At 35.3% G+C, this 70407-nt stretch overlaps 2 protein-coding genes and 1 pseudogene across 2 annotated transcripts; 2 read left to right on the top strand and 1 right to left on the bottom strand.

Moving 5' to 3' along the window:
* Nucleotides 1-11056: 11056 nt before the first annotated feature.
* Nucleotides 11057-24197, top strand: LOC131166510 (uncharacterized; annotated as a pseudogene).
* A 2850-nt stretch (nucleotides 24198-27047) lies between these two features.
* On the top strand, nucleotides 27048-30323 carry LOC131166509 (uncharacterized). Its single transcript, XM_058125107.1, has 4 exons — nucleotides 27048-27864; nucleotides 28012-28095; nucleotides 28398-28448; nucleotides 30048-30323. Exons 1-4 carry the CDS (start codon nucleotides 27859-27861, stop codon nucleotides 30321-30323), a joined length of 417 nt encoding a protein of 138 aa, XP_057981090.1. The 5' UTR covers nucleotides 27048-27858.
* A 19646-nt stretch (nucleotides 30324-49969) lies between these two features.
* Nucleotides 49970-51100, bottom strand: LOC131166508 (uncharacterized). The gene is made up of 2 exons (XM_058125106.1): nucleotides 50349-51100; nucleotides 49970-50252 (listed from the first exon to the last, which is right to left on the bottom strand). The coding sequence occupies exons 1-2, from the start codon at nucleotides 51098-51100 to the stop codon at nucleotides 49970-49972; spliced, it is 1035 nt and encodes a 344-aa protein (XP_057981089.1).
* Between the last annotated feature and the right edge of the window lie 19307 nt (nucleotides 51101-70407).

Genomic DNA, 70407 nt, shown 5'->3' with positions numbered 1-70407 from the left:
CTTGTGAAAAAAGAACTGCTCCCGGAAAGTTAAACATGACCCAATTCACGAAGCAACAAAGGAGAAAAAAATATAGAATTGTAAAAATAAAAGAGGTCAAGTGGTTGGATTGATTCTTGAAGTTGTATACTTACCGCTTAAAAGAGAAGAAGATGCAACGATTGAAAACCGACGAAGAACCAATTTTGGAGAGAGAGAGAGAGAGAGAGAGAGATTGGGCAGCCGGCAGCTGAAAGTTGGAGGGGGAGAGGGAGAGGGTAGGGCGGCATGGGTAACTAATCATTTCAGCCAACGCATGTCTGCCATGCAAAGTAGTTCTTTCTTCAAATATATAATGTCATAAATGCTAATTTTTAATTGAAAATAAAGCCAATCAAGGCTGCTGATAAGGCAAAATCATGAATTATTCATGTGAACCTATTGAAATATAATTTTGTGCTCAAAGTCAAATTTCTTCATTTGTAATAATTAAAGTTAACCTCTTAATTTCACACATGTACATCTAATACTTTACTAATTTTTCCAATTAAAATCCTAATTTTGACTTAAATATTTAATTTTCTATTTAGCATCTCATTGGAGAAGAGTATGCAATTATATATTCAAAGTCAAACCCACACAAATGTCTCAAAAATCTCTCATATATATATATATATATAAAACTCATAATCTAATTAAAAAATGTGACCCATGTAATTACATAATCAAAATTTTAAAACTCAATCACTTTTTCAAAACATAACATACTAACCAGACCTAATAAGATTTTGCCATTACTCGTATTAGATATTTTATTACAAATAAAATTCTTCCTTTTAGTGTCATTTATTTTTTTCAAAGTTTCTTAAAAGAACTTCTACCTCATGTCTCTCTCTCTTCATTGTCGAGGATACAAAGGAATAAATACTAAATAGATGGTCAATAAACTATGGTCCATGACCTATAATTCCTACTAATGAACTGTTCTCTCTCTCTCTCTCTCTCTCTCTCTCTCTCTCTCTCTCTCTCTCTCTCTCATGTAGGTCATACAAATCAAGAGTTCCTATATGCTAAAACCTTTTAAACTTGAAGAAGTATTATAAAAATGTTTTTATTGTGGATTGTACGAACTATTTTCATACATAAAACATTTAATATAATTTTATTATGCATTTGTAATTGTATAGTTTTCTGCTGTGTTTTTTTTTTTTTTTTGTATTTTCAGCTATTGTAATTGTATAAAAATAAAAAAAATATGTGTTTTCTTATTATATTTAATCCCTGGACAAATGGGGTGTCTACATGAATAAATTTAAATAAATTTTAATACAAATTTTATATTAACATCTATCCAAATTTAATACAAATTTCAAATCAAAATCTCTCCCAACACAATATTAGATTTAGATTGTCATAACGGAGTCGGCGCAATCAAAACTAGCATTTGAGTGAAGGAGATGACTAATTTGGAGTAGCATTAGTAGATCGTGCGCAGACACACACGTGTCAGCTCATGGACTTATATTGGCCCACTAGGCATGTTTATAATTTTCCTAGGGTCCACTTGCTTGCTGCTACCTCTTAAGGCCCACCTTGAGCCCAAGACCCACTCTAATATTATCATTAAAGTTTTAAAACTTTTAAAACAATGAGCATGTGTTCATATACTTTACCTTCAGAACTTTGAGCTAATTGTCATGTTTAAGTTAAGGTCATTGTACCTTTAGGATCTATATTTTTTGGAGTCTCACTATTGATGCATTCTAGTTGTTGAATAAATTAAATTATGTGTATATCATATGTTTGTGTACCTACAAACTAAACTCACTTAACTTTGTATTAAAATTTTTACATGTTATATTGTCTTGTGCCTAGTATTCATATAATTTTGAATGTGTTTAGAAGCATGAATTTGGGTTCTTAAATTTGAATTTCAATTTAATTTTATATTATATTAATCCAAATTCAAATATTACCAAATATAAGGTTAATAACCAAACGTCTTGGATTTGGATTTCAATACAGTTTATTTTACATTAATCCAAATTCAAATATTACCAAACATAGGGTTATTATTATTATTATTATTATTATAGCAAAAGATTAATGAGCAATCAACCCAACCCTAGTCATAAAAATGAAATGCATGTTTATGTGGAGTAGGAAGTTTAAGCCTTTAAAAAAAAAAAAATTGAGTAATTATAATTTTCCCATAAAAGAATATGTGTGTGTGTGTTTATGAAAGTTTGCATGGGTTGGAGTGGTAAAACGGATTAACAGGCCAGGTTCGGACGGGTCATAAACGGATAAGGGTTAAATAGGTTCGGATTCGGTTAATCTGTCTTATTAACGGATAACTAATGTGTAAATCCAAATTCGCCTAATTAATAAATGGATCACTCATTTAAAAATATAATTTATTTGCTTTAAAACTTTTTTAACATTTCATATAAATTAAATTGACATGATATATTTTTTTTTAAAAAAACTCTTTCATTTTATGTACTAATATCTAACTAAAAAAACATAAAATGTAGAACAGTAGAACTGTAGAATCAAAATCCATTCCAAGCCAATTTCAGATTGCAATTCAAATGTATTTTTTTTATGAGGTTTTCCATTGGATGAACTGATATTGACCCCAAAAATGCAATGTAAAAATTGGATAGGTTTGATCTATGGTCATAGGGACCTCCTAGAAGGATCTACTAAATTTATCGAGAAATTTTAAAGGATCAAAACTAGCCAGTTATTAATGGAATTCGTTGTTGACACTGTAAAATATTTGTTTGGCCGAGGACTTCCAAACACATCGTAAGCTAAAATTGTGCGTTCGAATTACCAACCTGCGATGAATAAGAGGGGATAATATCGCTATGAATGACCCAATATCAAATTCTGGTGATAATATCAGCAAAAGAACGTTCTCCTGTGCTTCATGAGTTCCACATATTCTTGTAGTATCAAAGGGGATCAATTTTGTAAAAGATGATTTTATCAAATTGACTGAAATCGAATTTTTATGAGATTATCAATATTGTACCGAGGGTGTTTGTAGAGTACATTGAATTACTAGTTACTTTTAATAAGAAACGTTTCCTTCAAAAATCTATAAATGTTATTTGCAATTTTCAACTGAAAAAAATGCTACGTTTTCATAATTTAACTTATAATTTCTTGAGGGATAGGGAATATGTATTTATTATTCTTTAGGTATATTATTATTTGGATAAGGAACCTGCTCAAAAAAACACATACACTCTGATATTTTTCACATTTATTAAATGGCGAAATTGCCATTTTATTTTTTCATTCACACATTTTAAGTGAGAGTTATGGAATAAATTTGTAATTTAATATATTAAATAAAATAAAATAAAAAAAAGTTAAGACTCTACTGATTAAATGGATAGAATTTGAATCTCCGGAGTTGTATCTTTTCATTTAAAATAATACTTTACTATTTAAGTGAAGAAAGATAGAAGGTCGGAGACTTATTATCTTGATGAAGTAGTCGAATGTCCAAAAGGATCTCGAATTCTATCGTTTTAATATTATACATATAACTCGTAACCTAGACATATATAATTTTTCACAGATTAGATTTTTCATTACAAATAAAATTCTTCCTTTTAGTTTCATTTATTTTTTCAAAGTTTTTTAGAAGAACTTCTATCTCATCTCTCTCTCTCTCTCTCTCTCAAGCTGTCTTCATTGCTAGGCTACAAAGGAAAAGAAAATGAAAAACACAAGTTTCCTAACTTTAAAATCACTTTGCCTCTCTCTCTCTCTCTCTCTCTCTCTCTCTCTCTCTCTTGTTGAAGATTAAACTTGAAGACCGGCAGCCCACCTCCATTGAAGACCGACAGCCCACCGTTGTGGACATTGGAGATTTGCAGGCAACCTACTCCACCTACCAGCCCACCTCTATTGAAGATTTGCACCCACCATTGTTGATTATTTGATTTCTATAATTACTATAAATAGCTGAGTTGTGTGTGAGTAAAGGTGAGCAATGTGGTGTGTTGAGAGTTGAAAGCCAGTGAGTGAGCGAGAGATTTTGTTGTTTGAATTCCTCTGTATTATTTTCAGATTGAAATATACTGGTTTGGTATTTATCCTCACTGAGTTTCAGTCACAGCCAGTGACTGAGTGTTCCTCTCCACCCATCAGTGGTATCAGAGCGTCTAGGTACGCCGGAATTCACCAAACAGAGGTGAACAGAGAAGAAATTCAAGTTTCTTCTCAGTTTTGAAGTTGCTCCAAATATCAAATTGAGCCTACCATTGTGCAATTCAGCTCGAGACGATTCCAACGGTGAAAACCACGTCTCAAACGGACACCGGGCGATCCCCCACGCGCTCCCACGCGCCTCCCACGTAAGCACCGTTCTGCCCACGCGCCGGCAAGACTCCGACGACCGCGACACGCGCCTGCACGCGTCTTCCTCGCCCGATTGGCGAGATCCTACCCGCAAAGCGACCCGCGACCCGGATCCACGACTTGCGACCCGGTCAGCGACCCGCGTGCCAAACCAGCAACCCGGATCCGTACCCGAGATTTGACCCGCATCTGACCCGCTCCCAGCAACGCCACGCGGCACGTCCAGAGACCGCCCCGTGGCGTACCGGAAAAATTAACGCCGTTAAGCGGCCGTTAAATTAAACCGGTTAGTTTAAAAATTCACCAGAATTTTCCTATAGCCGGTTCGGTGATTTTTAGACCGGTTCTTTGCAAACCAAAACCGGGTCCTAAGGTTTTTCAATCTTCTGAATTTATTGGTGACATTAGATTTACCAAAATCAGCCCCCATTTCTCTGTTTTTTATATATTGAATTCGATGGCTAACGGTACTATTCAATCGGTCATTCCAAAATTGACCCGAGAGAATTATGACAACTGGTCGATTCAAATGAGAGCCCTTTTAGGTTCTCAGGATGTCATGGATATCGTTGAAGATGGGTACAGAGAAAGCCCATCAAAAGAAGTCGAAGCAGCTATGCCCGAAGCTCAAAGAACGACCTTGCGAGCCGATCGAAAGAAAGATTGCAAGGCAAAATCCATAATCTACCAAGGCCTTGATGAGGCCACGTTCGAAATCATTGCCTCCGCGAAGACATCTAAAGAAGTCTGGGACTCTCTCCATCGAACACACAAAGGTGCAGATAAAGTAAAAAAGATTCGTCTTCAGACATTGCGAGGTGAGTTCGAATCTCTTAAAATGAAGTCTACTGAATCCATTTCAGACTACTATACACGAGTAATGGTAGTATCAATCAATTAAGAAGAAATGGAGAAATTCTCAATGACGAGAGAATTTGTGAAAAAATTTTGCGATCTTTAGATCCAAAATATTGATTATATAGCTGTGACCCTAGAGGAGACAAAAGACTTGGAAACATGTCTGTAGAAGAACTTGTGGGCTCACTCCAAGCCCATGAGCAAAAAGTCAATAGAAGAAGTGATGATAAAGCACTGGAGCAAGCTCTCCAAACGAAGTTGTCCCTCACTACAGATAGATACGACAAAGGGGGGACGTCACAACAAGGAAGAGGACGAGACCGAGGATCTCGTGGAAGAAATTCTGGAAATTTTAACTCCAGAGAAGGTGGCAGAGGCAGAAGAGGTCCCACTAGAGGAGGACGAAATCAACAGAGCTATGTCCCACAAGGCAGAGGACAAGGAAGAAGGGGAGGATACAAAATCGTTTGAATGAAGATAAAAGAAACATTCAATGCTATAATTGTCATAAGTATGGGCACTATAGTAATGAGTGTTGGGGACGACAACAAGAAAAGGTTAGCGAGGAGGCCAACCTTGCCGAAACAGATCATGCAAATGGAGAGTCATTGATGCTGATGGCACACAATGCAACTCCTCAGGACCAGAGTGTTTTGGTACCTTGATTCTGGAGCCAGCAATCATATGACTGGCAGAAAGAACCTATTTTTTGAACTTGATGAGAAAGTTCAAGGGGAGATCTCTTTCGGAGATGATTCAAAAATCTCAGTCCAAGGGAGAGGAGATGTTTTGATCAAACAAAAGTCCGGAGATCATGCTTACATCTCCAACGTCTACTATGTGCCAGCCATGAAGACTAATATACTTAGTCTTGGACAGCTCGTGGAGAGAGGCTATCGAATTAGCCTCAGTGATAAGCAGATGGTGATAATAGATGCTCGAGGAAAGCTTGTTACTCGAGTTCAAATGACAAAGAATCGAATGTTTCCGCTCGCCATCCAACATGATACGCCAAGGTGTTTGAGCGCCATCATCAAAGACAAAGACTGGCTATGGCATCTAAGGTATGGGCATCTAAACTTTGAAAGTTTGAAACAATTGGGAAGCAAGAAGATGGTGAAGGGCTTACCAAATATCCATCATCCACATGTTGATATGTGAAAGCTGTATTTTGAGCAAACAACACAGAAACAGCTTTGGAAAGCAAACCGACTGGAGATCAACCATGCCGCTCCAGCTAATACACACAGATGTGTGTGGTCCATTAAGACCATTTTCGAATGGACAGAATCGATACTTCCTCACCTTCATCGACGACTACAGTAGGAAGACCTGGGTCTACTTCTTGAAAAGGAAGTCAGAGGTATTCGATAAGTTCAAAGAGTTCAAAACTCTTGTGGAGAAACAGAGTGGCTTTCGCATTAAGTCACTCCGGTCAGACCAAGGAGGAGAGTACAAAGACGAAGCTTTCCTGGAATTCCTTAGACAACAAGGGATTCAGAAACAGTTCACACCATCATACACTCCCCAGTTGAATGGTGTAGCTGAAAGGAAGAACCCGCACAATCCTTAACATGGCTAGAAGCATGTTAAAGGATAAAAATGTGCCCAAGAGTTTTTGGGCAGAAGCAGTGTTATGTGCAGTCTATCTGCTAAATAGGTGTCCAACGAAGAGTCTTGATACAAAGACACCATATGAAGCCTGGAGGTACTCACAAGCCCAGTGTGAGTCATCTTAAGGTGTTTGGCTCCATAGCCTACGCCAAGATCCCAGAAGCAAGAAGGACAAAGCTGGATGATAAAGGAGAGAAGTGTATCCTTGTAGGATACGGTGACAGCACCATGGGATATCGACTTTACAATCCCATCAATAAGAAAGTCTTTCACAGTCGGGATGTCATCTTTGAAGAAAATGAATCCTGGAAATGGGACCAGGTTGAATGTTCCAAAGATGCGGAATTGACACTTGAAGGAGAAGAACCTACACAGACAAGAGAAGTGGCTATCGAGCCACAAATTCCTGAGCTGCAGACACCTCCACATGGTTCACCACAGAGGAATGAAGCTCCATCACCAATTGAGCGTGAAATCTCAGACATGAGACCTAGAGGAGCTCGAAATCTAGCCGATCTGTATGAAAATACAGAACCAATGGAAGAATATGTAGCTCTAAACTGCCTGTTGCTAACTAGCGACCCAGTTAGCTTTGAGGAAGCTAACGAAGAAGACAAATGGAGAAAAGCGATGGATGAGGAGATTCAATCCATCGAGAAGAACAAAACTTGGGAGTTGACAAATCTCCCGAAGGGCCGCAAAACCATTGGTGTGAAATGGGTCTACAAGACCAAAAAGAATGCTCAAGGAGAAGTTCAGAGATACAAAGCAAGACTTGTCGCCAAAGGCTACAAGCAAAAGAAGGGATTGATTATGGAGAAATCTTTGCCCCAGTTGCCAGACTTGAAACCATCAGATTACTTATTTCACTTTCAGCACAAAATGGTTGGAAAATTTACCAGCTGGACGTGAAATCAGCATTTCTGAACGGTTTTCTGGAAGAAGAGATTTATATCGATCAACCACCCTGGATATGTAAAGAAGGGCAAAGAAGATAGAGTGTACAAGTTAAAGAAGCACTCTATGGCTTGAAGCAGGCACCCTCGTGCGTGGAACATGAGGATTGATGACTACTTCCAGAAGAATGGATTTGAGAAGTGTCCCTACGAGCATGCGCTATATATAAAGAAGGAGACAGATGGAAGCATGCTCATAGCCTGCCTATATGTTGATGATCTGATCTTCACCGGCAACAATCCAGAGATGTTTGCCGATTTCAAAAGGAGCATGGTCAAAGAATTCGAAATGACAGATATTGGCCAGATGGCTCATTTTCTTGGCATAGAAATCATGCAAAGCGAGAAAGGAATTTTTATCTCCCAGAGCCACTATGCAAAAGAAATATTGAAGAAGTTTGGGATGGACAAATGCAACCCAGTGACAACTCCAGTTGAAACAGGATTGGAGTTGAGAAAGAATGAGCAAGGAGATGTTGACCCCACATATTTTAAGAGTCTGGTTGGAAGCTTGAGGTATTTGACGTGCACCAGACCAGATATACTCTACGGAGTTGGACTTGTCAGCAGGTACATGGAGACTCCTGACCATTCCCACCTGAATGTAGCGAAAAGAATACTCCGATATGTCAAAGGTACCATCACCGATGGTATGTTTTATTCATCAAGAGGTAATTGCAGACTTATTGGCTATTCAGATAGCGATTGGGGAAGAGATCTTGATGAAAGAAAAAGCACAACTGGATTCACATTTTTCATGGGAGATACAGCGTTTACATGGTCTTCAAAGAAGCAACCCATCGTAACGTTGTCATCATGTGAAGCTGAGTATGTTGCTGCCAGCTCGGCTGTTTGTCATGGTATATGGATTAGGAATGTACTGAAGTATCTGGGATTTCTTGAAGGTAACCCCACAGAAGTTTACATCGACAACCGATCAGCGATTGCACTTGCGAAAAATCCAGTTTACCATGAAAGAAGTAAACATATTGATACTCGGTATCATTTTATCAGGGAGCATGTCAAAAATAAAGAAGTGGAATTGATATCTTGCAGAACGTATGATCAGATTGCTGACATTTTCACAAAACCACTCAGACATGATATTTTTGCAAGACTGAAGACAATGCTCGGAATGACAAAATTAGGAGAGTCAAGTTTAAGGGGGGATGTTGAAGATTAAACTTGAAGACCGGCAGCCCACCTCCATTGAAGACCGGCAGCCCACCGTTGTGGACATTGGAGATTTGCAGGCAACCTACTCCACCTACCAGCCCACCTCTATTGAAGATTTGCACCCACCATTGTTGATTATTTGATTTCTATAATTACTATAAATAGCTGAGTTGTGTGTGAGTAAAGGTGAGCAATGTGGTGTGTTGAGAGTTGAAAGCCAGTGAGTGAGCGAGAGATTTTGTTGTTTGAATTCCTCTGTATTATTTTCAGATTGAAATATACTGGTTTGGTATTTATCCTCACTGAGTTTCAGTCACAGCCAGTGACTGAGTGTTCCTCTCCACCCATCATCTCTCTCTCTCTCTCTCTCTCTCTCTCTCACTCAAGCTGTCTTCATTGCTAGGCTACAAAGGAAAAGAAAATGAAAAACACAAGTTTCCTAACTTTAAAATCACTTTGCCGAAATTTTTACTTTTTTCATTTTTCCACTCTTCATCACGTCCTCCTTTTTAGCTTTTTGCTTTTTAATGTCTATTTATGTTAATATCTTTCCATTTGTATCATTCCTCCTCTTCATATTCTATTAATTAATACTCACAAAGACTCTACAAATTTAATATATATATATTTTAAATCAAAATATAAATATATAATATTAAATAAAAAATTAAATATCTTAAAATTTTAAAACAAAATCGAATATAAAAATTACACTAAATATATATATACCAAATTTAACATATTTTCACCTATAAATTAGGACATCTAATAGTTCCATTTACATAAAATTAAAAATTCCCATATGCTAAAACCTTTAAAACTTCAATGTTGTCACATCCCAGATCACCCGAGATAGTAAAAAATGACCAAAAAAAAAAAAGTAAAAAGAAACCCCTAAAATTCTAGTAAAAAACCCTGCTAGCCAAAATGAACATTAATACTTGATATTTTAAAATTTTCATTACCTCTTTTGAGATTTTACACTCCTCCTTGGGCATGACAATAAATTGACAAAGGGATTATAAATACCAAAAATAAAATCAAATATGAAGTGAGGTTTTTGAGATTTTTAATTAAAACTTCAAAAGACAATCATATCTTTTTCTCAAATTTCAAGAGAAAAAAATTATTAGGTTGCCTTGCAAGTATGAATTTTGAATCTTAAACTTAGATGAGTTTGAACAAATTTTTTAACATACTTTTATTTTACATTTTACTCAAACTATGTATGTAAATATTCTTATAACGACCAATGACATTGTAAACCGGCATTGAAGAAGCACTATAAAAATGTATAACACTATATACCCTCTCCCCATAGATCTGGTGTCTAGTGCCTTCAGAGGACCCTGTGTTATGTTCGAACTTGGCATTTTGCCTTTTTGTAGTATTTATTATCTTGGTTGGTTCTTATGGTTGATTCTTCTCCTTTTGTATTTATGAGATGGTGTAGTTTTGTACTGAAATAAAGTTGAGCAGAGAGACCTTATCTCTTCGCTATTGAACAGTTGATGCTGCAAGAATTTTGTCGCCCACGAAGCATGAAGTTGTTCTGCTATTACAGAATCATCAGAGTATTATATAGTTTGACATTACTATATTTTTTCACTCCAAAAATCAACCTTCTGGGCCATATTTGAATCAGGGAACTTACCCATCTTCTTAATTTGACCTATTTCCCATCACTTATCCAGCCCAAAGCATTTGAGCAACCTCTTAAGCCTTTGCTATTTTTATGAAACCTTTAGGTAATCATTAGTGGATCAACGACCCTACAATTTGTGAGGGTTGAGGCTCTCATGTATAACATATTTTTATTTTATTTTTTTTATATATTATAAAATTTATTTTTTAAATTATTAATTCATAATCATATACTATTATTATATTGCTGCTATACACATAACATTTGAACATTAATCAAGACACGGAAAAAAAAATCTCAAATTTTCACTATGCTTATTCTAAAAAAGGATAGACCTTCTAATTATCCTTTATAAATTCTCATATTTTTTATGCTTCATAATCAATTTATTTGTAATGCCCCTCCATGACAGTTTAGGTGGTAAACTCAAGGTTCTCTTGGTTAAATGGCCCGTATTTGAGTTTTTGGAGAAACGACTTTCTATTTGACATAATACCTTAGTATTTAAGTGGAAAAAAGTAGAGGAACAGACCCTTTGTCCAAAGAGTCTCGAACACTATTGTTTGAAAAAAAAGAAGATCAATTTATTTGTGATATACTATTGAAGATCTCTCTATCTCATTTTTAATATATTTTCGAAGTCTTTCTATCTCTATCTCAAGTTAAGACTTATAATAAATAATTTACATTGTTTTTGAGTATTTTATTTGAATTTAGACAAAAGTCACAAAACTCAATACCATAGTGAATTACATTTTCTCCAAATCCATACATGTCCAAACTAATACCTCTCTTAAATGCAAGGTCAATAATTTAAAATATTTTATGATATTTTTTGGAAAAATTGTAGGAATTTAGTCTTCCTTCTTCCTGCACACACGCCACCATAACTTCCTATAGTTCCATGGGACTTGATGATTATACTAATACTCGGATCCTCTCCTTTTTATGATTTTCTTCTAATCTCGATAAAGTTAGTCAAAATTAATTGGCTATACTAATACTTGATTGCCTACCTTTAGTTAGAAGTAGGATGAATTAGTTCAAAAAAAAAAAATTTAATTAGCTCCCCCAAATATTATATATTTGAACTTAAATGCCATATTTAGCAAATGTATTTTTCAAAGATACTATTATTTTAATTCCATCTCACATTATACATATCGTACTTTTTTTATAAATTGAATGAGGCCTATACCTCACATTCTTTCTAATGTAAATCCACTCCGAATTCCTTATGTTATTTCCATAAAACTTACATTTTATAATTTCTTCATAAGTAGTTAATGAACAGCTTGCGAGAATTCTAAATATATATATATATATATATATATATAATAGATTTAAAGAAAAACTTATAAGAAATGATCACTTCATTATATTAATATCTGGTCCGATTAATGTCTATGAGCGTTGATCCTATACGGTGCTTAGAATCAGCTGAGAACACCGACAGAGACGGAAAATGACGAGCAGCAGGTTCCTCTTCAGTCTTCACCAACGGGATTGTTCTAACCACCTCCGACGCCCCTGCCGTCTCGTCCTTCCTCCAATCCCATCCAGGTCCGTTCCCCATCCCCACAGATATTTTTTTTTCTTCCATGAAATGTTTTAGTTTTTTGTAATCGCTGAGAAACCATCAGTAGATTGGAAATTTTCGTTTCTTTTCTTTTCTTTTCTTCTATTTTCCCCAGCAAAGTAGCAGTTTAATTTGATTGCTTACAGTCCAAAATTTAATTAACCCAGGGGCTTACACAACAATTCGCACTCACAACGATGCTTCCTGCCTCTTGTTTTGGGAAAGACATTTGCGTAGACTTGCCGATTCGGCGAGGATTCTCTGCAATTCCAGTCCCGAACTTTTTTTCAAGTTTGGAAAATCTGAGATTTCCTTGCCAATTCAATCATCAATTTGGGAGTCCGTGATTCAGTCCCTTGTTAACGATTCATTGAGTAAAGTGTTACCGGTTGCATCGAGTGAGAGGAGAAGTGTGGTGAAGAATTGGCAATTACGGCTCTTGTTAGTGGTAATTTAGAGAAATTGAAGGAAAATGAAGAGGTTAATGGCGATAGAATATCTCAGGCTCTTGATGTGTGTGTGCATGTCGGGGCTTATGTTCCTCCGGTGTTTGGTAAACGAGAACATGGTGCGCATTTGGCTGTGGTGGGTCGTGGGAGGGATGTTGCGGCCGCGAAGTATTCTGATTGGGTAAGGTTAGTGTTTGCTTTTAGATTGTTTATCAATTAAGCATCACGAGTTACTTTATGTTTAGTCTCTACAAAAATGAAAGAAAATAATTAATTAGTTCATTGTTTTAATATGAAAATTTCTTTTAAATACAAGAAATTTGGTTTATTTACTACATGTTTGAACTAAGCAGAGGTTGTAGGTTTTGAGGTAGAAAAATCATTACTTGTAATATTTAATTTTCTAATTTCCTTGTTTTATCTTAGAAATCAAAATAGATGAGGTTATTTTTTTCCAGCTTTCTTTTTATGGTGATTCTGTAATGTGTAACTGGGGAAGTTTGTTGTCTGGGTAGGATTAGGAAGCCTCTAGAGAAGTTGAAGCCTCCGTTGGCTACTGAACTGTTGTTGTCGAATGATGGTGATCAGATACTTGAAGGCTGCGTAACGAATTTCTTTGCTGTGTGCCGCATAGTGAGTGCTAGAGATTTTGTGATGCTTGATCAACTAAGTTGGAGATCATGGGTCTTGTTTTGTTTAGACCTTAGAATTAATTGTATGACATAGGATGCTTTTAGGATGTTTTTTAAATTGATTTTCAGGATAAAAATGAAGCTGAAGAGAGATTCTTGAATGATAACACAAATTCATATTCTTTTGAAGTCCAAACTGCTCCTCTTAGAGATGGTGTCCTTCCAGGAGTTATACGCCAACTTGTGATTGAGTAAGTTCGTCTCATGGTGCTTTAGAGACTTTACACACACACACACATTCAATATGTGATGCCTTGTAGGCTCTCTGAGATTCATAGATTATGAAAAAGACTAGTGGCTCGCTTAGGAATACAAATTTTAATGAACCTAAGCTTGCCAGAGCATTTTGACAAACATGGTATCAAATTAAACGTGGACATCCCTAGTTGGGATCATAGACCTGTGGTAAACTGTGGAGTTTGGACAGCAATGGAATTGCCCATAAGCACATTGATCACTGGTTTTCTATTGTGGATGCGTTTCAATACCCATCCTGTAAGTGCTAGAATTGGAAATGTTTTGTTCCTTTAACGTGTGTCTTTAGAAAGTGTTGCTATGCTTCTATGTGAATCCAAATGAAAGGTTAATATGTTTATAGAAATCTGTTGTATTATTATAAGATCTGCTGTTTGCCTAGCGATTCTGGACATCTTCTTGAATGCAAACCTCTGCCCACGGTCTTTACTGGCACAATTTGCTTAACTTTGTTTTTCAGTAAATGAAGGGCAGTGCATTGTTTACCAAAATGGGAGAATTATGTAACAGGATTTGTTTGGTGCAGAGTATGCTTGACCAAAGGGATCCCACTTCGTGAAGTTGCCCCCTCATGGTCAAAGCATGAAGCCTGGGAAGAGGCATTTGTAACAAGTAAATCTCTTAGTCCTAATTTTTTTTTCATAGGCAGGCAATCACTGTTTGGGCCTCGCCATTTATTTTGTAGTGAGGACAGCCATAAGTCCCACAGCACCTCTCCAAGTGCTGCAAATGCTTGATTATTATGTTTAAATAATTAAGAGATTGATTATTTAAAGTATATTCCTTTTTTTTTTTAAAAAAAATTCTGTTATCTATTAATTGAAGAAATAATTAGAAAATAAAACAGCAAGTACAAAAATGATTAATAGCCCCTAGAAGTGACTGGTATGATTCAATTCAACCTCTTGTTTGTTTGGGTTTGATTGTGTTGTAGCTCTATAATTTGGATAAAGTTTACCGTTGGATGAACTGCATTGCTGATATTGACCCCAAAAAGGAAACAATAGGCACAATTAGTTCATGAACAGCCAATGCAATGTAAAAATTGGATAGGTTTGAGCTATGGTCATAGGGGTCTCCTAGAAGGATCTACTAAATTTATCAAGTAATTTTAAAGAATCAAAACCAGCCAGTTATTAATGGAATTCCTTGTTGACACTGTAAAATACTTGTTTCGCTGAGGATTTCCAAACACATCGTAAGCTAAAATTGTGCTTACGAATAACCAACCTGAAATGAATAAGAGGGTATAGTAATGCTATGAATGACCCAATATCAAATGCTGGTGATAATATCAGCAAAAGAACGTTCTCTTGTGCTTCAAGTGTAGTAACCCGGGGAAAAAAAAAATCTTGGAGGAGATATTTTTAGATTACTTAAGAGTTAAGTTATATTTATTATATAACTCTTTCTCTCTCTCTCTCTAAGATCTCGGGCGGCTCGTTGCCCGAATTAACGATCCAACGTTACTACGTTGATCAGCAGGTAAATCTCTACAAGTCCTATGGAGTAGAATCTCGATTTGAGGATTTCCGGGGTTTTTACCCCGAAGTTGAGGTAAGGGTCAAAACGAGCCTAGTGACTTGTAGATCTGTACTAAATAGGGTGATATTGACATATGGTCTTTCAATTTTAGGATTTGGGAATTCGTGTGACTGTTTCGAGTTGTTTGGAGTTGTGTTTTGGTATTCGAGAACAGGTAAGGAGATTTTTTTATATCAGTTATTTTTAAAATCTGATCCGGTAAAATTGTAGGTTATGTTTATACGGATATTTTGGCTACTTGTTTGGAAAATTTCACCTGGTGAGATTGCCGGTTTTTTGGGTGTACAGTTTTCGGGAAAATTAGGGTTTCGGCTATCGTCTTCGTTTCTTTTGGAAAATTGTTTATTTGAATAAAACTAAAGTATAGAGATGACCGTACCTTTATTTTATGTTAAACTATATTTCCAGATCAATTATCATACGATTGTTTAATTATCCAAATAGGTGTGGCAGGAGAGGATATTTTGTGATGATTGAGTTGTGATGTGTTTGAAATGAAATATAGGAACTGGAGTTCCAAACTTTTTTCAGGAATGGTGGTTACTGACATGCCGGTTTCATTACCGTAATGACATGCCGTTTGATTCCGTGGGGTCGAGACATTATGGATTAATACCGTGGGGTCGTAAGACATACCGGGTTAATACCGATGGTCGTAAATTGCCAGATTATGCCGAATAGTGTGAAAACACTAGATTTGTGCCGGTTCAATACCGTGGGGTCAATAATGACATGCCAGTTTGTCGGATAATATTGAGGTTTGTGGAATGCCGATTCAATACCGTGGATCAATAATGACATGTCAGTTTGCCGGATTATACTGATGATTGTGAAATATATTGGAACTATTTGTAAAAATATTGGAAATGCGAAATGCTTTATTTCTTATTTGAATAACACTCATGTGCCCACACACTGATATAACATAATTCTTCTTTACTGAGAAGTGTCTCACCCTAATCATACAAATCTGTTTCAAGTCCTTCAAGTAGCCAGACCTAGCATTCTAGAGGGTTCTGGAGCTTAGTATTCTGTTAGTTTTTGTAAGTACTATTGTGAGTACTGAACTGTAGCCGGGATATCATTTTGGATTATGTTGGATACCTTGGGTTGATGTTTTGTATTATGACATACTTAGCACTCTGGTATGAATGAATGTAATAGGTTGAAATATGTTCCGCTGCGTTATTCATGTTGACATACTTAGCATTCTAGAGGGTTCGGGACGTGACATCAAGATATGCTGAGCTCCACATATTCTTGTACTGTCAAAGGGGATCAATGTTGTAAAATATGATTTCTTCAAATTGACTGAAATTGAATCTTTGTGAGATTATCAATATTGTACCGAGGGTGTTTCTAGAGTATATTGAATCACTAGTTATCTTTTTTCTGACTCAACAACACAATTTCAATTAGTATATCAATGAAATGCTTGATAATTTCTTTCTTCTTTTCTTGTTACTTGTCGATGTAGAGCCAGATGCCATTCAAGAAAAATTCCTCAAATTCATGTAGCATAAGGTTTCTCCCCATTAGTAGAGTTGGACTAGAAATTGAAGATTAGGTGAATTGTGAATCTGTCGAGTTGGTTTCTAATAATTCATGAAAGAAATTTTGTTATATTCCCACAAAGCAATTGGTTGTGATGTCTAGAGATCTCTTTTTTGTGACTGTAGAAGGTTTTTTTTGTTGTAATCCTTTTTCATTTTAAGGAATTGATTAGTCATCCAGTTAAAGAGTAGTAAATAGCAATGAAAGAAAGAGAACAAAGAATAAAATAATTGCATATTTGATTATATCCAAAGTTTCTTTCTTGACCTGAAACTTAATTTTAGTCAAGGACTAAAATTTTTATTGTAATGGCTAAACTAGCCTTTCAAAATGCATTTCAGTCTTTGTATTGGTGATATAGAGTTAACATAAATTGACAACTTTGTAATCATGTTGGCAAGGTGAAATGGTAGTTCAGCATAACTGTCTTCTTTACTTTTGATATTTTTTTCCCCAAGCATTTCTTTGTTTCTTTTTGTTGAGAATAGGCTCTTGTACCACCAAGTGCTCAAGTGTTTTTTTTTTCTTTTTGGCTCATTGACATTGGACATGATGAATGTAGAAATGCAGCTTACATAAATAACACACAAGTTGGAAATTGTTATTTGATTTCCCCGGCATTAGTATAGAAGACACGTAAAGTTTCTGTTGTTAGTTTAGTAGTAAGCCAAGGTATCTATTCAATTGAATTAGGAACTATTTCGATATATGAAGTTTGATGCATTAAGGTCTCTTTTTCAATGGTTGATGATTAAGGGCCTATTTTTCATTGAACTTGAAATTCTAGACCAAAAGTGTTACTTGGTTATTGTACCCTCTTATGATAGATGGTTAAAAATATCTTGATCTGCATTGGAAGTACCATTCAAGTAAGCTATGTTGCAGGTAGCTTAAGACTCGTGCAGCACGTGGAGACGATTCAAGTTCCAAGTTCATGGGAATCACTTGAGTCAAAAACGTGGAGGCAAGTGTCATGGGAGGAGAAGCAATTCGAGGTGCATGAGCTTTAATATTAAAAAATTCATATATGAACTAATGCAAACTCTCTCTCTCTCTCTCTCTCTCTCTCTCACACACACACACACACACTCACATGTGCATGCACATTGACGCACTCATATGCATGTGTTTTTTGTGTTTTAATGATTTTTATTTTTAATTGTAAATCAGGAGGGTCCAGGGATAATTGCAAGGGTAATCCAGGTATTTGTCCATTTGAAGGTTTTATCATTTGTCAAAATGCAGTTTGCATCAACACCTACTTTTATTTATATATTCATTTATGCGTTTATTTGTTTAGTTTTGAAAAACTGTGTAGGGAGGTCTTTGTTTTGTTGACTCTTAGAATCCCATGAATCATGTGTCATCGGCTGGCTACATGTTTCAACTCATATAAGTAATCCCTGCCTTACCTTCACAACTTCCCACAAGTCCTCTCCCCTCCACCAGAACATGTCAATTGCTGTTTTAAACCCCTTGATATCTTTATTAGCCTTTTCAGAGACCAAATAAGAGATTGTTGGTGAGATTCTGAAATTGATCCCAAAAGTTTTTTTGCATTAGTATGTTTGAAGAGTCAAGAGTCAGAAATTTGAAATGCGTGTTGGAAAGAGATGGGGGTACTATTTAAATTGTGTTAGCTTTAGAAATATCTTGAAATGAGTGGGGTATTGTTTTCATAGCATTTACAGTTAAACACATAGTGGGTTCATTGTGTGGAAGTGGTGTTGTGTCATATGAAAGTTTACCGGGCAAACACTTTTGTAGAGCACTTATGAAAATTCAGGTCTGATATATGGCCTATTCCTACTAATTCATAGGAGTTTTGTGTCTAAAGATGTCATCCAAGTAATGTGTTTATTGTGTTTCATAAATAGAATTTGCTTAAAGAATGTAATAGTCACCAACTTCTTGTAATTGATACAACATTTTTTTTAAGGGCAATTGAAGTTGAAAGATATTGTCAACCATTGCATGACATCTCGTGGTTAACCAACTTCAGTTTCTCTCTCTCTCTCTCTCTCTCTCTCTCTCTCTCTAGTTATTTAAATTTGAACCATGTGGGGGTCGGTTTGGGCATTTGAAACGCAAGTCTAATAGAGCACCTGTGAGGAGAAGGAAGTTAATTATTGTTTCTAACATGAAAAGGGGTAGGGATAGGCCTAAAATAACTTAGAATGAGGTAGTGAGGAAGGATTTAATAGCCCTTAATCTAATAGAGAAAAATGTTCTGGATCGGGTGAATTGGGGGGAAAGGATTCATGTAGCTGACCCCACCTAGTGGGATTAGCTTGTTGTTGTTGGGGGTTGGTTTGGTATTTTTTCAGATGTATCTAATTCAAATAAAAGTTCACTCCCTCAGTTATTATGTTCAATATGATTTACAAAATATTTTGGGAGTTACAAACATTTAATCCAAATGCTAATATTATACGTAAATTCTTCAAACTGCTTTTAATTCATTTAAAATTTTTTAATTCAATTTTATTGCATTATTATTATAATTTTTTTATTTTGATGACAAAAGTAGATGATTTCATTAGATAAGGAAGAATGCACAAAAAGTAGAATAAGCTACTAAACAAAATGAATAAAACAAAGGAAACAGAGAAAAAAACCATAGGAATAAACAACAATCAAACTAAACAGAGCAAGCCAACCCCATTGGAAGTAAGAGAATCTTACGCTTTTAAAGCAACCAGCACCAGCACACATAAGTGATGCTAGATAATGAGAATTGTCCCAAATAAGAGATATTCAACTTCTTGTACGTAGATGCACAGTATGTTCCTGCCATAAATCCCATGTCATTGCCGGGAAAAAAAAAAAATGCTATTTTCATAAAGCAACTACATCTTTGCTTTTTCCAATACCAGAAGAGGAAATGTCCAAGAAATCCTCCACCTTAGCTGGACATACCCAAGTTTCTCCGGATAAAACAAATATCTTATTCACATATTCCAAGCCATACTACAGTGTAAAAAGTGATGAAAAGCTGTTTTTCAAAACATAATAAGCACACATCAGGAGAAAGTGCCTTTGAAGATCTCCTACTCTATAAAAGATTGTTGCTGTTAACTCTGTTAAGAACATCCAGCAGGAGTTTCCTGGGACTTCCATCCTTCGGAGAATCTTGAGGACCAAGAAATCAAGAATGACCACCTGCTCCAAAGGAAGGACAACAATTTTCCAAAATCATCAACAAACAAGGAAACTCCTCCACCTCCCTATCATTAAAAGATCTATGACAATGGAAGTCCCAGGAAGGCATGTCACCATCAGAATCTAAAAAAGAAGGATAAACAGTATTATCTCTTTGAGTCAAATGGTAAAGATGAGGAAGGAAACGGACAAATAAGTACTCCCCACCTAGATATCTTCCCAAAAATGAATTTGTTAACCATTACCAGGAATAAACTTGGTATGAGAAAGAGGGGGTAAATATGAGAGATGTCTCCATGGACTCTCTGAAGAACATCTATATCCCAAATTTGCACCTGAGCCATTCATATTCAATCCAGATTTATTTTTAATGACATTATATCAAAGAGAGGAATCCTCTAAAGGAAACTGTCAAAACCATTTAGCCATAGGCCATTGTTCTTAGACAGCAACTTTCCAAGACCCAAACACCCCTCCAGTTTAGGCCTACACAACCTCCCAACTCACAATCCCTCTTCTTCCCAACCCCAGACCAAAGGAAGACCTATAATTTTCTTCAGCTTACTACAATACCCACCTGAACCCTAAAAATAAACAAATAATATAAATGGATATGAGCAATACAAGCTTGAATAAGAGTAGTGCACCCTCCTAAGAGGATCATAAAGCACCTTTCTGCCCATCCAAATGCTTAGATACCCTCTCCACCATGGGATCCCAAATGGCCACTGGCCAAGGATTGCCTAAGGGTCCTAAATAAGACTAGGGCTGACCTAAAATACCACAACCTGCTAACAAGGTCAACTCCTTAGATCTATTGAAACTCAAATTAATAGCAGGAAAACCACTCTTACCCAAGTTTATTTTAAGCCCAAAAACCTCCCCAAGGATTTGAAGAAGAATTAGAATATTCAAAAGAGAAGGACTATGGTCACCTAAGAAGAACATAGCATCATCGACAAACTGAGGATGGGACACAATTTTCTCTCTACCGACCTCCAAGTCTTTCACCACCCTATCTACTATTCTACTCAAGACATCTACCACCAACACAAACAAAAAAAATGGGAAAGTGGATGCCCTTGTCTTACACCCATTGACGCACTAAACCAAGATTTTGGTTCATGATTTACTATAATTGAGAAGAAAATATTTGATAGATATCCACTCATCCAAGAATGCCATCTTTATCCGAACCCTTTCCTAACAAAAATCTTGTACAAAAAATTCCCAACCCTATCCAGCACTTAATAATCTTTTCCAAAAAATTCCCTATTATCCAGCGCTTAATAATCTTATATGTACTAGTCACTAAGCTAATAGGTCTAAAGTCAGCAATCTTGATAGATCTACTCTTCTTAGGCACCATAGTGATATGAAAATGTAGTTAATGCTCTTGTTCAGGATCCCCTACAAGTAAATTTCATTAAACACATTTAGCAAATCCCACTTAATCACATCCCAACAATCTTGGTAAAAGCCATATTAAACCCATCCAGACCCAGAACCTTATCCCTCTCCATCCAAAACACAATTACCTCCACGTCCTCTTACTCAAAAAGGTGTCTCCAACCAAGACATCTGCCCTAGAAATGGGCTTTCAATTTATCCCCTCAATCATAGACCCGCAAGCATCCTCCCCACTGTAAAGGTTTTGAGAAAAAATCAGTTACGGCAACCACAATCTCCATCTTACCTGTTTCAATTTAGTCTTTTGTCTCCTAAGTCCTAACTTAAAAATCAAATCGTCCAGCTCATTCTTCAAAGAAACCTGATTAACCTCCTCACTCTCTGAAAGACTAAACATCTTCTGATAATCCAACTCAGCAAAAATGCTAGCCTTCATAAACCTAACGTCTCCCAAAGCCTCCCTAACCCATGTCAAGGTCTATTTAAGATGCTTAAGCTTCCTCATAACCATGTATCCTTACCAACCCTTTTCCAAATCCTCACTTCAAGAATCTCTAGCCAAATATTGAAAAGAATGATGATCCAGCTACATATTTTCAAAACAAAAAGGAGAAGGGCCCCAATTAAACTTGCTAGATTCCAACCAGAGAGGGAAATGATCAAGCACTAGTCTACACAAAACAGTTTGAGAAAAACTGAAAAACTCACCCTCCCACTCACTACAAAACAAGCCTTTTTACCTGGATATCAGTGTTTTTAAATGGTGAACACCAACCTGAGTCAATTTCAGAGATCTTCTTGTTTCTACTTGCCTGCTGGCATGCCAGGACACATCTTCCATATCAACTTGGTATTCAGAATCAATTCAGAGCGACAAATTGGTAGCCGTAGTATCCTTTCCTTCAAATCCATTTTAACAATAATCCTTTTTTCTGAATCACACATACTACCCATTTCATCTTCTGAGTTCTGAATCAAGATGAGAACTTCCATTTGTCCCAGAACCATCGGGAGAATGTGATACACCCATTAGAGCAGACATCAGAGAGGTAGAAGTTTGTTAAACAGGAATACTATCAGGCAAATCTTTCTGAAGATCCTTTGCTAACGTGTTACCATTGGCTACTTTAAATGGAGAATGAGTTTCCATCTGCTGTGTGCTTTTAACAGTTTGAGCTTCCATCTGAACCCCGCCTGCCCTCTGCTTTTCAGTGTAAATACCAGCCCCCTCTTCTTCCAAATGGGCCTCACCTCTTTTAGTACCAACACCCTATGGCCTGACCAGGATCATCCCAATAAACTTATCCAAGCCAATCCTTCAGCTACTCCCTCAGTGGGTTTATTGAGCCTTTTCTTCTCAACTCATCTAACCCTTTTCTTTACAGGCCTGAATTGAAGCGTGCCATTCTTTGTTAGAAAGTGAGATAACTTGACGTAGTTGAGTGTTTTTCAAAAGGAGGGAATTGATGTAGGATGGGAAGCGGGTAATTGGATGGATCACTTTGACCCAGTTTGGGGACGAATTTCAAAGAATAATGTCAAGGGATTGTTAGGTCCTAAACCTAGTATTAGTAGTTATTATGTTTTTCTATTTATATTTAGTAGGCTTATGTTTTGGGGGTTTTGTTTGTAGTAGATATGTCTTCTAGGGGTTTATTTGTAGTTTCTTGCATCTTTAAGGGTTTATTTGTGATTTTCTTGTAAGTAAGCTGCAAAAGGCATGTAAGAATCATTTGTTTTTTTTTTTTGTGTTTGAGGTTTTTCCCCACCTTGTATCTCCTTCTTCCTCTCTTCCTCCTTACTCTTCTCTGTTTCTCTTCCAATTTCTCTTGTAGTAAACCTGCACATTTGTTCTGCACCAATAGCATATCTTCAGCTGAGCAGAATGATGGAACAAAATTATTTCTATCTCTTCAAGAAACATTTTCAGTTCAGGGGCAACATACATATAAATGATAAAAATAAGATTATATACTCTTCTCATTGCTTTTTTGTTGAACTAATCCATTAAGATATGTCATTCCCTAGGGGTATAGATTAGAAAAGCATTACGGAATTCCAAGTTCATATAATTGTGATGGTGTGACAGCAATACAAGGATGGCTGCGAACAAAAACGGTTGTGGTGGTAACTGTTCCTTTGTTAGTTTTATTGTGGGGGAAAAGTAGAGATTGGAACAACTTCTGAAAAAGATGCTGAGGTGCTGAGCAGGGAAAAAGAGATTCTTGTTCATATCATATTATGTCAAAATTCAAAATTTGCATTAGGGTATTTTTAGAATGCTGCCATTGTATATATCTCTTTTTCTTTTTTGGTTAATTCAAACAAAAAGATGCATCCTCAGGGTGGCAATTGTTGTTCATTATGTTAAGCAGGAAGAGATAATGGAGAAGGTAGGCAGTGAAGGTCTCCGTGTAAGCAGCCTCGTATAAGAGGGGAGGAACTCTGGCAGTGTCTTTGACCCTCTCATGGAATACTTAAAAAACAGCCACTGGTAGTCTAATGATTAGGATTTCCATATTCAGTATTCCCCATTTGCGCTGGTGCCTGCGGAATTTTGTGTACATATTGGATGCTGAGCCTGCACTGGAAAAGTGGCTTACCATATGCGCGTTGAATAGTTTCATTGGACCACATGATATTTGAATCCATTCTGAATTCAATGGATCGTGTACTTCTACGCTTTATGGTTTTAGTGCAAGCTTTTGAAAATGGAATTCTAATTATGTCCCCCTTCTTTTGTGCAAGGGTCTCTCTCTCTCTCTCTCTCTCTCTCTCTCTCTCTCTCTCTCTCTCTCTCTCTGTATATATTTGAGTGAAGTTGGGTTGATAGCTGATATAATGAAGCATTCAAACTCAACTTGAAAATGTAATATTAGGCTGAAAAGACCTCTGACTTGGACTATATTATAGTATTATACTAAGAGGGAGTTTCAACAATCTGAGCTTGGCCTAATTTAAGTTCAATTTGGTGATCAGACAATATTAAATATATGATGCTAAAATATAATAGAAAATGAAAGTTGAGCCCACAAATAATGGACATGGTATTGCGAAATTCAAACTCTTAACTCATCCAAGTTTAAAAATTTATTTTGTTTGAATAGATTTAACTAGAAGGGAGTTATGAAACTTTTTTCATATTCAACATACGATCATTTTTATCGTATTTTGTAAATATAAAACATATGTATAAGCTTATGCTTTTTTCATAAATGAAAAAATAGAAACTAACTTAGTTTATTCCCTTACCTGATTCCTGAATAGCTCCTAAGAAAATCTTTTCCGCACCCGCTCGGTTCCTAACTCAACACTCTGAAATGAAAACTCACAAAATTAAACTTTAGTATTTCAATGTGTACAACATTTCTTATAATTATCATTAAGTCAAATTCGGCTTAAAAGCTTTACCTCAACTCAGGGATGATTCTTAATGTTCCCAATCAACACTCCTGGAAACGAAAACTCTCAATATTAAACTTTAATATTTTAATGCGTATAACATTTTTCTCAACTGTCATAAATCCAAAAATTGAGTATAAAGTCTTACCTCATTTTAGGGATGATTTCCAATTTCGTTTCCCTGACGATTTGCTCCAGCAAACTTGTAGAGAACTTCGTCAGGAGTGTCATGGTAGCCTCAAATCTTTGATCCGGCGATTGACGGAACCAAAATTGAAGAGAGAGAGAGAGAGAGAGAGAGAGAAAACCGAAGAGGAGAGAGAGAGAGAGAGAGAGAGAGAGAAAACCGAAGAGGAGAGAGAGAGAGAGGAGAGAGTTAGCTTCTTAAAGAAGCTTTAAAATCCGGATTTTCGTATATATAGAACAGCGAAATTTGTTGACGAGCTCGACCTTCGTTGACGAAATTCAATCAACTTATACCCCCCTCTCGGCATTTCCTCGTCAACGAAGTCCTGTGTTCATCAACGAAATTCTTAAAGCCTTCGTTGACGAAATCCTGTGTTCGTCGATGAAGCTTGGCAACTTTCCTTTAGTTCCTGTTTCCAATTTCCTTTCTTTTATTATTTTAATTTCATTTTTAAATTCGGGTCGTTACAATATTTATATAACTAAAACAAATTAAAAATATAATTAAAAAATGTTCATTTTCATCCTTAAATCATATAACAATTAAAAACTATGATTAAACTAATAAAAATATAAATATAACATTTAAAATCATAATAAAGTAAAAATATTACTTAATTATTTTATTCAAGTTTAACACTTTACAAGAATAATCATTTCATGCAAGGCAATTAAAAATGATAAAATATTTTCTACATGACTTTTGTGTTTTTCAAAAAAAGCTCATAGATATTTTTTATTTTAATTATATCCTAAATTCACATTATCATTTTGACTTTAACTTACTAAACCATATAAAAGATATAATTTAATCTATAAAAAGTAATTTTGAACATTAAAATATTTTAAGAATAGGTTGTTAAAATCATAAAATTTAGTTTCAATATTTTATTTTGTAAATAATTAGAAACTGACAACAAAATAAAAAAATTACAATATATATATATATATATATATATATATCTTTTTACGACATAGAAATGAAAATAAAAAAAGAAGAATGATATTAAATGGACCATAATTTTTTTAAAAGAAATAATTTTGAAAGAGTAATACACTTTGTTGAAATTAATTAATTAATTAATTTATATTTATTTGGTATAGGAAGTAGTAGTAGGTAATTTTATAATCGTGATTCTTTAATCTTATTCCACATTATTTCCCAATAACCAATAGGGGTGGCAAAACGGGTCATAATCCGTTGGGTCACCCAGACTCGTCTGTTTTAAACGGGCTTGGATTTAAGAAAATCAACTCATTTAATAAATAAACGGGTCACGGATTGACCTGTTTATAAATGGGTCAATGGGTTTGGGATTGGCTACTATTCCTATATATATATATATATATATATATATATATATATTACACATTAACCTTAAATCCTAAATTTCCTTGTGGCCACGGCTGCCTCCTGCTGGCTTTCGCTACCCTTGTCCCTTCTGCTTCGTCGCATGGGAAATGGGCGGCCATCTTCATCAATCATCGTCCGGTTGCAGGCTTGCAAAGTTACAGTATCCTTCCCTCTCCCACAAAATCCCAATCCCGACTCCACGGCTTCGCCTCTCTCTCACAGATGGTCTCATCTCCTACGACATATCCTCTCGCCTCTCAAGCCCTCGACTCTCGCTCTTTACTCTCGCAATCGCAATCTCACAGCCTCGCAGGTGACAGGTCAGTTCGAACTTCGACTTCGCAGTTCTCCACTCATGTCTGATCTAATCTGGCAGAATAGATCTGGTCATTCTCGGGGCTCGCCATCGTCTTTATCCCAGTTTTCGTCTCCATCTCCAGCTGACTCATGGTCATTCAGGTTTTACTGGCTTAGTGGTTTACTGATTTTGTTTGAACCTGATAAGTGAGGAAGCCGAGAGAGAGAGAGAGAGAGAGAGAGAGAGAGAGAGAGAGAGAGAGAGAGAGAGAGAGAGACTCTGAGAGAGAGTGAGTGAGGAAGCTTGATTCTCCTTCAATCGTGAGAGAGAGATGTGCTGTAATTTGGGATTTTTAAATAAATAAGAGCGAGATGTGCCGGGTTTTAAAATTTTAAAATAATAGATTTTTTCAAATGGATAACCCGCGATCCGCCCGTTTATTAAATGGGCGGGTTAGGGTTTATATGATTGGCACCCGTTTAACCTTGTTAGGGTTTATATGATTGGCACCCGTTTAACCTTGACCCGTTAAAGATCCGATCCATTTACGACCCAGCCCGTTGACGACCCGTTCGGACCCCCCCCCCCCCCCCCCCAAAAACCAAAGGGGTGTCTGTCTTGCTACCCCTATATAACGCATCACACAACCAACGGCGCTGAATAGGTACAGAGAGGTAAATTATCCATTTTCGTTGGCTGATTCTCCGTTTAGCCGCCGAGAAAAGAGTGGAAATGCAAGAAAAAGCGAAATAAAGGGAATTTGGAATCTTTTTTTTTTTTTTTTGGTTTTCATTACATGGGACGCAAGAAAATCAAATTCCACTTCGCTGACTGATAAAACTAGTAGTCCCATTCTCGATGATGCTTTTGCTTTATTGAGGATCGGGACAACATAAAAGAAAATTTAAGCATTGAATATTTTGATTATACTCAGTTTTTTTTTTTTGGCCACTAAACGCAAGACCTGTGTTCTTGTTTGTGTGGTGTGTGCGCATACCCATCAGCTGCTTGATGCTTAATCTGAGATGAGGATTTGTTTTTGAAGTTTTATTATCAATTTGATTTTCAGAAAATCAAGGAATATGAGTTACAAAATGAAAATGAAAATGAAACGTAAATCGACTCAACAAACTGCATTGGCCGCTCTTGGCTTCACCGATTAAGGTTACGTTTCTTGGGTCCCAAATAATGAAAAAATTGAGGATCAAGATTTTGACTCTATTGCTTTTTATGACATTTCCTCATAAACCAAATCAATTGTACTAGTTCATATGTTAATAGTATGCTGCTTTGAGTTTGTTCTAACTCCTTTTTTGTTTAAATTTGTTTGGTTGTTATGTTGGGAATGACTGCAATATCAGATGGAGGTATGTAAACTATCTGCTATACATTGTCATTCTTTCCCTTTTTTTTTTTTTTTTGTTTATACAACTTTGTTCCATTTATTAGTTTTATTTATTTTCTCATATTTTATATTGTGACCCATAACTTTGGCCAATTGTGACCTTTGACAGGGTGACACCAAGGGATCTGCTAGGGGTGGGGAAGGGTCTGCTAAAAAGGATCCAGTTGGTAGTCATCCTGGCCCAAATGCACTGGTGCATCCTAGACATCTTTCTTGTAGAAATTGTCCATTGGGCTCTGTTAGAATGCTTGAATCTAGGAATGATGAATGCAGGGAAGGGGAAGTACTGAAATTTTCTTATAAATGGATTGGTTTCCCAAGAAATTATGAGTCTTTTCGTTTTCTTACTCAAACAGAGATACAAATAGATGCATAAGTTTCATCTTTTCACTCCCTTCACCCTCGTTGAGATCCTACTAGAGGCTTTTCATTCCTTTAATTTTTTATTGATCAACTTATTAAACTTACTACATTTGTGATGAATGCTTCTTGCAGTCTGTTCATCAAGGATCTTTCACACAAGGAATGACCTATACAAATTCACAGGTAATGCTCTCTTTCTCTCTCTGAGTTTTTTATTTCATAAAAAACGTGGAAGTATAAATTGTAGTGGTTAAATATTGGAACTGGCAGTTTAGGGAATCATTTACAATGGAAATTGGATTAGCTATCTCTTGAGCTATTTTGTGCTTCCTTTTAAAGAGAAAAAACATTAACTAATACATTGTGCTGACGTAGTTAGCTTTAATTTTATTTGCTCTGAAGTTTGTTTAGTTTTGTTTTTAGAATTTGATGATGCCAATTTTTTGTTTTTGAGTAATTGAGTTTCTAATTGTTGCAATGGAAAGAATTTAGGAGAGCTAACAATACAGTAATGATTGGCAATTACATGGGCACTATCTGCAGCCAAACGTGCCTCACTTGAATGGTTTAGAGGATGAAGATGCTATGCACATGGCACCTCATTAGATTATGTTAATCAATCAAGATTAAGGGGCAACCTTTGGGGTGAAAAATGTGGACGATCAAGCTCCAAAGATAAGGTTTTGGAGCCTGATTTGCTACTTTTGTAAAAGAGGAAGGATCATCATAATATTTATATGTTTAGGTTGTCATCTGTTTATTTTCGATGAATACGCGAAATATGTTTCTTGTTTTATGTTTTGTTTATTTGAGCTGCTGTATGGGGATTAGAGGATTATCGATGAAATTATCTTTTTGTTTATTGGTGTTGTTTTATGGGGACAGGAGGAGTATCGTTGAAATTGTTTTTTATGTATTCTTTTATGAATAAGCAAGACTTATTATGGGCCTCACCTAATTTAGTAGCAACCACTAATCTCCATAGGTTGTCTCTTTCATGCATGAATCTCCACAACCATTTGCCTAGAAGAGCCTTATTCATAAGGTCCAAACTTCTAGACCCCCCAGACATGCAGTTTAACTATCCCCCATATCACTGAATGTACTTTGGGTTCCTTTTGATATTGTTTTGGAGAACCTTTCCTGCCAAGTGGGCAATTAGGAAGAGGACATGAAATAAATAGGAAGATTGGCCAAAGAACTCTTAGGCAAAATCTATGAGGCTGCTGCTCTTGGAAAGAAACTGCCCCTTCCAGCCGACTGACCTCTTTGCAAACTTCTCAATGATTGGGTCCAAGATAAAAATCTTTTAAGTTTCACTCTCAAAGTGAGCCCAGGATAAGCAAGTCTAGGGGAGGTAACTTTTGTTGCAACCAATAATACTAGCAAGCCTTTCACATTCCTTACTCTCCCAAAAAAAGATGATCTCATTTTTACCCTAAACTCATACTTGAAACAGCTTTTAAGTAAAATAAAACACATCTCATCTTCAGTTTAAGATCTTCTTTTGCATAACTAAAATGATCATTTGCTTTAAAAGGCAATTTTGCCTCTGGGCATTTTGGGGCCAAGACACATCGAGGTACACCATCAAGAGAAAAAGGCGCACACCTTTGACACCTTGTCAAAGGAGGTGCACTTGCATAATGGTAGTGCATGCGTCCCCAACTATTTTTTTCCCACTGTTCTATATATAAACCCCAAACGCTCCCCCTGACCTCTTCAATCTCTCTCCTACCTTCTTCGCTCCAATTCTTTATACCCATATCCATGGATCTCCAGCTGCAACTTGAGCTCCCCACTCTCCAGCTGCTCCTGATTCGGGTCGGCACGCCGGATTCCTCCGACACCACAGGCGACGCCGGCTGCCCTGTTGATAACAACCGTCAATCAGCAGATTCAGAGGCAACCGGCGATAACTGCTGCGCAGTTGATAACAATCTCCAAACTGCATGCGATTCTGATGAATCGTCGTGCCAAACGCCGGCTTCCGAGGAACAGAAGATTCCGGCGATCCTGAGCTGCGCGTCAGCGCCGCGGAGTCAAAAAACTCATTAGGGTTTGAATATTAAATGGCAAAATTGTCATTTTATTTTTTCATTCACTCATTTTAATTGAGGGTTATGCAATAAATTTGTCATTTAATATACTAAATAAAAAAAAAAAATAGCTTAAGACTCTAGACATGGGAGAGTCATGTCTTTTCATTTAAAATAATATATTTAAGTGAAAGAAGATATGTAGACCTCGAATACTATCGTTTTAATATTATATATATATTATTTTTTTAATTTAAATTATAATTATATTATTTTTTAATTTAAATTATAATTGTATTATTTTTCCAATTAAAATTAAAATTTTTTATTTACTAAAATAATATAGTATTATTTAATAATTAGCAACAATCTTTTTATTAATATATATCTATAACATATAATTATTACAATAACTTATGTTAAAATAGTATTAATAATTAAATTAAAAATTTTAATTTATATTTATAGATTATTTTTTTTATTCAAATCTAGAATTTAATTAATACTTTAACATATATAATTAAGTCCTCATCGTGTGTGAAGAAAGCTTAACATGATAATATATAAATGCGATATCTAATCTTGTTCTTTTATTTGAAAAATATGCATTTGATGTACAAAAAAGTATGGCAAATATTTTCTCATGGAAAAAATAAGTTACCTTATCAACAAGTGAGATATTTGAAGTTTGAACAAATCATACTATTGCAAACTAATTAATAATTAAGTTTTATATGTGTTCACTATTTGTTTTGAGGAAACATCGTTAATCATTGTCATCATGCCTGCCTTTTTATACCCAAAAAAAAAAAAAAAAACCAACATGAAATACAAGATAGGCACCCTATAATGCCAACATGAAAACAAAATAAATCCTTAAATTAAGAAATTTGTTTTCAAAGACAAGAAAAGTACTTTGAAAAATCAAGCTGAATTATACTTATATTTGACTTAATTTGTATTTAGGCAGTTATCGATTTAAATACTGTGACCAAAATGGGTTGAAAATTAATGGGAGGAGAGACTTTGTTTTTTTCGATAATTCCAAAAATGAACTTGGAAGAAAATTATGTATACTTTTCATTATCACATAATATATATTTATATTAATTCATAAATATATATATTGTTTTCTGTTTGTTTGTTTGTTTTTGTTTTCATTTTTCAGATGTTAAATATTAGGATTTAGGAATTAGGAACAAATGGTTGCAGTAAGGCTTCAAGGGGGATGAATGAATTGATCAACATCCATATATTATTAAATCAATTAATATAAGGCATCTTCAATGGAATATTCAAATTCAAAGCAACATGCTGTAGAATTTAAATTGTTTTAAATTCTAAACATGATAATTGACCTAAAGCCAAATTAACTGACCTCAATTCATGAGTCTTAATTAAATATTATTTTTGTATTAAAATTTAATTTAGTGGAGTTCGAAGAATAGAGAAGCAAGTATCGCTATGTTTAATTACGGGTACGCCGCTTCTTAGCGCCGGCAGCAACCTTGAAACTTGATTGAAAGAGTTCCTCGAGCTTTTCTAGTGGCACGATTTGGTAGAATTCCAGCTCCCATGACAATCTCCTCTTGCACAAGACCACCGCCCTTCGCTTTCTCAGTGCTGGCGAACAGCTCAAGACTGACGGAATCTTGTGTTCTTCGAAAGTCGGCGTTCGGCACATCGATTGGTCGGAGTCCTTAGTGGATTGACAATTGATATCCATCACATGACAATCGTCAATGCAGCATTAGCAAGCTAGGAATCACAAGAATGAGAGAGGAAGATGTAGAAAGCAATTAGCTGGGAGAGCTTATTATAGTGAATTGAGGATTAAGGCAATAATTACATATTAATTAGAATTATATTTATAACCATCAAATAAGCAAATGTGTTAAAGAAAATTTGATCATATATGATCATGATATACATGTGAATGCATCTTTAAAAAAAAATAATAAAATCACGAGATTTAATGCGCAGACTCTAAAATTGTAACATTCAAATCTAAAATTATAATATTTAAAAAATAATTAATATATAATTATTGCCTTAATCCATTTTATTAAATATTGACATGTATAGGTCATCCATTTTTCATATTAAAAATTTTATTAAATAACCATTTTATTATATTTATAACCATCAAATAAAAAAATGAAAAATGGATTATATGCACACGTTAATATTTAATAAAATGGATTAAGGCGATAATTACATATTAATTAATTTTTTAAATATTACAATTTTAGATTTGAATATTACAATTTTAGAGTTTACGTATTCTATCTCGTGATTTTCTTTTTTAAAAGATGCATTCACATGTATATCATGATCATATATGATCAAAAAATTTTTTAATACATTTGTTTATTTGATGGTTATAAACATAATTCTAATTAATATGTAATTTTTTTTTGAAAAGGTAATATTATTAATAAAGGAGACACCAAGCAAGATGCTTAGAAACTCCAAAAAGACGAACAAAAAAAAAGGCGAAGAAAAGAACCCCTCCCAAAACAAAAAAAGAACACAGGAAATTCCCAAACTGAAGAAGAACCACCATAACCCTGCAAGCATACATGTAGATCTTCTAAGCAAACTGTAATTACATTGAAATTGTGGATTTATTTAGGTTAAAAAAGCACAGACTAAAGTGAGGAGAAAACCACGGGAAATAGGAAGGAAATTGAAACTAGATAGGAAGATTGCATTGAACTTTTGTCGACAAAATTTAGAGATTGAGAACGGACTGAGGTCACAGATGCAATTGCAGAAAACCTATGAAAGCCAAAATAACTCACGGTGTGATAGGGGAGAAATGAACAACCAACAGAGAAATCAAGGCACTAACCTCGAGGATATGCTAGAATACAGTGAAATTCTTCCTAATCCAAGTTTGAGAGAGAGGGGTGAGACCTAGACCATTAATGGAAGAGATTGGAAAGACATCTAGAGTGAATTTCTGCGGCAGAAAGGTAGTGTTCCCTAAAAATTCTTCTATTGCGCTTTTTCCAGATCTCCCAGCAAACTACCCCCATAGCAGATGCCCTAAGATTCTTTAGTAAGCATTTAAGATGCATAAAATTCCAAATATCATAGAATGAACTTATCTCATAAGGCATGACAATCTGTAATTGTAGGGAACAACATAAGGAGGACCGCACTTTTCTGCTAAACTGACAGTGAGTGAGAAGATGATTAACATTTTCAATATCTTTCTTGTAGAGAAAACACATAGTAGCCAAACTCCTACCTCTTTTTTGAAGGTTATAAATAGTTAGAATTTTGTTATTAATTGCCAGCCAGCAGAAAACACCGATCTTTGTCAGGATGAAAATGTTCCAAAGTTTGATTGTCGGTTTAAGACGACTTTGGTGGGTGTGCTAGGCAAGAACAGTGTAAAAATTGGCCACCAAAAATAATTTGGAGCAGTTAAGATCCCAAGAACATGAGCTAGCCCGGAAAGCTTCTTCTAATCGGAGTTTTATAAATTATCTTCAAAAGCTCTAGCACATGATTTGCCTCCTTCCCTCTACTTAGACGCTTAAACACCAGACTCCAAAAGAGGGCATTATTATGAAACTGTACGATGTCTGAAATCTTAGTCTTTTGTTGAGATGCCACGGTGAAAAGGTTATGGAAGAGGTTAAAAAGGGTGTCTGAGGAGGCCCATTTGTTAGTCCAAAATTTTGTTTTAGTCCCATCCCCCACCGAAATCATCACTATAATAAGCTCTCGGCCTATTGGTTTCTGCATCTTTCTTTCTCATTCTTGTGATTTGTAGCTTGCTAATGCTGCATTGACGATTGTTGTGTGATGGATATCAATTGTCAATCCGCTAAGGACTCCGACCAATCGATGTGTTGAATGCCGACTTTCGAAGAACACAAGATTCCTGCAATCTTGAGCTGTCTGCCGGCACCGAGAAAGCAAAGGGCGGTGGTCTCGTGCAAGTGGAGACTTTCATGGGAGTTGGAATTCTGCCAGATTGTGGCGCCGGAAGAGCTCAAGGAACTCTTCCAATCAAGTTTCAAAGCTGCTACCGGTGCTAAGAAGCGGTGTACCCGTAATTAAATATGGCGATACTTGCTTCTCTATTCTTCGAACTCCACTAAATTAAATTTTAATACAAAAATAATATTTAATTAAGACTCATGAATTGAGGTCATATATATGGTCAATTATTATGTTTAGAATTTTGAACAATTTAAATTCTGTAGCATGTTGTGTTGAATATGAAAATTCCATTGAACTTATTGAGGCCTTATATTAATTGATTCAATAATATATGGATGTTGAGAATTTGTTTTTATTTTCCTTATGCTTTGTTTTTTGGTATCGTGTTGTGTTTTCTTTTGCTTTTATATGTATGGATCAATTCATTCATCCCCCTTGAAACCTTATTGCAACCATTTGTTCCTAATCCCTAAATCCAAGGCCGGCTCTTCATAATATGGGCCCTAAGCAAATGATTTAATTAGGGACACTTAATATTTTATTTTTATTTAAAATTAATTTTTATAACTTTTTGAGATGTAAAATCACTAATTAAAGTTTTATATTCAAGATTTTCAAGTATTTCTTTTTCAAAATTATCACTAACTATAAATTGACAAATTATGTAAACAAATAAAAATAAAGTTAATAAATCTATAAAAATAATAGATTGAAACAATATAACCTGATTATTATCATTCTTGTAGATCAATCGGCGAGCGAGACTTTAGAGATATCAGATTCTTGCCGGATAAAATGCACTAGCCTCAAAACTTTCAAAAAAAAATTTAGAGTGAAAACAATAGAAAAATAATGCACAAATACTAAAATCAAAATTAAGGCTGATGAAAATTACAGAGAGTAGGAGGCCTGAAAATGATGAACACGAGAGCCGGAGTAAAAATCACAGAGAGACCAAGAGATGAGAGTGAGAGAGAGTGTGAGAGATGGAGAGGCAGAAGAGATGAGAGTAATAGAGAGTTAGAGACATACTAGATGTAGTCAATTTCAACTTTCAAGAGTTATGTCAAACCATCATAAGACATTGAGACTTGAAAAAGAAATAATTAAATTACATTTACTTTACATTTTAAAATACAATTTCATTTATTTGATAGTGGGAAAGTCAATATATGAGAAGAGAATATCATAAATAATGTTAACATTATTATATTAAAAAAACAATTGGGGGCCCCAAAATTTTTGGGACCCTAGGCAAACACCTGAACGACCTTCTGACGCTGCCAAAATCCTAATATTTAACATCTGAAAAATGAAAACAAAAATAAACAAACAGAAAGCAATATATATTTATGAATTAATATAAATATTTATTATGTGATAATGGAAAGTATACATAATTTTCTTCCAAATTCATTTTTGGAATGATAAAAAAGGACAAAGTCTCCCCTCCCATTAAATATAGTAGCCATGTGACCCTTTAACACCTTTCAACCCCTCCCTTTTTTCTGCCTCTCTCTCTCTCTCTCTCTCTCTCTCTCTCTCTCTCTCTCAAAATCAAAAGCTAGAAGTTCATGAAGAAAATCAGGTGTATCAATCCCAAAGCCGAGTTGGTCACAATGATTAAATAGATAACTGCCTAAATATAAATTAGATCAAATATAAGTATAATTCTTCTTGTCTTTTTTTGTTAAGTTTTTTTTTTATTTAGTATATTAAATGACAAATTAATTTCATAACTCTCACTTAAATTGAGTGAACGAAAAAATAAAATGGTAATTTCAACATTTAATATAAACCCTAATGAGTCTTCTGCTTCCGCGGCGCCAGCCGGCAGCTCAGGACCGCCGTTATCTTGTGTTCCTCAGAAGTCAGCGTTCGGCACGACAATTTATCAGAATCCTCTGCAGTTTGGAGATTGTTATCAATTACGCAACCTTTGTCGCCGGTTGCGTCGGAATCTGGGCCGGCGTGGCCTGTGGTGTCGAAGGAATTTGGCATGCGGACCCGAATCAGCAGCAGCAGCCAGAGAGTGGGGAGTTCAAGTTGCAATTGGAGATCCATGGACATGGCCATGAAGAATTGGAGAGAGATGGAAGATTTCATGGGAGCGTTTGGGGTTTATATATAGAGCAGTGGAAAATAAAAAATAAAAAAAAGTAGTTGGGGATGCGTGCACTGCCATAAATTAGAAAAATAATTATATATATATATATATATATATGAAGATTAATGAGCAGTCAATCCTGCCCTAATCATAAAAATGAAATGCATGTTTATGTGGAGTAGGAAGTTTAAGCTTTATTTAAAAAAAAAAAAAGAATAATTATACTTTAGCCATAAAAGAATATGTGTCGTGGCTGTTGTGCTTGTGTCTATGTGTAATAGAGATAAAATTTAATATGATCCTCGTGGCCCACAGGTCATGTTGAGCATAATCCGAGGATTTTTGTTACTAATACTTTAGGCCAATTGATTTTTTTTTTTATTTGTTTGTTAACATTGTGATATTACTTTTGATTTTCGAATAGCTTAAGTATAGGAGGAGGTTATGGATAGTTTGTCAATAAAATCTTATACATTGTGTACACTTAAGACATATTTTAAATGATAACATCTTATCCACATAATTCTTCTTCTTGTGAATTATTTACACCCTATAATATGGTTAAAAGAAATTACTAGAGGACTACTAGACTCATTAAGGTTTGAATTAAGTGGTGATGAGCAATAATATATTTTATTAATTGAAATTTAATAATTTGAGCATGCATGGTTAATTTTGTGGAGTATTGCTTATTTTCATAATCTCATTCATTCCAATTAATGTATTTTTTTATACAGAATCAAAATTTCAAGCTTTGGGATCTGATCTATTAATGAATAAAATTAATTAATTAATGAATGACATGAATTGATGTGGGAGCCATGAGTGGATAAAAATATTTTTCCATGTTTGAATTTATTTTAAAAATAAAAAATTATTTTTTAATTTAATTTATTTAAATTATATTTTAATTTTAAAATATATACTTCTAAAAACTCATCCATTGGATAGAGTCCTTGTAGTAACTAATAGAATTTGAAGGGAAGAAGATAGTAGTATAAATAGAAATTAAAAAGGAAAAAAAAAAGACGTGAAAGGAGAAAAGAAATTACCAAAGTTGAGTGATTTTGAAGTCAACAAAAAATAACTTGACAATTGGAAAAAGAAAAAAGTGGATTAAACGAGTAGGATTTTTTTAGAAACTAAGTAAAAATGAGATTAAAGGGGAATTGTGTTTGTAAATTAGGGTTTGAAATGATAAATTAATAGTTATGAGATGTTTGTTGACTTTGAGCATATAATTGTATGTTGACTTTGAGCATGTAATATCTTTATAACATATGTTTTGAATACCTTTCCTTTAGTGGCAATTTAGGAGAACATATCTCCTAGAGCATTATTAAGTTAAGTCTAGTATACCCCTAATGCTCTTTGCCAAGTAGTAAGGACATACTTGCTATGCTTAAAGTACAAGTCATCTTGGACTTAGGTCTATTTATCCCTACTTGGGATAAAGTAGCATGCACACCCTCACAATCTCTATAGTTAGGCTTGTCCTATAGGATTTGTAAGCAATGAAACAATATTTGCTATTGTGAAACATTTGACGTCATTCCTCCAAAATACAAGGCAAAGGGATTGAAAAAGCCTATTTTTGGGAAAAAAGGTAGAAACCTTTAATTTTCGATATGAAAAACTTAGGTGTTGAATAAAAGTTCAGAAGCATGCCATGGTAGGTAGATTCATCTCTTATGGACAAGAGATATTCTTTAGTTACATAATCTATTTTTTTTTAATGATATATGATTTAAATTTTGAAACATAGTAAGTACATCTAGCCTATAAGCATATTTTATCCCTCCATAAGAAGTTGAGTGTTAGGAAAATTAATTATAACAACATGGACACTACGGACCATCCAATCCTAAATTCATCTTTGAATATGAGTCATCACTAAGAAATCAAACTAGTAAAAAGTTTCTAAAAACAATCTCTAGTGCTTACCATAAGATATCCCATCACGATCATTTAGAAATATCTACCTAGGGATTCTTAGTTATATTGACTCGAAGATAGAGTATTCACTCTATGGTTGATTTGAGAAAAACTTCTTAACCTTGGTTACTGTAAAAGCATTCTTTTCCCCCGACAAAATGCTACCATAGAAAAATACTCCAGGACCAAATGACACACTTACCATGCTTAAATCTCAAAAATGAATTCTTCATAGGAAAAATGTCAATTTTGATTGCTTTGGAACAATTTAATGCATTGACAAAATAGCTTTCGAGTTATACTCAAATCTGATAAGCATCCCCTTGATGTATGACTCATTATTTGGATGCAAATAAAACCAAAGTAATTCAAGAAGAGGTTTTCTTGTCATTGGAATTATCTACCTCTTATTTTAGATTTACTTTGTTAAGATATTTGCTCAACAAAAGCTTCAAACGCTCAACAAAATTCTTAGGAAAATTTAATATCATATATTAGAGCTGCTAAATTGCCACATAATCCAATGTCTCTTACCTTTAAAAGGAAAATTTGTCCTCTATAGTGGCAATAATAAATTATATTTTTAAATGGGTGATCCATTTATTAATTAGGCGAATTTGGATTTACACATTAGTCATCCGTTAATAAGATGGATTAACCAAATTCGAACCTATTTAACCCTTATCCGTTTATGACCCATCCGAACTTGGCCCGTTAACCTGTTTTACCACTCCAACCCATGCAAACTTTCTCAAACACACACACACACATTCTTTTATGGGCAAATTATAATTACTCATTTTTTATTTTATTTTTTTAAAAAAGGCTTAAACTTCCTACTCCACATAAACATGCGTTTCATTTTTATGACTAGGGCTGGGTTGATTGCTCATTAATCTTTTGCTATAATAATAATAATAATAATAATAATAATATTATTATTATTATTATTATTATACATCCATATATATATATATATATATATATATATATATATTCATATGTACATCCAATTGAATTAATTTGCTAATAGATGGGTGCATGCATCCCAACTATTTTTTTTCCACTGCTCTGTATATAAACCCCAAACGCTCCCCTGGCCTCTTCAATCTCTCTCCTACCTTCTTCGCTCCATATCTTCATACCCATATCCATGGATCTCCAGCTGCAACTTGAACTTCCCACTCTCCAGCTGCTGCTGATTTGGGTCGGCATGCCTGATTCCTCCGACACCACAGGCGACGCCAGCTGCCCTGTTGATAACAACCGTCAATCAGCAGATTCCGAGGCAACCGGCGATAAATGCTGCGTAATTGATAACAATCTCCAAACTGCATGCGATTCTGATGAATCGTCGTGCCAAACGCCGGCTTCCGAGGAACACACGATTCCGGCGATATCCAATCTTGTTCTTTTATTTGAAAATTATGCATTTGACGTATAAAAAAATATCGCAAATATTTTCTCATGAAAAAAATAAGTTACGTTATCAAAAAGTGAGATATGTGAAGTTTAAACAAATCATACTATTGCAAACTAATTAATAATTAAGTTTTATATGTGTTCACTATTTGTTTTGAAAAAACATCGTTAATCATTGTCATCACGCCTGCCTTTTTATACCCAAAAAAAAAAAAACCAACATAAAATACAAGATAGGCACCCTATGACGCAAACATGAAAACAAAATAAATCCTTAAATTAAGAAATTTGTTTTCAAAGACAAGAAAAGTACTTGGAAAAATCAAGCTGAATTATACTTATATTTTACCTAATTTGTATTTAGGCAGTTATTGATTTAATCATTGTGACCAAAATGGGTTGAAATTTAATGGGAGGAGAGACTTTGTCTTTCTCCATAATTCCAAAAAAGAACTTGGAAGAAAATTATGTCTGCTTTTCATTATCACATAATGTATATTTATATTAATTCATAAATATATATTGTTTTCTGTTTGTTTGTTTTTGTTTTCATTTTCCAGATGTTAAATATAAGGATTTAGGAATTAGGAACAAATGGTTGTAGTAAGGCTTCAAGGGGGATGAATGAATTGATCCATACATATAAATGCAAAAGAAAACAAAACAATATACCAAAAAACAAACCATGACAAAAATAAAAACAAATTCTCAATATCTATATATTATTGAATCAATTAATATAAGGCATCGATAGGTTCAATGGAATTTTCAAATTCAACGCAGCATGCTGCGAAATTTAAATTATTCAAAATTCTGAACATGATAATTGACCTAAAACCAAATCAACTGAGCTCAATTCATGACTCTTAATTAAATATTATTTTTGTATTAAAATTTAATTTAGTAGAGTTCGTAGAATAGAGAAACAAGTATCATTGTATTTAATTATGGGTACCGTAGCTATATGTGTAGATCAGATATCTACGTTAGATTAGTGCTAACTATTCCACGAGGGGATGAGAGATGGATAGTCGATGTGACTTTCAATAGAGTGTGGACGTCCACCTGGCAGTACAGATTAGGGTGTGGCGGGCCCATCGTACTTACCGACATATTTGATTCGGCAGTGGTCGGCCTGCCATTGTCTAGTCCCGCCTTCGGGCTACACAACCCGTCATAGGGGGTAATACATGACATTAGCTAGCTATTCATCCTGGGTGTATATTTTTAGTATTACAGTTATAACCGTTGTTTATGTATGTTATGTTTTATTAATAAATATGAAAGTTTATGAGAATATGATACTTTATAATGAATGTTATTAACACGGAATGTACTGTATATGTATAATTCTATTAAATGTTCATGTTGTCACACAGCTGTATTTAGTTTATTTTCCCTTACTGAGAAGTGTCTTACCCCAAACTTAATTAATTTTTCAAGAGCTCCTGAGAGACCGGTGGGTCAAGGTCGTCGTTGAGTCAGTAAGATTACCTTGTGAAGAGGGTAAGATTTTGTAACAGGGTCAGAGTCATTTTGTGTTGACCTTAGAGATATTTTGATGTATATGAGGATGTATAGAAGTACAATTTTATAAAGTTATAGAATGCTCTGGTATTATGCTTTATGGATGGATGTTTGGATTTTATATTTATTGCTGTGTAGATTTCCGCTGTGTTTGACAAGTGTCCCCGATACTTACGGGTTCGGGTTGACCATTTTTATTTATTATGTGATATTTTATTGACGGTCGGTACACCATTTGTGATGGGTGGAGAGGAACACTCAGTCATTGGCTGTGACTGAAACTCAGTGAGAATAAATACCAAACAAGTTTATTTCAATCTGAAAATAATACAGAGGAATTCAAACAAACAGAATCTCTCGCTCACTCACTGGCTTTCAACTCTCAACACACCACATTGCTCACATTTACTCACACACAACTCAGCTATTTATAGTAATTATAGAAATCAAATAATCAATAATGGTGGGTGCAAATCTTCAATAGAGGTGGGCTGGTAGGTGGAGTAGGTTGCCTGCAAATCTCCAATGTCCACAACGGTGGGCTGCCGGTCTTCAATGGAGGTGGGCTGCCGGTCTTCAAGTTTAATCTTCAACATCCCCCCTTAAACTTGACTCTCCTAATTTTGTCATTCCGAGCATTGTCTTCAGTCTTGTGAAAATATCGTGTCTGAGTGGTTTTGTGAAAATGTCAGCAATCTGATCATACGTTCTGCAAGATATCAATTCCACTTCTTTCTTCTTGACATGCTCCCTGATAAAATGATACCGAGTATCAATATGTTTACTTCTTTCATGGTAAACTGGATTTTTCGCAAGTGCAATCGCTGATCGGTTGTCGATGTAAACTTCTGTGGGGTTACCTTCAAGAAATCCCAGATACTTCAGTACATTCCTAATCCATATACCATGACAAACAGCTGAGCTGGCAGCAACATACTCAGCTTCACATGATGACAACGTTACGATGGGTTGCTTCTTTGAAGACCATGTAAACGCTGTATCTCCCATGAAAAATGTGAATCCAGTTGTGCTTTTTCTTTCATCAAGATCTCTTCCCCAATTGCTATCTGAATAGCCAATAAGTCTGCAATTACCTCTTGATGAATAAAACATACGATCGGTGATGGTACCTTTGACATATCGGAGTATTCTTTTCGCTGCATTCAGGTGGGACTGGTCAGGAGTCTCCATGTACCTGCTGACAAGTCCAACTCCGTAGAGTATATCTGGTCTGGTGCACGTCAAATACCTCAAGCTTCCAACCAGACTCTTAAAATATGTGGGGTCAACATCTCCTTGCTCATTCTTTCTCAACTCCAATCCTGTTTCAACTGGAGTTGTCACTGGGTTGCATTTGTCCATCCCAAACTTCTTCAATACTTCTTTTGCATAGTGGCTTTGGGAGATAAAAATTCCTTTCTCGCTTTGCATGACTTCTATGCCAAGAAAATGAGCCATCTGGCCAATATCCGTCATTTCGAATTCTTTGACCATGCTCCTTTTGAAAGCGGCAAACATCTCTGGATTGTTGCCGGTGAAGATTAGATCATCAACATATAGGCAGGCTATGAGCATGCTTCCATCTGTCTCCATCTTTATATATAGCGCATGCTCGTAGGGACACTTCTCAAATCCATTCTTCTGGAAGTAGTCATCAATCCTCATGTTCCACGCAAGAGGTGCCTGCTTCAAGCCATAGAATGCTTTCTTCAACTTGTACACTCTATCTTCTTTGCCCTTCTTTACATATCCAGGTGGTTGATCGATATAAATCTCTTCTTCCAGAAAACCGTTCAGAAATGCTGATTTCACGTCCAGCTGGTAAATTTTCCAACCATTTTGTGCTAAAAGTGAAATAAGTAATCTGATGGTTTCAAGTCTGGCAACTGGGGCAAAGATTTCTCCATAATCAATCCCTTCTTTTTGCTTGTAGCCTTTGGCGACAAGTCTTGCTTTGTATCTCTCAACTTTTTTCCTGTTGGAGCATTATTTTTGGTAGTGGAGACACCATTTCACACCAATGGCATTTTGCGGCCCTTCGGGAGATTTGTCACTCCCAAGTTTGTTTTCTCGAGGATTGATCTCTCATACAATGATTTTCTCCATTGTCGTCTCGTTGTTCCTCAAAGTAAATCGGGTCGCGGGGGTAACAAAGACAGTAAAGAGTAACATACTCTTCAATTGTTCGTGTAGTTCATAAGATATGGCTAGATTTCGACTTTCTAGGTCTCTGTGTTGAGATTTCACGCGAATGAGTTGATGGAGCTTCATTCCTCTGTGGTGAACCATTGGGGAGGTGTATTGCAGCTCAGGAATTGGTGGCTCGATAGCCACTTCTCTTGTAGATTGTAGGTTCTTCGCCTCAAGTGTCAATCCGCATCGTGGAACATTCAGCCTGGCCAGTTTTAGATCATTCTTCAAAATGACATCCAGATGTGAGATGTCTTATTGCATGTATAATATATTGGGGTGTGTGTGTGTGTGTGTGTGTGTGTGTCTATATATATAAGTAAGTTATTATGATATGCATTTAATATATAGGTTAAAGGTATATATATATATAAAGTGTGAAAGCTTCTTCAAGAAGCTTTACTTTAACTAATGTTTAGTATGATATTAATATATATATATATATATATATATATATATATATATATATATATATACACATAATAGTGTGCAAGCTTCTTCAATAAGCTTGCTTAGATTTTTTGGAAGTGCTCTCTCTCTCTCTCTCTCTCTCTCTCTCTCCTACGACTCTCTCTCTCTTCGATTTCAGGCTAGTTTTACGCTGAATTGACAAACCGAAGCCACCACAACGCTCCTGACGAAGTTCTCTACAAGTCTACCGGAGCGGATCGTCAGGGTGGATTTCATCCCAAATCCAAGGTAAGACTTTATATTCAATATTTGGATTTTTGACAGTTGAAGAAAGTGATATACGCGTAAAAATACTAGACTTTAATACTGAAAATTTTTAATTCCGGGGGTGTTGATTGGGAACGTTGGGAATCATCCCTAAGTTGAGGTAAGACTTTTTAAGTCGAATTTGACTTAATGGTAGTTATAGAAAATGTTGTACGTACGAAAATACTAAACTTTAATTCTGCGAGTTTTCATTTTCAGGGTATTAAGTTGAGAACCTTGTGGGTACAGGGAAGATTTTCTTAGGGGCTTTTCAGGATTCAGGTAAGAGGATAAACTAAGCTAGTTTTGTTTTGAGAAAATGCATGTATATATATGTAGCATATGGTTTCAGGAAAAAATAAATATATTTATATATATGATTTATATTTGAAAAATACTGTTTAAATGATGATATGTTGAATACGTAGAAAATTTATTTAGTGTGGTATGAGTATAAAAATGCTGTGAAATACTGTTTTCTGGGAATGGGGACGATATGGATTTCTATGATGGAAAACCAGCGTACGGGCCGTGCTATGTGGATATGTTTGCCGGTGTACGGGCCGTGCTATGTGGATGAGATTTGCCCGCGTACGGGCTGTGCTATGTGATTTGCCGACGTACGGGCCGAGCTATGTGATTTACCAGCGTACGAGCTGTGCTATGTGATTTGTCGGCGTACGGGCCGAGCTATGATAAAATGTGTAATTCCGGCGTACGAACCGATGATTTTCATGAAATATGTATATGCGAAAAATGATATGATTGATTTGATAATTATTGATATGAGATATCCATGTATCACGATTTTAGTATATGTATATGATATTAGAACCTGGTTGGCTTGGTCTAGGCTAACACTTGCACGGTACCGTTGCTATGTGTCCATGGTCCTCGTGATCATGATATCTGTGTTAACGCCGCTGTACGGAGTGGTGTGAGATTGGATGGTCGATGTGGTTATTTTCAAGAAGTATGCTGTTATCGCCCCTGGTGTACGGACTAGTCTGGGTAGACTCATCGGACCTACAGACTACTGTTTGACTTGGCAGTGGTTGGCCAACCATTGTCAGGTCCCGCCTTTGGGCCACACGACCAAGTCATGTGGGGGTAATACATGACAACAGTCAGCTAACCCACCAGGATTGTTTTATGTTATTATTATTATGATATGAGATGAGAAATGTTTATGAAAACGCAATATGTTTTGCCATGTTTTGATATGCATATGTTTTCCCAGATTTAATAAACAGTATTGAATATGTTATGTATGGTATATGTAGAACACAGAATACTCATATTGCCACACACTGGTATTAGTTTATTTCCTTTACTGAAAGGTGTCTCATCCCTAAATCTTATACATTTTTCAGGAGCACCTGATAGGAGAGCGGGAAACGCCCCGCTGATCTAGATTAGTTGTTTGCCCTCTTTGGAAGGGTAAGTTTTTGGTAGGGACAGTTAGGTTTTGTGAGGATTGTCCCTAGATTTCATTTTTGAGATGTATATACTATAAGATAGTAATTGTAGTGACTCTGGTATGTGTTATGCACATTATGATGAGATGTATATGATTTTATACTTTTTGCTGCGTAGGCTTTTGCTGTATGTTTTGTTATATCCCTGGTGCCCACGGGCCTAGGTGGATTGTGATCTGCTGAGTTGGAATGTATGATGTGATGATTATTTATATAAAATATATATATATATATATATATGTGAAAAAGGAGTAGGTCGTTACATGGCAGGTCGGGGTGATTACAATTATAGTTTAGGAAATTACAAATAGGAAGGTTTAGGAAATATAAGTGTGATGATTTTCTAGGAAATTTAGAGTTTTACTAGAGAATTTGTAAATATGTAATTACAGGATTTTGAGATTGGTATGCCGAGTACATGAGACTTGAATTTGAGGCAACCCTCTTAGTCAGATAGGTAAGGAAAATATGCTATGCCAACTAATTTAGAAATACTTACCAGTAAAATATGATATATAACTTATGGGTGTTTTCAGAGTAAGAAAATTGTACAGTTTTACGGATTTCAATATATGTATTCTTTTTTAATTAATTGAGTGGCATGAGAAATTTACCGGTACAGTACAAAATTTATATAGCTATCATGTTATCAGAATTTACGCAGTTTTACAGAGTTAAAATATTCAGTTTTCTCAGTACCATGATTATACAGTTTATACAGAAAGCACGATACATAGTATTAGCAAGAATTATGATTTATACAGATTATGATTTTTACAGCTTATACAGATATATGAAATTCAGTTTTAATAAACCATGATATACAGATTCAAAACCTTAACATACATATATTTCAGTTTATTCAAATCAATTTATTGCAGCGTTATGGTTATTTCAGTTAAACAAAATCATGGTTAATAAGTAATATATATATAGTATCAGACTCTGATGGACCAAATCAGTTTTCAGAGCACGGTACCATAACTATTTCAGTTTAGAGTGCAACCACATATCTCAGATAGCATGTGAATTTTCAGCAGTCGATCGTGTCTTGGTTGTGGACAGGCTCCCCATCAGTTAGGGTTGAGGTCGCCGATCTGACCATCAGAGTTCAGTTGACTTATCCTGGTCAGCTAACCGGTGTTAAGTCCTACCTACGGGCCGCATAACCCTGTCATGAGGGGTAAATCATGACTTTCAGTTGTCCATCCAGGGAAGCTTTCTCAGTTATTATTACTATATATCTAGATTTACAAAAATAGCAACCATACCTATAGATATTAAAAGTATGTTTGAATAGAATATTCAGAAACTGTTTATTTTAAGCCACATAGGTGTGAATTATACGGTGTATTATTTATATGTATTTTCTCAGACTCAATTGTTTACAACATACAGTACTTTTAAATCAAATATTACAGTTATACAAACTCATCTGCCACACACTAGTAATAGCATGTTTCGTTTTACTAAGAGTTGTCTCAACTGAGTAATTTATCACTTTTGTAAGTGAACCAGATAGGCGAGCAGATCAGGCTCGGAGGTAGAGGGGACTACTATACTGCCTTATCTGTAGGGTGAGTATTTTCAGAAAGATGCATTTTTGAGTGGTCCCTAGGAGATCAAATGGAAGATTTTTGGGAATGTTCACGTTGTATGTATGTTTTTTGGGAATACTGAAACTCTAGTATTGTAAATGTGGATGTATGTCTTTATGTTTACCGTTGCATAAGAAATTATATGAATGTTCAGGTCTCACGGACCCCACTTGGATCGGGATGACGTTATAGTTTATTTAGGGTATCAAAGTAGTATAATTTTATGATATATATATATATATATATGAATGTATATAATTAAAAAAATTAGGTCGTTATAGGTTTTATATGAAATGAGTTGAAATATGATTTTATATTACTTAAATTGCTTGATATGCTTTAGAAACCCTGAGGACCATTATGTTATGAGCACGATACTGTTGCTAAAGATTATGTATGTGGTCATGTGCGCCCAAACTGTACTGCGAGAGTAGTATTGGGTGGTTTCGGCCGATTAGCCTCTGTAGAGGGTGTACCTTCACTAGAAGCCTGGACTTTCAGGACGTGGTAGGGCAATCGGGAGCACGCAAGCAAGTTGCAGATGCTTTTGTAGTCAAAGTTAGACGCGGATGTAGGTTGACTTTGTCTAGATTGATCACCCCAGGTTTAGTCCAGCCTTCGTGCCGCACAACCTGCCCTGGTGGTTAAGCATGTCGTTAGTCCTAGGGAATGTCTTTTATGCATATTTGTAGATTTATGTAAATAATGTTATGTAATTAAGTAGCTATTTTTGGTTAAATGAGGAATGAATTTTTTCTGTAAACACTAAATGCATGCTGCCCACACACTGATATTAACTTGATCATCTTTACTGAGAATTGTCTCACCCCAATATACAAATAATCTTTTTAGGAAATAATAGGTATCGTGCTTAGCAGGATCAAGGGGGGTGATAGTTAGAATGGTCTTTTTGTGAAGATCTGTGTAATCTCAGGTGTATGTAAATTATGTTTTAAGTCTCTGGATTTGTATAATGGTCGTATGGACCGAACAAGTTGCCCTTGTTGGGTTGGATTGTAATATGGATGTTTGGAAATCTGTATGTATGAAAGAAACTTAGAACTCTAGTAATGTATGTTTGGAGAATATTTCATTACTTCTGCTGCATTTATTATGATAAATATGATATCAAATACGCCATGTGGCGGATCAGAGCGTTACAGAAGGTGTCGGGAAGAGAGGATTTTCTTTATGATGGAATGATCAATGGAGGCATCCTCTGGCCACAACCAAAGTGCTATCACCTAGCTATATGGTCTCAACATGATATTTGTCAAGATTGAGAATGAGGAGAGCACAGAGGTAACAGCTGATCGAGTGAAACAGGTTGAACTCTTCTTGGGTGAACAAAGAGAAGAGGTTAGAGAAAAAAGCAAGAAGGAAGTAGAAGTGGTGTTCACTGATGATATCAAATCCTTTTCCATCCCTTCTTAGGATTCTAAGAGCATTCAAATATGAAACTTGGCAGTGCACTTCTATGCATCAACTCTAGGTTGTTTTGACATCTTGAGATTTCCAAAAATCTTTATAAATTTATTCTTTGTTAATCCCTTAGACATTATTCCTTGTTAATCCCGAACCTAATGGGGAAGTATGCATTGAAATTCTTTCACAAAAGCACCGATTGGTGGGAGAGTTTATTATCAAAAATCTGTGGTTGCCACTTGAAAGCTCTATTACCTTCTTTTTGAAGAAGAGAAAAAGAGTAGAAAGACGAAGAAATTATAGTAGTTCATACCAATAATTAAGATTTTTTTTCAATTCAAATTTAAAACATTTGAAGGTACTCTTCTTGGGTGAACAAAGAGAAGAGGATAGAAAAAAGAGCAAGAAGGAAGTAGAAGTGGTGTTCACTGATGATATCAAATCTTCTCTCTCTCTCTTAACTTCTATGCATCAACTCTAGGTTGTTTTGACATCTTGAGATTACCAAAAATCTCTATAAATTTATTCTTTATTAATCCCTTAGACATTATTACTTCTTAATCCTGATCCTAATGGGGAAGTAAGCGCTGATTAGTGGGAGCGGTTAGTTTATTATAAAAAATTTGTGGTTGCCACTTGGAAGCTATTACCTTCTTTCTGAAGAAGAGAAAAAGAGCAGACAAATGAAGAGATTATGGTAGTTTAAATCATAAGAATTTTTGCATACCAATTAATTAAGATTTTTTTTAATTCAATAAATTTAAAACATTTGAAGGTACTTACGGCAAATAAAGAAAATGACACTCTTCCCTTGAGTTTTTAAAAACTACCAACCCCCCCCCCAAAGATTAAATATAATTGACATTAAATTAAGAAAGTTTGATATAAGTGAATTGAACACCTAACAATTAAATTGGACCAATCAGCACAACATAATTAAATTATTATTATAAAATGGGCCAATCAGCACGACAACATAATTAAATTATTATTATAAAATCCTTAATATTTATATTAATTTCTCAACATGAAAAAAAAGAAGGCTTAGCACAATTTTGGTTAATTACCAATAAAATAATAAGATATTCATCATATCACTTGTATATAATTTTACATTTAAGTATTATTAATTTTATTTCTTAAACACTCTTTTAAAAAAAAAACTTAAACTACAACAATCCTCTCCTAATTTACTAAGACTCTAATAATGCTACTGTATTCATATTATTCATAATATGAGAATTTAAATTTTAAAATTATTTCTTCCCGCCAAAATTTGTACACGGGCCATAAACACGGACCCTAGTCAATTCATTTTATTCTTCCTTCCTGCTTCCTCCGCCGGAGAAGAAGCAGTATGCGCCGTCGCCTTCGGCGGCGAGTTAGGGCCTCGAGGGGACTTGGAGCGTTTGCGAATGTACTTGCGAGCCCACACATGCTTCCCGTTGATGGAGAATTTGGCTTTGCTCTGCCCGTCCAGCACCACCTCTATGACCGCCGCCGAGCGGACCACCAACCTAGCATACAGCACCTGCTCCTCCCCCGTCACTTCCTGCATAAATATTGCCTCTATGCACTCACCGAATTTCCTGCATTAGTTAATTTTATATAAATAATATAAGTTCAATAATGAAAATATAAAGAAAATTAATTTAATTACGAAGTGACGGAAATTAATTAATTACTTGGTGAAGAAGTCTCTGACTTCAATTTCAGATATAGGGTAGCCTTTTGAGAACGTTAAGAAAATTGTTCTGTCATCTGCCGGGACTTCCATTTTCTCGTTAGCATCTTGGTGATCGGTGGGCGTGACCAAGTTTATCCGGTTCAACAATTCGCTGAGTTCGTTGCTAACCAACTGCCGTTGAGCGCCGAGGTCGTAAGGATCGTAAAACGGCGCCGGTCGCAGGAATTGCGGTGGCGGATGAATATTTGTTGTGCCGCTGAGCACGGGGACGAGGCGGCGGATGTCGTCGAAGGCTCTGGCGCAGACGTCGTTGAAAATGCGGGTGACGCCGCGGAGGACGGCGAGACGGTTTTCATGGAAGAAGCGGGTGGAGAGGGTGGTGGTGGTGTCGGTGGCGAGGAGGGACTGGGTGAGGGGGAGTTCGGCGGCGGTGGCGGCGGCGGGGAAGGAGTCGGTCTCGACGCAGCGGAGGCAGACGAGGGCCTCGTCGGCGAGGGAGTAGAGGAGGGTGTCGGGAAGGGAGAGAAGTTTCTTGACGAGAAGCTGGTCGCCGCCGGCGTCCTCGAGCCAGAGCCAGAGGGCCATGACCTGCATGGTCTCGCCCGGGTCGCGGCCGAGGGCGAGGACGAGACGGGTGTAGAGCTCGCGGTCGATGGAGTGAAACAGGTTGAACTCTTCCTGGGTGACGAAAGAAGCGGAGGGAGGAGAGAGAAGGGAGGAAGAAGAAGAAATGTCCAGTGAAGACGCCATATATGTACGTGTATATTATATGTATAAATGAATGCTGTATGAAATGATCAGGAATTAGAAGGATAAGATGAAGAAGCGATGATGATGGATGAGGATCGATCCAATTCAATTGGGAAATGATTTATAGGGTGACAATGGGTGCGATCATGCAGTGTTATGGAGGTTCGCGGCGTTTGAAGGTGACTGTTGGGGGAGGATCACTGGATCAGAATGGCGCGAGTTTGAAAAGGCGCCATTGAAACGGCATCATTTTCTAAATAATAAATAAAAATATTTTAAATACTCTCTCTGACCCTGCAGAACCAATTTGTGCTTTATTCTGTGGTTTCCGTCTTTCCTTTCCGTTGCAACCTTGCTGCATTTTTAACCCAAGCGTTGCGACTTGGGCGCAGGCGGGCACGTCTTCGTTTTGTGATAATTTTTTTTTTACAATTAGAACTGCTTAAACATTTTTTTTTTTTTTTAAATATCAAGAAGCTAGCTTGAGAGTTTTATTACAATTGTCAAGTATCTCCACATAAAAAACATCTTTACATAGCAAGCTCCTAAAGAGCAAGCTCTGCCTCGTGGGCCCAGTCTCCAGCCTAAGTGATTTCTGATAGATCTGACATTGGCTCGGAAGATGTTGTTTCAGCTGGGAAGGGTAACAACAGTAGGGATGAGTCTGCTTTGGCTGATGGTGATGAATATGCTGTGGCTGGTACTGAAGCTTGCGCTCCAGGTGCTCGATTAAATGCCACAAAGGACATTCAAGGGAAAGAAGGGCGGCAATGGGTAGCAAAGGAAGCTGGTACTGTAGGCTGCGCTTCAGGTTCTGCTGGTGGGCGATCAAATGCAGCAAAAGGCACTGAAGCCTGAAGGGCCTCGTTTGAATGCTGCAAATGGCACTCCAGGTGTTCGATCAAATAATGCAAATGCCACAAAAGAAGGGGAGAATGAGTTCTTCATGAAAGGGAATAAGAAGGTACCGTGGGTCGATTTATTTGCTAAGAATAGGCACCAACAGAGTTGTGGTGCTGTTCCTGACTTTGTTTCTGTGGGCAAAGAAGCTCAAGTTGAAGAAAGGACTTTGATGATACGAAGATCGAGGGAGTGGAAGCACTGCTTGGTGGGACACTTTGCAGGTAAACTCCCAGGCAATGCTGCCCTTAACCAGATTGTTGAGTCTTGGTGTGCAAAGGTTGACGTTTTCCACCATGAGAGTGGCTGGATTATCTTTATATATATATATATAAATTATAATGTGGTTTGCTACATACTTGGTGAAGAAGTCTCTATCTTATTCTAAATACGATCTTCTTGATTAGTACTCAGTGACAAAGTTTATTAGATTTAAGTTTGCAGCTTACCAACTGGTTAAGCTGTGGGGTTTTACGGATCATAATTAAAAGTAAAGAGAAGATACTTTATTTTGATGTGTATATATTTTTACAATCCAATTTTTAAAATCATATTCCTATGGTGATTATATGCCAGCAAGCTTCCAATACTCTTATCAAATGCAAAAAAGTAACATAAAATTTGAAAAATAATGATTATGTTTTAAAAAATTAATCATCCCGATCATCAAGAAGATCAATTTGTTTAAATTTCTTTTAAAAGAGACAATATGTTTAAGAGACTTCGGTATTATCACCTTCTATTAATTACTATTCATTCATTTTGGATGATGAATGGTTTAAAAGTAGGTGCCCATGGCAACCATTCTCATCCTATAAATCATTTCCCAATTGAATTCATAATCTACTTCCTCATCTACCATCATCATCTTCATTTTCTCCTTCTACCTTGGATGAGCGTTACTTTTTTTGTACATGGCGTCTTTCATGGTCATCACTTCTACTTCTTCCTCAATACTCTCTCCTAGATCCTCTTCTTTTGTCACCCAAGAAGAGTTCAACATGTTTCACTCCATTGACCGCGAGCTCGACACCTGTCTTGTCCTTGGCCTGGGCTGGGACCTTGGTGAGACTATGTAGGAGATGGCCCTTTGGCTATGCCTGGAGGACGTCAAGGACGCCTAGTTCCTGATGAAAAAACTCCTCTCCTTTCCTAAGACCTACTCTACGCCCTCACCAACTACCCTCTTCCTTTGCTTCTTCCATGACAACTGCCTCGACATCCTTTGTCGTATCACCTGCATTTTCAGTAGTAGTGGTTAATTTGATTGAGGATTGATTTATAAAGTAATTTTTCTTTCAATTATCTAAACATTATAATATATTCTTTGAGTTAAAAGTAATTTAAACATTACTATGGGGGTTCATTGTCATTTCTTAAAAGAATTTAAGTGACTTATTTTTTGAGTTTTAATATTGTTGTTTATATATAATAATGTGAATTGAAAAATTGAAACAAATAAGATGTTGTGAATAATGATCGAATAAAGGATGCATAGCGGAATAAAAATGTAACAAGCAAATCAATTACAACTAGTAAACAAGAAATAACAAGTATAACAACAAGATTTACATTGTTCGGCAAATACTACATTCACGGAAGCAATGACATAAGAATTTCACTAAGGAAATATCAAAGTACACAATACACTTCACAAATGATTACTCTATTTGTCAATACATGCCTAGAATGATACATATAACAGTCTTTTGGAGGTTTCTCTCCAATCACCCAACCACCCAAACGTTCAAATTCAAAATTCAAAAAATTGCTCGGAACCCAGAACTACTTGTCGACAAGAACATGAGATTCCTCGACGAGACAAAGGACACTAGTCGACGAACTCCTTTTTCTGCTCTCGGTATCTCAGAAACTCTAACTTTTTCTTGCTCTTGGGATCTACTCGTTGACGAGGACAAGACACTCGTCAACGAGTCCCTACAATTGCTCTATACCAAGAACACATCCACATGTTTTTCCTCCCTTTGTTTATAAACTCATAAAGTATAAGAGTCATACCATAAACAACATAAGAGTACTGTAAGCTTGTCAAATCAAAGTAATAACGCAAATAACTATATTAACGTGATATTAATTGATAAACTTTGATTTACTTTAATACTTAAATAACTCAATATTAAATTAATACATTCATCTAAAAATGTATCAAATATATGGATCATTATAGAATTTTTACTCAAAATTTTCTATAATCTAGTAAAATATATTTTCAATAATTATGATGACAAAGTAATGGTATAACACAAAGAGAGAGAGAGAGAGAGAGAGAGAGAGAGAGAGAGAGAGAGAGAGAGAGAGAGAGAGAGAGAGAGAGAGAGAGAGAGAGAGAGTTTGCACTAGTTCATATATGATATTTTTAATATTAAAGCTCATGCTGTCACGACCCGCTCCTTTTCCACATTTTTTTTTATAATAATATCAACATCATACATCACAGCTCAATAGGTCACAATCTACCTGGACCCGTGGGTACCAGGGATACATCAGGACATAAATATATAGCAGAAGCCTAAGCAGCAGAAAACATAAAATCATATACATCTCATCATAATGTGCATACAACATACCAGAGTCACTATACCACTGTATTTCTTTATATACATCCCAAAAATGAAATCTAGGAACAATCCCCACAAAAACCTAACTGTCCCTACCAAAACTTACCCTTCAAAAAGGGCAGATAACCACACTATGTCAGCGGGGCTTTTCCCGCTCTCCTACCTGGGGCTCTTGAAAAGTTAATAAGATTTAGGGGTGTGACACCTCTCAGTAAGGGAAATAAACTAATACTAGTGTGTGGCAACATGAGTATTCTGTGCTCTACATATACCATACATAACGTATTCAATACTGTTGATCAAATCTGGGGAAAACATGTAAATATATCATATCATGGCAGAACATACTGCATTTCATAAGCATATCTCATCTCATATCATAATAATAACATAAAAACATCCCTGGTAGGTTAGCTGACTGTTGTCATGTATTATCCCCACATGACTGGATTGTGTGGCTAGAAGGCAGGACCTGACAATGGTTGGCAGATCACTGTCAAATCGATAGTCTAGTCTGTAGGTCCGATGGGTCTGCTAGACCTGGTCCGTACACCAGGGGCGATAACAGCATACTTCTTGAAAATCACCACATCAACCATCCAATCTCACACCAATCCGTACAGCAACATTAACACAGATATCATGATCACGAAGACCATGGACACATAACAATGGTACCGTGCAAGTGTTAGCCTAAACCAAGCCAACCAGATTCTGATATCATATACATATACTAAAACTGTGATAAATAGATATCTCATATCATTCATTTTCACATCAATCATACCATTTTGCACATATACCTGTATCATGGAAATCATCGGCCCGTACGCCGAAATTATACACTTTATCATAACTCGGCCCGTACGCGGGCAACATATAGCACAACCTGTACGCTAGCAAATCTCATCATAGCACGGCCCGTACGTCGGCAACACATAGCACAATCCGTACATTGACAAATCTCATCATAGCACTGCCCGTACGTTGGCAAATCACAATCACATAGCACGACCCTTACGCTGGCAACACATATAAAATCTCGGCCCACACGTCGATTTTCCCATCATAAAAATCCATATCATATTCCCATTCCAGAAATAGTATTCCATAACATTTTATACTCATGCCACACTGAACATATTTTCCACGTATTGAACATATCGTCATTTAAACAGTATTTTCCCAAATGTAAATCACATATATATATATATATATAAACATATTTATTTTCTAAAAATAAAATACTACATATATACATACATTTTCTCAAAAAGAACTATCTTAGTTTATCCCCTTGCCTGGCTACTGAAAAAGCCCCCAAAATAATCTAGTCTAACTCCCATAGGATTTTTTGACCAATACCCTGAAAGTGAAAACTGTCAGTATTAAAGTTCAGTATTTTCGTACGTACAACATTTTCTATAACTACCACTAAGTGAAATTCGGCTTAAAAAGTCTTACCTCAACTTAATGATGATTTCCAACGTTCCCAATCAATACCCCTGGAAATGGAAACTCCCAATATCAAACCTCCGTATTTTTAGGTGTATAACACTTTTCTCAACTATCACAAATCCAAATATTGAGTAAAAAGTTTTACCCTGGATTTGTTATGGTTTCCCCCTTACTTTCACTGACGATTCGCTCCGACAGATTTGGAGAGAACTTCCCCAGGAGTATCATGGTGACTTCGGATAGTTGATCCGACCAGAATCTGAGCCAAAATCGACAAGAGAAAGAGGGAGAACCGAAGAGGAGAGAGAGAGGATGAAAAATTTCTTAACCTAGAAGTAAATCCATATTTTCCCATATTTATAGAACAGGGAATTTCGTCATCGAGCCCGTCCTTCGTCGACAAATTTTGCTTAATTTCGTTGATGAAATTCAATTCTTCGTCGACGAAATTCAATTCTTCGTCGACGAAATTCAGTTGGCTCAAACCCCCTCTTGGTAATTCTTCATCGACGAGGCCCCTGTATTCGTCGACGAATTTTCTAAAGCCTTCGTCGACGAATCCCCTGTATTCGTCGAGGAAGCCTTGCTGATCCCCTTTTCTGAGTCCTTCCAAAGCTCAATGTCGTCGACTACCTCCTTTTGTATCCGGTTTCTATTCCCCTTTCTTTTATTATTTAATTATCATTTTTTATTCAGGTCGTTACATATGCACCTCAAATTGTTTCTCCTTCCATGACACCTGCCTCCACGTTTTTGACTCGAGTGATTCCAATGAACTTGGAACTCGAATAGTCTCCACATGCTGCATGAGTCTTATGCTACCTGCAACATACCTTACTTCAATGGTACTTCCAATGCAGATCAAGATATTTTTAACCATCTATCATAAGAGGGTACGGTAACCAAGTAAAATTTTTTGTCTAGAATTTCAAGCTCAATAAAAAATAGGCCCTTAATTTGTCAACCATTGAAAAAGAGACCTTAATGCATCAAACTTCATATATCAAAATTGTTCCTAATTCAATTGAATAGATACCTTGGCTTACTACTAAACTAACACCAGAAACTTCATCTATACTAATGCCAAGGAAATCAAATAACAATTTCCAACCTCTGTGTTATTATTGTAACCCGCATTTCTACATTCATCATGTCCAACGTCAATGAGCAAAAAAAAACTAGAACGCATGGTAGTAGAAGAGCCTGTTCTCAACAAAAAGAAACAGAGAAGTGCTCAAGGAAGAAATATCAAATAGAAAAATGGAAGTAAAGAAGGTAGTTTTGCTGAACTACCATTTTACCTTGTCAACATGATTACAAAGTTGTCAATTTATGTGAACTCTATATCACCAATACCAAGAGTGAAATACATTTTGAAAGGTTAGTGTAGCTATTACAATAAGAACTTTAGTCCTTGACTAAAATTAAGTTTCACATCAAGAAAGAACCTTTGGATCTAATCAAATATAAGAATGCATGCATCACAAATGTTGGTTGCAATTATTTTATTCTTTGTTCTCTTTCTTTCATCACTATTTACTACTCTTTAACTAGATGACTAACCAATTCCTTAAAATGAAAAAATGATTACAACAAAAAAGAACCTTCTACAATCTCAAAAAAAAGATCTATAGACATCACATCCAATTGCATTGTGGGAATATAACAAAATTTCCTTCATGAATTATTAGAAACCAACTCATTAGATTCACAGTTCACCTAATCTTCAATTTCTAGTCTGACTCTACTAATGGGGAGAAACCTTATGCTACGGGAATTTGAGGAATTTTTCTTGAATGGCGTCTAGATCTACATCGACAAGTAACAAGAAAAGAAGAAAGAAATTGTCAAGCATTTCATTGAGATACTAATTAAAATTGTGTTGTTGAGTTAGAAAAAAGATAACTAGTGATTCAATATACTCTAGAAACACCCTCAGTACAATGTTGATAATCTCACAAAGATTCGATGTCAGTCAATTTGCTGAAATCATCTTTTACAACACTGATCCCCTTTGAGAGTACAAGAATATGTGGAGCTCAACATTTCATGAAGCACAGGACAACATTCTTTTGCTGATATTATCACCAACATTTGATATTGGGACATTCATAGCATTACTATCCCCTCTTATTCATTGAAGGTTGGTTATTTGTAAGCACAATTTTAACTAACGATGTATTTAGGAAGTCCTCACCCAAACAAATATTTTGCATTGTCAACAAGGAATTCCATTAATAACTAGTTGGTTTTGATCCTTTGAAATTACTCAATAAATTTAGTAGATCCTTCAAGGAGGCCCTTATGACAATAGATCAAACCTATCCAATTTTTTCATTGCATTGGCTGTTCATGGACTAGTTGTGCCTACTGTTTCTTTTTTGGGGTCAATATCAGTAATGTAGTTCATCCAACGGTAAACCTTCTAGGGGCTATTAATCATTTTTGTACTTGCTGTTTTATTTTCTAATGATTGAAACATAATAATCAAGTATTTACAGCACTTAGAGAGGTGCTTTGGGACTTATGGCTGTCCACACTACAACATAAATGGCGGAAGCCCAAACAGTGATTGCCTGCCTAAGAAAAATAAATTAGGACTAAGATGTTTACTTGTTACAAATGCAGCCACAATAGAAAAACCAGTGCTCGATGTGCATATGCGCAATTCCATTGCTGTCCAAACTCCACAGTTTATCACAAGTCTATGATCCCAACTAGGGATTTCTACTTATACTACTTCTGTACAAGTAGTTCAAACGATCCCTATGTCTAAGAAGAAGGCTTCAAATCACATAAAGCCAACTTAGTATTTGAATTCATATAAATAAGACTTACAAGCAGTACTGAATACGAAGTTTTCCAAAACACGTGATGACACGTTAGGTTTAAATTCATTTGATTAAGAGGTATTGTTTATTGTGAATTCTAATCATAGGGTCAATTTAATCGTTCTAAATATTAATCGATTTAGATATTAATATAATGTCCGATTAGAGATTTTAATTCTAAGTGAAGTCTTATAAGTTTTTCTTTAAATCTAATATAAGGTTTTTTTTTCTTTGAATTCTCACACGCTATCCAATAACTACTTATGAAGAAATTATAAAGTGTAAGTTTTGTGAAAATAATATAAGATATACCATCAGTAGGAGTGGATTTACATTAGAAAGAATGTGAGGTATAGGCCTCACTCGATTTATTAAAAAAAAAATTATGATATATATAATGTGCGAAAATAGTATCTTTGAGAAATGCATCCACTAAATATGGGGTTTTAGTACAAATAAATAATATCAGGGGGAGCTGATTTAGTTTTTTTAGTTTTTTATTTGGGAGCTAATTCAAATGACCCTACTTCTAACTAAAGGTGGGTAGCCGACATTGCAATTAAGTAGAGCGTCCCCCTAACTTGAAGGTGGTAGGGTAGAATTTGCGAATTGATTTTGACTAACTTTATCGAGACCAGAAGAAAATTGTGCAAATGAAAGGGCCCGAGTATTAGTATAGTCATTAGGTCCCATTGAAATATGGGAGGCTGTGGTGATAGATGCAGGAAAGTAAGAAAACTAAATTCCTACACTTTTTTAAAAAATTGTCATAAAATATTTTACATTATTGACTTTTTATTTGAGAGATGTACTAGTTTGGATATGTATGGATTTGGAGAAAATGTAATTCATGTATTGAGTTTTGTAACTTTTGTATAAATTCAAATTAAAGACTCAAAAATCGTACTCTTAAAAATGTAAGTCACTTATTATGAGTCTTAACTTGAGACAAGTTTTAAATTATTATTATCATTTATCTTTAATTGTTTAGTTACTTATGTTAAGAATGAGATAGAGAGATCTCCAATAGCATATTACAAATAAATTGATCTTCTTCTTTTTTTGAAAAGATTGTGTCCAAGACCCTTTGGACACTTGACTAACCTCAGGTGGTATCTCAAATGGAAAGTCGTTTTCCCAAAAACTTGAACATTGGTAATTTAACCAAGAGAGCCTTGAGTTACCACCTAAATTATCACTGGGGCGCTTTACAAATAAATTGATTACGAAACATCAAAAACATAACAATTTATGAAGGATAATTATAAAGTCTATCCTTTTTTACAATGAGCATTGTGAAAATTTGAGTTTTTTTTTTTGCCATTTTTTTGCCTTGATTAATGTTCAAATGTTATGTGTATATCAATAATATAATAATAGTTTATGATTATGAATTAATAATTTAAAAAAAAATAAATTTATAAAATATCTAAATAAATAAATTTAAGATGTGTTATACATGAGAGCTGTCTCTAATTGTAGATACTTGATCCACCGGTGATTACATAATTTGTAAAGTTTGTCATTTTATTATAGAAAATTATAATTATCAAATTTTTCTAAATTACAAATACATAATAAAATTATATCAATTTTTTTTTTTATGTATTTTAGTTTGAACAATCCGCATTAAAAACATGAGAGGGAGAGAGTACATTTTGGCTAGTAGGGTTTTTTACTAGAATTTTGGGGTTTTTTTTTTTTTGTCATTTTTTACTATCTCGGGTGATTTGGGATGCGTCGGCATTGAAGGTTAAAAGGTCTTAACATATGGGAATTCTTGATTCTTGATTTGTATGACATACATGAGAGGGAGAGAGAGTAGTTCGTTGGTAGGAATTGTAGGTCATGGACCATAGTTTATCGATCATCTATTTAGCATTTATTAACGTATGTGTATGCGTGTAAGTTCATAATTTCATGTAAATGTAACTACTAGATGTCGTAATTTATAGGTGAAAACATTTTAAATTTGGTATATACATCTAGTGTATATTTTTATATTCAATTTTGTTTTAAAATTTTAAGATATTTAATTTTTTATTTAATGTTATATATTTATATTTTGATTTATATATATATATATATAAAATCCGTCCATGAATAGTCTTTGTGAGTATTAATTAATCGAATGTGAAGAGAAGGAATGATACAAATGGAAATATAATAATGTAAATAGAAAATTAAAATGCAAAAAGCTAAAAAGGAGGACATGAAAGTGGAAAATGAAAAAAATATAAATTTTGCCATAGCAATTTAAAGTTAGGAAACTTGTGTTCTTCATTTTCTTTTCCTTTGTAATCTCGACAGCTGGAGAGAGAGAAAAGGTAGAAGTTCTTTTAAGAGATTTTGAAAAAATAAATGAAACTAAGAGGAGAATTTTATTTGTAATAAAAGATCTAATCCGTGTAATGGAAAAATCTTATTAGGTCCGGTTGGTATATTATATTTTAAAAAATCAATTGAATTCTAAAATTTTGATTATGTAATTACATGCGTCACATTTTTTAATTAGGTTAGGAGTTATATATATAATATTAAAACGATAGTATTTGAAGTCTTTTTAGATATTCAATTAATTCATCAGGATAATGAGTCCAACCTTCTATCTTTTCTCACTTAAATAATAAAGTATTATTTTAAATGAAAGACATAACTCCCAAAATTGAAATCCTATCCATTTAATTAGTAGAGTCTTAAGTTTTTTTTATAGTATATTAAATGAAAAATTTATTCCACAACTCTCACTTAAAATGAGTGAATGAAAAAATAAAATGGTAATTTCGCCATTTAATAAAAGTGGAAAATAATAGAGTGTATTTGTTTTTTTTATTACTAAAAACTTATAGTAAAAACTTCACCTTATCTGTTCCTCAAGAAATTATAAGTTAAATTATAAAAACATAGCATTTTTTTCAATTGAAAATTGCAATTAACATTTATAGATTTTTGAGAGAAAAATCTCACGGCCGACCACCATCTTTCGACCTCCCCAGTCAGTCTATAGGTGGTAAACAACACCTTCTGCTCCTCTGAGCACTGCAGTACTACAAATATCTTCTCTATCTCCTGCACCCAGTTTTCCGCGACTACAGGGTCTGTCCCTCTTGAGAAAGTCTTAGGACTCATCTTGATAAACTTCTCAATCGAACTACCGTGGCTTGCCGATGGACCACCCTGTTCCCTTGAACTCCTGGCAATTTCTGCCATAACTTACTGTGTTACGCTGCGTAAGATTGCAACTAAATCATTACTCGCAGCGCCTGAGGGTCCAACACCCTCACTCCCACTGGCGTGGGCACTATTGCCACCAAGGTCCATCCTGAAAAATATGATAACTTAACTCAAACTTCCTTCTCTATACGTATCACTCAACTCATATCGTATATTTTCCTAATTAACTCATCTCTCTTAATCTCAATTCAAGGTTCAATCTTGCAACCTAGATGTCCAACCCGACGATAGTTTACAATGAATTTCCTGAAATCGTCACCCCAGGAAAATCATAGAAACCACCACGGAAGTCTCGCATCTAGACTACAAAACCAGACCTCAAATTCCCTTATCCTATACTCTGGTATTATTACTGCTGCACTCTAGAGTCTACAGAACCTAGTATCCTAGGCTCTGATACCAAATGTAACGTCCCTCAATTTTTAAATATAAAATGTCACATAATAGATAAAATGGTCAACCCGAACCCGTGGGTAGCGGGAACACCTGTCAAACACAGCGGAAAACCTAGCAGCAGTAAACATAAAATCTCAACATCCAAACATAAAACATAATACTAGAGTTTACTACAACATCAATATACTGTTTATATGTACAATCTCCAAAAATCAAAAACAACACTAGGACCATACAACAAAAAATATCCTAGTCCTAGTTCAACGCTTACCCTTCTAGTAGGGAAGCTCCACTCACTTAACGGTGGCTTTGACCCGCCGGTTTCTCTGGGTTTCCTAAAAAATATGTTAATGTTGGGGGTGAGACACTTCTCAGTAAGGGAAAATAAACTAAATACAGTCGTGTGGCAACATGAACATTTAAAGTTCTTATACATATACAGTACATTTCATAATTCTTGAAATAATCATAATATCACACTAGATAATCATGTACTTTCATATTTGTTAATAAATCATAACATACATAAGCCCCTGTTATAACTATAATACTAAAAATATACCCAGGATGAATAGCTAGCTGGTGTTATGTATTATCCCCCATGACGGATTGTGCAGCCCGAAGGCGGGACCCGACAATGGCTGGCCGACCACTGCCAAATCAAATATGTGTGTAAGTACGATGGGCACACCACACGCTGGTCCGAACTGTCAGGTGGACGTCCACACTCTACTGAAAGCCACATCGACTATCCATCTCCCATCCCCTCGTGGGATGGTTAGCACTAATCTGACGTAGATATCTGATCTACACATATAGCTACGGTACCGAACCCTGAACAGAACTAAACTAACATCTTGGTTGTAATATCATATAATACATGAACATACATAATATCATCACGACCTCGTGCCAAAAATATAGATACGGCCTCGTGCCGAAATCATAAGTACATGGCCTTGCGCCAAAATCATAAATACGGTCTCGTGCCGATAATATAAGTACATGGCCTCGCGCCAAAATTGTAAATACGGCCTCGTGCCGATAACATAAATACATGGCCTCGTGCCAAAATGGTTTCAAGTATATACATTCTGAAAATAATTCATTTATCATACATTCGTCAAAATGATCGTAACATAACATGTCTTTTCATAATACCTGAAATCATACTTTGTTCGTAAAATCTTTCATATCATAATATGTTCACATAAAATAATATCATGCCACACGTGCACTATATAAAATCATACTTCTTATTCTAAAATCGTAATTCTCTAGCATCTCATACATACATATATGTTTCATCATAACAGTAGTATTTCCCAAACGTACATTTCATCTATAATATACAAGTATAACATTTGTTCTTCTAAAAATAAATTTACTGATAACTAATAACAAATTGCGTGGAAAATAATTGCTTTAGTTTATTCCCTTACCTTGTTACTGAGAAAGCCTCTAGAATATCCTAACCTAACCCTCGTAGGATTTCCTGATAAATACCCTGAAACTCAAAACTTTCAGTATTAAACATTAGTATTTTCATGCGTACATTAGTTTCTATAACTACCATAAAGTCTAATTTGACTTAAAAAACTTTACCTTAACCCAGGGATGATTTCCAATTTCGTTTTTCCAATGATCCGCTCCAGTAAACTCGTAGAGAACTTCGCCAGGAGTGTTGTGGTAGCCTCAAACCTTCGATCCGGCGTAAATATAGCCCAAAATCGAAGAGAGAGAGTGAGAGGGCCGAAGAGAAGAGAGAGAGAATGGAGAGGAAGCTTCAAATGACATTAAAAATCGGATTTTTCATATTTATAGGCGGGGATTTTGTCGACGAGCCTGTCCTTCGTTGATGAATTCTCATTACTTTCGTCAACAAAATTCAGTCGACACCAAAACCCCTCTTGGTATTTCTTCGTCGACAAAGCCTTATGTTCGTCGACAAAATTATTAAAGCCTTCGTCGACAAACCCCTGTGTTCGTCGACGAAATTATTAAAGTCTTCGTTGATGAAACCCTGTGTTCGTCAATGAATTTAGGCAATCTTTAAAAATTATTTTTATCCCCCAAATGCAATGTCGTCGATGAACGCGTGTGAAATCTACGGCCTCCTTCTGCTTCTGTTTCTATTTCTCTCCCTCTTAATTAGTCCGATTCCATTTTATTCGGGTCGTTACACGTCACTTGCTGATCGACAGATGGAAGATGGCTGATGGGTAATGAGGGTAACCCGGCGACCCAGTACACATCTTTACGCAGACTCCGAGACTCGTCACTCGCAGATCGGCTGATGGTTGATGGGTAAGGAGGGTAACCTTCATTCCCCATTTCCCCCAAACCCTGTTCAACCTTCGGCGACGGCAATCAGCACCCACCTCCGCAGCTTTGTCTTGCTCTTCTCAACCTCCTCGAGTCCCCGTGTAAGTTCCACTGCCTGTAAAAGACATTGATCTCTGCTTCGGTGCTTCACTGCTTCCTTTCCCAGTTTCCTTTTCCTTTAGGCTTTAGGGCTGCAATCTGAAATTGGCTTGGAATGGAGTTTGATTCCACAGTTCTACTGTCCTACATTTTATGTTTTTTTAGTGAGATATTAATAAATAAAATGGAGTGTTTTTTTTTTTTAATGTCATTTTGATTTATATGAGATGTTTTAAAATTTTTAAAATAAAAAATTTATATTTTTAAACGGGTGACCTGTTTATTAAATAGGCTGATTTGGATTTACACATTAATTACCCATTAATAAACAAATCAACTTGAACCCAAACCCGACCCATTAACCCATTTTACGACCTTTACTCGGGCAATATATTATTTTTTTATTATGAACTTTCTCACATTATAGATTTGATTGGACAAGCATGTAATGTTGTTTTAGATGTGCCCTTTTTATTAAGCTACCTTATGAGTCATTATTCATATTAATTGCCATTACATTACTATATTTATGAATTAAATTACTGAGACCTCAACTTTCCTGATGTAGGCACTGCATATATATCAATTTCAATTTTAATATTATTTTTTGAAATGTTAATTATTAATTATAATAACTTTTTTTCGATGTTTTCTTTTTTCTCGAAACTTGGATCTATTAATTATTATTGCCAGTGCCCACGCTGCATTTTTTTATTTATTGTTCTTTCGTTTAGCATATTGTATTGGGAAATTGTCCATTCAGTAAGTTCAATTTATGATAAAACTAAATTTATATCTTTATGAGAGGTTTTATAATTACTAAATTATAATTAATAATTAATAACAGTTACCAAAATTTATGAGAGGCTTCAAAATATTAGATGGTATTCAATTATAAAACTAGATAATTTTAATTAAATATATAAATAGATAAAAATATTTTGGAGTTGACACTATAAATAGAAAAGTGAAAAATAATTTCCTATTTTTGGAGTCAAAAAATAGCAAATTACAGTAAATATTATGGTATTATTGTAATAAAATTCTAGTAATAATAAGAGAAGGATTATTTGACTCAAAAAAATGCTTCTGGCTATAAAAGTAGCATATTTTTTTTTCCAAAATTGAAAAATATTGTTAACACTTATAAAACATTGAGGTTACATTTTGTCTGTGGAATGCATATTCTTAGTAATAAATTAATTTTAATAGGTTAATTCCAATTAGTTATATAAAAAATTATATTATTACTATAAAACATGAAATATTTTATGATCCATAATAAGGAATGAACAAGGAGTAACTATTCCCAAATTTCACCATTGGGATGTCTATTCCATTCATTATTAGATGATCAAATCAAAACATGCAATCGATGTCATGTTGCACGTAATTTATATATGCAAATTATCTCTTCCGGATGTAAACACAATATCATCTTTATGCATTCATCTCTCATGATATACATCTATTTAATTTGATATATAATCATTCAAACATGCAATCGATGTCATGCTGCACTAATTTAATTAGTGTATACCAAAAAATCCAATTTTCATTATTTAATTATATCAATGTATGTAGTAATAGTTGTTATATTTGTATGTATGACTCTTATACTTAGGGCTCATAACAAAGGAAGAAGAAAAGCATATGGAGTAAATGGTGCAGCACAACATGGACTCGTCGACGAGAGCCCTGTGCTCGTTAACGAATAGATACCGAAAGGGTGGAAATTGCAGAGTTTTTGAAATATCAAGAGTTGGAAATCAGTCTCGTTGACGAGTGGTTGTACTAGTCGATGAGTGGTCTTTTGTGTCTCGTCGATTAGTGCATCTGGTCTGCGAGAAAGAATTTGAATTTTGAATTGAAACGTTGGGATGGTTGGGTATTTGGAGGGAAACCTCCAAGAGGTCGATAAAATGTTGTTCTAGGCATATTTTGAGACAAGAGAGAAATCATTGTGAAGTGTATTGTGTACTTACTAATTTCTTAGTAAAATTCTTATGTCGATTGCTTCCGTGGAGTAATGGAGTAATGGTGGAGATTAGAGGAACTAATTGGTTATTATTTATTATTCAGTTAGATATTTTTATCTTTTTATCTCATTAATATCAATTTCTATGTTTGCCTACCTTGACATGGATTTTATATATATATATATATATATGTTTTTAATATACTTCAGCTTCCATCTTCTTTTGGCTGGTTTGTGACCTGAGGAAAGAATCTACACCAAATTTTCTCTAAGAAGTTTGCTTGATGTCTTGAACTTTATTACTTGACGATTGTTTAGACTTCTCTGAATTGAAAAAGTTAAGTGAGGATTATTATGGTTCTTATTTTTGCACAATAATTAAATATCAATTTCTATATATGTGTGTCTTGGCATAGCATATGTTTTCTCCTTTTAATGTAGACTGATATGTAGAATATTAACTACGTAATAATTATTTTACTCTGTAAATATGTATTTAAACTTTCACTAAAATTATGTAAATATTTTCAATAATTATTTATTTTCTAAAAATTTGGAAATCATGAATATTCTATTTAATTTAATTTGAAATTTACTTCACAATTTTATTTAATTTGAGTGGACCTTTGCTAGCTGGACCTTTCCTCTAGTCCTTTAGTATATCAGTCTACCCAGGACAAACTCGACGTAAAAAGAGAAAAGATAATCACAATTTTTTTCTTACCAAGCAAAGAAAGATAATATGAAGTTGGACTACATTAAAAGGAGAAAACATATGCTATGCCAAGACACATGTATGTAGAAATTGATATTTAATTATTGTGCAAAAATAAGAACCATAATAATCCTCAATTAACTTCTTCAATATTTATGCCAAAAAGGATCAAAAACCTTATGAACCTTTCAACTCAGAGAAGTCTAATAAAGTTCAAGACAAGATAAAATTTGGTGTAGATTCTTTCCTCCGGTCACAAACCAACAAAAAGAAGATTGAAGCTCAAGTATATTAAAAACAAAAAATATATATATACCATGTCAAGGTAGGAAAACATAGAAATTGATATTAATGAGATAACATATAAAAATATCAAGCTGAATAATAAATAATCACCAATTCGTTCCTCCGATCTTCATTTCAAAAAAGAATTGTAATAATCAATGTCAAGGTAGGCAAACATAGAAATTGATATGAATGAGATAAAAGATAAAAATATCCAGCTGAATAATAAATAATTACCAATTAGTTCCTTCGATCTCCACCATTACTCCATTACTCTGCATGATCGCACCCATTCTCACCCTATAAATCATTTACCAATTGAATTGGATCGATCCTCATCATCATCAGCATCATCATCTTCTTCTTCTTCTCCTCCTTCTAATTCCTGATTAAATCTTACAACATTCATTTATTTATAATCATGCACATACATTGCGTCTTCACTGGACACTTCTTCTTCTTCCTCCCTTCTCTCTCCTCCCTCTGCTTCTTTCGTCACCCAAGAAGAGTTCAACCTTGTTAGATTACCACTTTACCTAAAAGCTTAAGCTATTAGGTTGTGGGCCAACAATGTATATCAAGTTTTAACACTCCCCTGCACAGCCCGATAGCATGTGGAGAGATAAATAGATAACAAATAATGTCACAAAATAAAGACGGGCGACAAGATTAGAACCCAGGACCTCCTCGTAACCAGAGCTCTGATACCATATTAGATTACCACTTTACCTAAAAGTTTAAGCTGTTAGGTTATGGGCCAACAATGTATATCAAGCTTTAACAAACCTGTTTCATTCCATCGACCGCGAGCTCTACACCCATCTCGTCCTCGTCCTCGTCCTCAACCGTGACCCGAGCGAGACCATGCAGGTGATGGCCCTCAAGCTCTGGTTGGAGGACGCCGACGGTGACAAGCTTCTCGTCAAGAAACTCATCTCCTTCCCTGACACCCTCCTCTACTCCCTCGCCAATGAGGCCCTCATCTGCGCATGCCTCCGCTGCGTCGAGTCGACTCCTTCCCCCCCCCCCCCCACCCAACTAGGACCACTGCCGAACTCCTTCTCACCTAGTCCCTCCTAGCCATCGACACCGCCGCCACCCTGTCCCCCCTGCCTCTTCAATGACAACCATCTCGCCGTCCTCCGTGGCGTCACCCACATTTTCAATGACGTCTGCGCTAGAACCTTCGACAACATCCGCCGTCTCGTCCCCCTACGCAATGGCACAACAAATATTCATCTACGACCTCAATTCCTACGATCAGCGCCATTTTACGATACGTATGACCTCGGCGCTCAACGACAGTTGGTTAGCAACGAACTCAGCGAATTGTTGAACCGAATAAACTTGGTCACGCCCACGGATCACCAAGATGGTAACATGAAAAAGAAAGTCTCCACAGATGACAGAACACTTTTCTATACGTTCTCAAAAGGCTAACCTATCTCTGAATTGGGTCTCGGTTACACTCAAATATATGTGTGTAGGTATGATTGTGCACTTTTTTATGGTGAACTCGTAAACATAAATGAGTACCCAGAATGTGGTGAACCGAGGTACAAATCTAATCAGAATAAGGGTAAAAAGATTCCTCAAAAAGTTTTGCGATATTTTTTGTTAATACCGCAACTGCAAAGATTATACATATGGAGAAAGACTGGTGTAGATATGAGATGGTATGAAGAGAAACGTCTTCAAGAGGAAAACACTTTTAGTCGTCCAGCGGACTCGGAAGCTTGGGTCGAGTTTGATAAAATGCATTCGAGAAAATGAACTTCAAGACTTACATTTGGATTTGTATAGGTTTAGATAAAAAATAAAACATAAATTTATACAAATTTGAATCTAAGTTGCAAAATGCAAAAAGTAACAATTAGAAAATGACAATAATTAAGCCTTAAATCAATAAATCCTATAGAATAATAAAAATCTACAAACATCATTGCACAAGATCTACGAAAAATATTATCGAGCAGTTGGTAGGTTGTCAAATTCTTACCATTTCAATTTCTTCTTCCACCTCACCACCATTATCTCACTTCTTACTAACATGTCATTTAACCTATTTTATAAATACCCAAGCTGGCTGCTTTGACCGTTTTCCATTCTTTATATTCTCTCTTATTTATTTATAGGAAAAAATGAAATAAAACCTAAAGGAGTGGTTGATAATAATTTATGATTATTGATAAAATGAGCAATAATCTTCATTTTTTCCTATAAATAAATAAGAGAGAATATAAAGAATGGGAAAAGACAGACAAGGCAGCCAACTTGGGTATTTATAAAATAGACTAAATGACATGTTAGTAAGGAGTGAGATAATGTTGGTAGTGAGGTGGAAGAAGAAATTTAAATGGTAAGGATTTGACAATCTTCCAATTGCTTTTTGCCCATATTGTGCAATGATTTTAGTAGATTGTTATAATTCTATAGGATTTATTGATTTAAGGCTTAATTATTGTCATTTTCTCATTGTTACTTTTTACATTTTGCAACTTAGATTC

Source organism: Malania oleifera, chromosome 10 (assembly GCF_029873635.1).
Source record: "Malania oleifera isolate guangnan ecotype guangnan chromosome 10, ASM2987363v1, whole genome shotgun sequence".
In the NCBI taxonomy this organism is placed as follows: domain Eukaryota; kingdom Viridiplantae; phylum Streptophyta; class Magnoliopsida; order Santalales; family Ximeniaceae; genus Malania; species Malania oleifera.
Note: the sequence above shows the minus strand (reverse complement) of the source record. Positions and strands in the feature narration are given on the sequence as shown.

Bases quoted from the DNA above. Each gene is read 5' to 3' on its own strand.
- LOC131166509 (XM_058125107.1), top strand. The intron at 28,096-28,397 runs GTGCATCCTAGA...TGCTTCTTGCAG, and splicing joins ATCCTGGCCCAAATGCACTG to TCTGTTCATCAAGGATCTTT. The intron at 28,449-30,047 runs GTAATGCTCTCT...ATGGATCTCCAG, and splicing joins TGACCTATACAAATTCACAG to CTGCAACTTGAGCTCCCCAC.
- LOC131166508 (XM_058125106.1), bottom strand. From the start codon at position 51,100: ATGGCGTCTTCACTGGACATTTCTTCTTCTTCCTCCCTTCTCTCTCCT. The intron at 50,253-50,348 runs GTAATTAATTAA...TAACTAATGCAG, and splicing joins GTCAGAGACTTCTTCACCAA to GAAATTCGGTGAGTGCATAG.